The sequence below is a fragment of the Erinaceus europaeus genome, chromosome 6 (genome assembly GCF_950295315.1).
Source record: "Erinaceus europaeus chromosome 6, mEriEur2.1, whole genome shotgun sequence".
Lineage (NCBI taxonomy): Eukaryota > Metazoa > Chordata > Mammalia > Eulipotyphla > Erinaceidae > Erinaceus > Erinaceus europaeus.
In genome coordinates, this window is record NC_080167.1 from 1,447,183 (window position 1) to 1,508,326 (window position 61,144).

General features: G+C 51.3%; 2 protein-coding genes and 1 pseudogene across 8 annotated transcripts; 1 reads left to right on the plus strand and 2 right to left on the minus strand.

The window, feature by feature from the left end:
• Positions 1-7,507: 7,507 nt before the first annotated feature.
• Positions 7,508-8,012, minus strand: LOC103119059 (small ubiquitin-related modifier 1-like; annotated as a pseudogene).
• A 1,946-nt stretch (positions 8,013-9,958) lies between these two features.
• Positions 9,959-16,856, minus strand: TUG1 (taurine up-regulated 1). 4 transcript variants are annotated; one of them, XM_060192801.1, is made up of 2 exons: positions 14,914-16,856; positions 9,959-13,472 (listed from the first exon to the last, which is right to left on the minus strand). In XM_060192801.1, the coding sequence occupies exon 1, from the start codon at positions 16,726-16,728 to the stop codon at positions 15,859-15,861; it is 870 nt and encodes a 289-aa protein (XP_060048784.1). In that variant the 5' UTR covers positions 16,729-16,856; the 3' UTR covers positions 9,959-13,472; positions 14,914-15,858. The 4 variants fall into 4 exon arrangements, with proteins under 4 accessions (XP_060048784.1, XP_060048785.1, XP_060048787.1 ...); XM_060192802.1 differs by having other exon boundaries at positions 9,959-13,633; XM_060192804.1 differs by having other exon boundaries at positions 14,900-16,856.
• A 73-nt stretch (positions 16,857-16,929) lies between these two features.
• MORC2 (MORC family CW-type zinc finger 2) lies at positions 16,930-56,938 on the plus strand. Of its 4 annotated transcripts, XR_009550353.1 has the most exons (27): positions 16,930-17,167; positions 27,437-27,490; positions 29,707-29,741; positions 31,904-31,972; positions 32,870-32,960; positions 36,830-36,938; positions 40,899-41,058; positions 41,166-41,277; positions 41,589-41,714; positions 42,278-42,357; positions 43,079-43,161; positions 44,830-44,915; positions 47,399-47,539; positions 47,630-47,784; positions 47,872-48,000; positions 48,391-48,496; positions 48,712-48,844; positions 50,076-50,150; positions 50,229-50,669; positions 51,113-51,244; positions 51,588-51,675; positions 51,955-52,102; positions 52,193-52,429; positions 52,542-52,635; positions 55,608-55,796; positions 55,883-55,972; positions 56,713-56,938. XR_009550353.1 is itself a non-coding variant. In XM_060192796.1 (26 exons), exons 1-26 carry the CDS (start codon positions 17,100-17,102, stop codon positions 56,779-56,781), a joined length of 3,210 nt encoding a protein of 1,069 aa, XP_060048779.1. In that variant the 5' UTR covers positions 16,930-17,099; the 3' UTR covers positions 56,782-56,938. The 4 variants fall into 4 exon arrangements, 3 of the variants coding, with proteins under 3 accessions (XP_060048779.1, XP_060048780.1, XP_060048781.1); XM_060192796.1 differs by lacking the exon at positions 55,883-55,972; XM_060192797.1 differs by lacking the exon at positions 55,883-55,972 and having other exon boundaries at positions 51,588-51,642.
• Positions 56,939-61,144: the final 4,206 nt, after the last annotated feature.

A 61,144-nucleotide genomic window follows, 5' to 3' on the forward strand; every position in this document is an offset into this window, starting at 1 on the left:
TAAGTGGTGGGAAGAGGCTGTGTGACCAGCAGTCCCTCCCCCTCGCATGCAAGGCTGTCTTTCCTGTCCCACTGGGGCTGCCTTCAGAGACCTCTGGCTGGGACCGCCTGCAGCACAGGGTCAGCTCAGCCATCTGGTGGCCGGGTGTGTGTGTTCACGTGTGTGTGTGAGTGTTCACGTGGGTGTACACCGGACTCTGATCTTACTCTTGCTCTGTCACACATTCTCCAGACGTGATGTGGCATGAACGGTCACAAGGACCGGCGAAAATCCCAAGCACACATAGCTGTTCTGCTGCTAGTACGGGACAGCCAGAGGACTGATTCCGTAAGTCTGTTCGGCTCTCCTGGTAGGGCACGTGCCCCTCCACGTGTGAGGCCCTGGGTCTGAGTCCTAGCAGGGCAGCAAATGAGAGCGGCATGGACGGCGGGGCAGTGCGGCGGCGACTTTCTCTTCTGAACTGAGGCGCTGGGCTGGGTCCTGCACATGTGAGGCTCTGGGTTCATCCCACAGCAGTTCTCTCATGTTGCTCTCCTGCAAGGGCTGCGTTCTGAAGATGTGACAGGTTCGAGGTCATCCTGAGGACTGGTGCCACTGTCTTTTGAGCTTATCAGCTTGCGACTGGGGTGAAATCTGGGCTCAGTGCCCCCACCCCAGCCCCACCCCTATTCCAGAGGTTTTGTTGAACCCCTGATCTGTGTGTCTCCCATGGCTGACCACTAAAACCAGTTCTGGACAGCCCTAAATGATTTCTCCGGGGACATCATTTTGTCCCCAAGCCCAGACAAGTCCTGAGATCTTCTAGGGCCTGGCAAGCCAGAGTTCCTGTGCAAAGAGGCCAAGGACTGACTCGGGCAAACACGACAGGGTGGTGGTGGGGGAGCAGGGGGAGAGTCCCATTGCTGTGACCTCAAAGTGGTCTTGCACTCTGCTCTCTGTGCCCTTGGTGCTTGGCTCTGGGAGCTCTGGCTTTGGCCCCTCTCAGACTCAGAGGTGTTAGCCGTTCAGATAGCAGCCTGGGATCAAGTCCCAGTGTCATCTGTCATCCTGAATCACACTGGGCCTGAGAAAGAGTCTGGTTTCTGCTGGTGTAAAGGAGCTGGGCTCTGACGCAGAGCCCCTGCTTGCTCGCCTCAGGTGAAGAACGACGGCTTCCTGTCAGGGATTTGGGCCTTTTCCACCCTGCCCTCTCACCACATGCTGGCTGGCAGGCCAGCCTGCACAAACAGCAACCAGGACCCATAACCCACAACAGAAATGGAGGGGGTGCTCCTGTTGCCACCAACACCCCAGAGGTGACACGGCAGGGAGGCATTCATTTCCCTTATAAAATCCACAGGGCCACGGGTGTGTGTCGTAGAGACCAGCAAACTGAACTAAAAAGATTACAAGAGGCCGGGAGGCCACTCACCTCGTGGAGCCCATGCCACACTGTGCACGAGGCCCTGGCATCACACGGGACCCCCAAGCACTGGGGGGAGCTCTAGAGGTGCTGCAGTTCCTCTCCATCTGTCTATGCTGGAGAAAGGCCGGTGCTTGTGCTCCACACTGAGAAACAAGAGGCCAGTGGTGGAAACGGCTCAGGCCTCGGGTGCGCTGCCAGTCCTGACGTGGGGCTCCGGCTGCTTTGGTGGGACTGTCGCTGATGATGTAAATGACGAAGAAATGGCAGCAGACCCTTCCTCAGAGATTGTGGGTTGAGGTGCCGTGTGAGCTGTCGGTATGAGTGCTGTTCCTCGGTCCCTGGAGCGGGGCGGCTTGTCAGAGTTCTGTGTCACCACGCAGCTTCCATGGCGCTGGCTCCCAGAGCCATGAGGCCCCCGTTTCTGCCCCTTAGAAACTGCTCCCCATTCCCCCAGGTTTTTGGCCAGTCGGTGAAGGAGTCAGGTGTGTGTGTGGCTTTTAGTACACGATGTTACTTGAAATGTGAACCGCTCATTTTCTCTTGCTGAAAGGATTTGTTTTCTTCTTTCTTTTTAAAAAATATTTTATTGGTTGATTCATGAGAAATGATAGGAGAGAAAGAACCAGACGTCACTCTGGTACATGCGCCATTGGAGACTGAACTTAGGACCTCATGCTTGAGAGTCCAGTGCCTTATCCACTGTGCCACCTCCTGGACCACAGGATTTGTTTTCTATTTTACTGGATAGGACAGAGAAAACCTGAGATGGGAGGGGGCGACAGAGGAGAAAGAGGCACTTGCAGACTTGCTTCACTGCTTGTGAAGCTTCCCCACTGCAGGTGGGGAAGAGGCTCAAACCCGGATCCTTGCACATAGTACAAAGTGCACTTAACCAAATGTGCCACCCACCACCAGTGCCCAGAAAGGATTTTTTTTTTTTGCCTCCAGGGTTATCACTGGGGCTCAGTGCTTGCACTAAGAATCCACTGCTCCTGGAGGCCATTTTTGCCCATTTTTTGTTGCCCTTCTTGTTATTACTGTTATTGCTATTGTTGTTGTTGGATAGGACAGAGAGAAATGGAGAGAGGAGAGGAAGACAGAGAGGGGGAAAGAAAGACAGACACCTGCAGACCTGCTTCACCGCCTGTGAAGCGACTCCCCTGCAGGTGGGGAGCCGGGGGCTCGAACCGGGATCCTTACACCGGTCCTTGTGCTTTGCGCCATATGCGCTTAACCTGCTGTGCTACCACCCAGCCCCAAGTTTGTATTTTAAAGATTACCTTCTTCTGGGCCAGGCAGTGGGGCACCTGGTTGAGTGCACACATTACAGTGCACAAGAACCCAGGTTCAAGCCACTGATCCAAACCTGCAGGGAGAAAGCTTCACAAGTGGTGAGGCAGGGCTGCAGGGGTCGTCTGTCTCTCCCTCTCTCCCTGTCTCAATTTCTCTGTCTGTATCGAATAATAATAAAAAATTACTTTCTTTTTCTTCTTTGTTCCTTCTTCTTCTTCTTCTTTGTCTCCAAGCTTATTGTTGGGGCTTGGTGCGGCCACTATGAATTCAAATCCACTGTTCTTCGTGGTCATTTTTTCCATTTTTATTGGATAGGACAGAGAGAAACTGAGAGAGGAGAGGAGAGAGAGGGACTGGTAGTGGTGCACTTGGTTGAGCACATGTTACAATGATCAAGAACCCAGGTTGAGCCTCCAGTCCCCACCTGCAGGGAGAAAGCTTTGCAAGTGGTGAAGCAGGGCTACAGGTGTCTCTGTCTCTCTCCTCCTCTACTGCCCTCTTCCCTCTTGATTTCTGGCTGTCGCTGTCCAATAAATAAAGAAATAAATAAAAATAACAAGTGATATTTATTTACCTATTTTTACCAGAACACTGTGCAGTTTGGCTTATGATGGTGTGGGGGATTGAACCTGGGACGTTGGAGCCTCAGGCACGAGAGTCGGATCTAGTCAGTGCAGTCCGGAGGCTGCAACACACTCCTTTCGGCAGGAAGCCGGGATGTGCCTAGGCTGTCACCTGGAGTCACCTCCCCACAGCTTCTCCTCCTTCTCGGCTGAGTGGTGCAGGCTCCCGCCATCACCCTCACACTCTGGCCAGCGAGCGCGAGGAGGAGGCGGGCACCTACTCTTTCAAAGGCCAGTGGCAGGAGTTGCTGAGTGTCCCCCCCACCTGTATATCAGAGTCACTTCACAGGTGGTGAAGTAGGTCTGCAGGTGTCTAGCTTTCTCTCCCCCTCCTCTCTCCATTTCTGTCCTAATGACGACGACATCAACAACAACAATAACTACAACGACAATGAAAAAAACAAGGGCAACAAAAGGGAAAATAAATAAATATTTAAAACAATCACATCTATGGGCCAGGTGGCAGTGCAGCAGGTTAAGTGCACGTGGCACAAATCACAAGGACTGGCATAGGAATCCTGGTTCCAGCCCCCGGCTCCCCACCTGCAGGGGAGTCGCTTATGAAGCGATGAAGCAGGTCTGCAGGTGTCTGTCTTTCTTTCCCCCTCTGTCTTCCCTCCTCTCTCCATTTCTCTCTGTCCTATCCAACAACAATAATGGGAAAAAATGGCCTCCAGAAGCAATGGTTTTGTAGCGCAGTCACTGAGCCCCAGCAATAACCCTGGAGGCAAAAAAGAAAATAAAATTATAATAAAAATAAAATTTGAGAGTCAGGCGGTAGCGTGGCAGGTTAAGCGCACATGGCACAAAGCACAAGGGCCAGCACAAGGATTCAGGTTTGAGCCCCCAGTTCCCCAGCTACAGGGTGGTCACTTCACAAGTGGTGAAGCAGGTCTGCAGGTGTCTTTCTCTCCCCGTCTTCCCCGCCTCTCTTGACTTCTCTGTCCTATCCAAGAACGACAGCAATGGCAACAACAATAATAACATCTGTCACTCTGGTTTTCTTTTTCTTTACATCTCTTATCATTTACGTCTTTCTCATTCTTAATTTCTTTGGCCTAGACTGAGAGTTCCCTCTCAGTGAAAGGTAAGATTATGAGATCTGAGGGTTATAAAAATAAAATAAAATAAAATAAAATGATAAACAAACAACAAGGGCAACAAAAGGGGAAAAATAGCCTCCAGGAGCAGTAGATTCATGGTGCAGGCACCGTGCCCCAGAAATAACCCTGGAGGCAAAAAAGAATAAAAATAAATAAATAAATAAATAAAAAGTTAAAGAAAAAAAAGAAAATTCCTTCAATGCTATGAGGGCTGAGTTTCAACCAGGGTCAACATATATGACAAAAGTAGCATGTTATCTAAGTGACCTATTTCACTAGCTAGCTTTTTTAAAAAGAAAAAAAGAATATATCACATCTAACTCAGACTTTGTGAGCAGATTGGAAGGAAATGCAGTATTCACAGTGGTAGGCGGTTTATTGGGTAGGTTCTGAATTATCAGTGGGCCTTGAGTTTTCCTTTTGATGAAGTCTCTGGTCTCTTGAAGAAGGCAGAGTAATTGTAGGTGCAGCAGATAAAGCACTGGACTCAAGCTAGATTCAGTCAGTGTCAATGTGCTCGAAAGCTCTGGTTCTTCCTCTCTCATTAGTAGGTAGTTTTTTTTTTTAATTTTTCATTTATTTATTCCCTTTTGTTGCCCTTGTTGTTTTACTGTTATTGATGTCGTTGTTGTTGGCTAGGACAGAGAGAAATGGAGAGGAGGGGAAGACAGAGAGGGCGAGAGAAAGACAGACACCTGCAGACCTGCTTCACCGCCTGTGAAGCGACTCCCCTGCAAGTGGGGAGCCGGGGGCTCCAACCAGGATCCTTACACCGGTCCTTGAGCTTTACACCATGTGCGCTTAACCCGCTGCACTACCGCCAGACTCCTGGTAAAGTCTTTTTTTAAATGTAGATTTTTTTAAATATTTATTTTATTTATTTATTCCCTTTTGTTGCCCTTGTTGTTTTATTGTTGTAGTTATTATTGTTGTTGTCGTTGTTGGATAGGACAGAGAGAAATGGAGAGAGGAGGGGAAGACAGAGAGGGGGAGAGAAAGACAGACACCTGCAGACCTGCTTCACCGCCTGTGAAGCGACTCCCCTGCAGGTGGGGTAAATGTAGATTTTAGGTAGGCTTAACCTCCTGCCCACGCTTTCTTTCTCAAGAGTGTACTATTTTTTAAAAAAGTAAATCTTCATTCAAATCTTTATTCTCTTTTTCCTTTCTTTAATATTTCCTCCCCCTTGTGGGGGGAAATGTGGAGTTTTAAAATTAACTATTACAGAGTAACTCCAGTATACAAATTCAGTCTATGCTGCTTGAAGTCAAAGGTGAAGTTTGAGGAACAAGATAATGAAAAACCACATAGATGAGGAGAAATTTCCACAATAGAAAGTTCATATTTGGGCAGGAGTAGATAGCATAATGGTTGTGCAGAGACTTTCATGCCTGACGCTCCGAAGTCCCAAGTTCAATCTCCTGCACCACCATAACCCAGAGCTGAACAGTGTTCTGGTTAAAAAAAAAAAAAAGAGAAAATTCAGGTTTTATTCTCCACTGTGGGGGAGACTAAAGAATTCTAGAGGTTGTGGCAATAGCTCAGTATTTACACAAGACCCTCCTGCCTGAGGCTGAGGTTCAGTCCCTGGCACCAGCATATACCAGAACTGAGCACTGCTCTAGGCTCTGCCATTAAAAAATAAAGTCCTAGGTGGGTGAGCAACACTGTCAGATCTGTGACAGCAGCAGACTCAAACCCTGCTCCAGCTCCTCTGCTGACTGTGGGGCGGCAGAAGCAGTGACGCCACTGTCAAGCCACCACAAGGCCTAGCAGGACAGACCTGCTCCCCTGGACTGGATGACAGAAGTGAAGACAGTTTTCAAGCACATTCACCTGACTCATCAGAAGAGTTTCCTGACTAATGTGGACATCTAGGGTGAGAGAGAAGGAAGGGAAAAAGTCCCAGGCTCTGCTCTAAGGAGTAAGGCGGTGGTGCCATAGCCAAGAAAAAAAGTGGGAGAGTAGATCCGAAATAAGCTTCACTCTCAGAAGGGAGCACAGGAGGCTGCACGTTCAGGGAGTCTAATTCTGTCATTTGTGGAGTTGGTTTCCCCAATTCCATTTTGGGATGAAGCAGAGCCCCAGAAATGCCCTGGGTTTACTCTTTTTTTTTTCGCCTCTGAATTTTTTTTTATTTTATTTAAATTTTTTATTTATAAAAAGATAACATTGACTAAACCATAGGAGAAGAGGGGTACAACTTCACACAATTCCCACCACCAGAACTCCCCTGGTAACTTTCCTATTCTTTAACCCTCTGGGAGTACAGACCCAAGGTCACTGTGGGATGTAGAAGGTGGAAGGTCTGGCTTCTGTAATTGCTTCCCCACTGAGCATGGGCGTTGACTGGTCGTTTTTTTTTTTTTTTTTTTACAGAATTTATTTATGAGAAAGATAGACAGAGAAAGAACCAGACACCACTCTGGCACATGTGCTGATGGGGATTGAACTCAGGACCTCATGGTTGAGAATCCAGTGCTTTATCCACTGCACCACCTCCTGGACCACTTTTTTTTTTAAAGATATTTACAAATATTTTGTTTATTTTAATGAAGCTGGTACAGACACTGTCCATTTACAACCCATATCCCAGGCCAAAAAGTATAAATAAAACCAAAACGAGCAGTGTTCTGTTGTACACACTTCCGAGCAGTGTTCTGTTGTACACACTTCTGCATGAGTGACTGCTAATGAAGATTAGAGCTTCTCTGGGATCTTCTCACAAGATTTCCCTTTACTCTGAAAATGCTTTCTCTTCAGTGAAGCCATCTCTGGAGTTAGTACTCTCACATCTGTCATTTCATATCCAACCTGATAATTCCGCTTCTTTTGGTCCAGATCCTTAGATTCTAAAAGTAGCTTCAAGTTAGGGAAAGTCATTTTCCACAGTTCAGTTCTCTGAAAAACTTCCATCTCCAACTGAAAGTCATAGTCCAGGAGTGAAGCAATCACACACTAGAATTTCAGGGCCAATTGGAAAGTCACTGTGAACACTTGGATTGGTCAATCTTATTTATCACAAGCCTGAAAATGCAGTCCTAGAAAAGGTGGCCTCTCTGTGCACACGTTCATTTTTAAAAAAGAAGAGGGCAATATAAAGGGGCTGAGGTTTGATCACCAAAAGTCAGCACAATGAAAACAAATGGGCTTAGAATTCAAATTATCAGGTGTTTTAAAGAGGAGGGTTGCCAGTTCTCAATTGTTTTGAACACCACATTACAAAAGAACTATTTTCAAAAATAAAAAAAGGATTGAGGGAGAAGAAAAGATAATAAAAATATCTAAGCCACTGAATGCCCCCTCATTTGTTCCTGATAAACTTCAATCACATCTTCTTCCTCAATTCCTAGTTCTTTTGGAGTGTGATTGATTATCAGCAATTCTCTGACCTTCAAAGAGAAACCTGAGTGAATTCATCGGAACTCCCTGTCTTTGACAGTATGATTCTTTGAGCTTCTTGAGCTGCATAGTCATTCTCACTTTAATCTCACTGCTATCCTACCCAATTACTTTGAGTTTAATATATTCTCCTTCCTTCTTATCCCCCAAGTCGTCAGTTGAAGGTTTTGCCTCCTGAACAGACATGGCGACGGGCGGCTTCACACCCAGTCTCTGCACAGTAGAAGCCTCAGGTAGGTAGAACCTAGCTCTTGGGTTTACTCTTTCTTACCAGTGAACTTCTAAGTTTGCTGACTCAATCCAAGTAGCCACCTTACTGTCAGGCCTTGGTTACTGAGGGGCCACTCTACCAGCTGGTTTGAGAGAGCTGCCACTAATTCAGTTTTAGTGACAATCAGTCCTAGGCCTGCCTGCCCACCCATATTTCTGATGCCTATTATTTAACCATTATTAATTTCAGAGTCATTTGGTCAGAACTGAAGCCTGTTTTAGCACAGAAGGGACAATTCTAGACAACCAAATCTCAGCAAGGGCCAGCAAATGGCTCACCAACACAGTGTGCTGGCTTAGATGTGTGTGATCTAGGTCAGCCTCCCCTGCACTGGAGGAAGCTTGGATGCTTAGGGTCTTCTCTAAGGGTCTTGTCTACCTGAAAGTCAACCCACACTTTAGCCGGGAGTAGAACAGAATGGTGGTCTGCTGAAATCACAGAATGACAGCCCAGGAGGTGGCAAGGTAGATAAAGCGTTGCCTCTCAAGCATGAGCTTCCAGGTTTCCAACATCACACGTCAAGAGAGATGCTGTGGCTGTTGTTAAGACGTAAAACACTATAAATATAAAAATATGTATAATAAGCAGCTCAGGAGGTGGTGCAGTGGTTAAGGTGTTGGACTCTTGAGCACGAGGCTGAGTTTATGCCAGAGTAAAGGCTATGGCTTTCTCCTGGCATCTCTCATAAATCTTAAATTAAAATCAAATTACAGAGTAGAAAGGAGTAGCACCCCAAAGGGAGAGTGGGGGTGTATCATTAATGGAAAAGGAAAATGACTTGAGACAGGCAAAACAAATAGTATCTATTACACCAACATTTAAATAATGGGAAGGAAAAAAAAAAAAAAAGAGCCAGCGATGAAGCAGTAGCCCAGTAGCGAGAAGTGGATGATCTGGGGCCACGTTTCCAGATGCTGATGGCTGTTTCTGTGTTGCTGCAGTTTAGAAAGGACTCAGGTGATGATTTAACAACGAAATAGTCCTACTGAGCTCGATCAGGGAGTAAAGAACACTCAACATTTCAAAGAAAATGATTTTCTAGTATGACACCGACAGAAGTCTTAATAGATTAATATTGGAAACTTAGGTATTTCTGATAATTCAAATACTTATGACGTCTAAAGAAATGTGCTTAATCCACTGTGCTACCGCCCGGCATCCCCCCCTTTTTTTGCTACAAGGGGTATCGATGATGGGCTAGGTGCCAGCCCTACAAGTCCACTGCTCCCAGTGGCCACCTCCACCCCTTTTGTTTGGTAGGACAGAGAACAATTGGGGGGGGGGGGAGGCAGAGAAAGACACCTGCAGACCTGCTTCACAGCTTGTGAAGTGTCCCCCCAGCTGGCGGGGAGCAGGGTCTGGAGCATGGTAACCTTTGTGCTCAACCGGGTGTGCCACCAGCCAACCCCCACTATACATCTTTCTTTCAAGGTTGCTCCACCTAGTTTAGCACGGGCATTTATCCATGTCCATACACAGTAACTGTAATTTATTCATCCTAGCAGACATGTTGATTTCTCATGCATGAACTACTCCATACCATGTAAATTCACGAGCCTATAGAAATTTAAATACTGGGTGGGGGTAGACGGCATAACGATTATGCAAAGACTCTGATGCCTCAGGCTGGCTCCAAAGTCTCAGGTTCAATCCCCCTGAACCACCACATGCCAAAGATGAACAGTGCTCTGGTTAGAAAAAAAAAAAAGAAACAACACTGCTATCTATTTTACTTAGTCTTCTGGTTTGGAAACTAATTTTAGTGTGGCCATGACCATTAACTTAATTAATACTTGGATCTGTCAAGTTTCAATATTGGTAGAGACTCTATTTCAAGCAATAGAAACTCAACTCAAAGTAATTTAAGCAAAAAAAGTATTTATTGGTTCACGTAACTAAAAAGTCCAGGGGATATATTAGCTTCAGGCACGGCTGGATCCAGGGACACAGAGTTTTCTCTTCAAGAGTGAAATGTTTCTGTCATTTGGCTTTACTCTCCTCTAAGTTCTTAGCTAACTTCTGTGACTGGCTAATTCAACATGGTAAGCCCTGTTCGTCTGAGATTTTCATTCTATAAATTTTAGCAAATTCGGTGTGTATGTGTGTGGTGGGGGGAGGGCTGCGCTTCACTTTGCCTAGTTTAGTAAAATTTTTTGGGCTGAGTATCTATCACAGGATTATCTTGAATCACATGACTATTCCTGAACCAAGAATTACTATTAAGGGGATAGACTATGCTGAATCACATGTCCACCCATGGAGCCCACAGTTGGGTCAGATTGTCTGAACATGGACTGGAGACAGGGTGAAGTGGTTCTGAGAAAGATCAGGGAGTTGTTACAAGAAGATGGAATGGACATAAAAGGAACAAACAAAACTAAACTAATGTCAATGAGAAGACCAAATATTGAAGAAAAAAAAAAAAAAGCTTAATCTCTCTTTAGAGTTGAGTGGTTAAAAGCCAACACAGTTACTTCCTTAATGCTAAAAGTATTTTCTGGGAAAAACAACAAAGCATCATGAAGACTACGTCTGTCCAGTCCTGTTATCCACTGGGATGAAATAACCACATCCAACAGAATACTTTGGCTGTTACAATAGTTTTGATGTGAGTAAACTGAGCGGCCATGAGTCTGAGAGCACAACTGTCTTGCTCAAGCAGGGCAGCTGGCCTCCCATCGGTAAATACTTCTGTGAGGCTATTCAAAAGTCAGCAGTCACCTTGAAGTTCAATGGAAAACCTTCTGTGCTCTTTGCCTTTTGCCAACCTCACTGCTGTTTCTGTGAGAACTGACAAATCAGACATAGCAGAAGAGAAGAAGAGACAGCACTGCTGAGCTACTGTACTTCTTTAGATCTTGTGACAGGGCCCCAGGTGCTAGAATGGTCTGAGATAAGCAGAGAGGCTTATTCTGCATTTGAGTCAAGGGCTGCTGGTCAGGAGCTGGTCACAGCCCTTGCTGCTGTGAACACTGTCTCAGTGCAGGGTGCAGGGTGCAGGCTGCTTTTGTTCAACACTTCTCAGCAGGGTAGGCTATTAAAATGCTGAGATCAGCTGTAGTCTTCTCAAGGCAGTCAACCTGATTGTAGAACAGGTCAAAAAAGGCAGGCAAGGGGCTGTGGCAGGTAGAAGTGAGTAGGGTCCTTTCAGTATAGTCGGGATAGGATCTGGATGGTCAGGCAGGTTAACACCAAAGCTGCAAATTACTTTCCATGGATTATGCACAGTCCAGGGCATAATCCGTGTTTCTGCAGATCCAACTTCCTATTAAAGGCCAATCAGGTACAGTAGGGTTTATTTCCTGCTCCAGCTGCCCAAGAACTTTCAGCTCAGAGGAAGGTGATCTCCTCAGCCTGCACTCAAGGTTCTCAGCTACACCTGGGAGTGAAAGTGCCGGGACAGCCAGCTTCATCAAGGTTTGCCCTATGCTCTTTGGTAATCAAGTCTTCATCTTCTGTAGCTCAGCCTCTAAGAATCGTCTTATAAAGTCAAAGTCTCTGGCTGGAGGAATGGTGCTGCTGAAATCCTTAGATGGATTCTGAGGCCTGGTAATAGTAAGAACTAGGCTTGAGTTTTAAGACTTTTTGCTTGCCAACCATCATTCCTATCATATACTCTCCTTAAGTCCGACAACATTAAAAGGGATGTTGGCAGTATACATCAGTCTTTTTTTCTAAAGCACAGAACATCAAGCTAACATTTTGAAGATAGTAGAAACACTGAATTTATAGATACTCTCTTCTTTACAAATAAGTTGTATATACAAGTAGGCTAGCCATCCATACTTTATTTTCACTTTTATCTAGAGTAACCACAGTTTGCGGACTGAGTCATGGAATCATAATTAGTTGTAGAGGTTAAGAGGAAAAATAACCAGAGTATTCATTAAAGTAGCTGAGGACAAGTGGCGTGTAAGTTGACTGTTGAGAAATGAGATTTTCTCATGACACTAATTGACGTCTACTTGTTTGACGTAATCTGGTTTGAGAGTGGATGAACCAAAACCTTCCTTGAGAAACTGGGAAGCTGTCTCACGGAAAGGAATGAAGTGAGTCACTCAGAACCAATGTAAAGGGACAGTAATGGGACAGATGAGAGCCTGTAAACACACAAGGACCAGGTACTGTGAACTTGTGACATTAAGAAGTAGCAGAAAGCTCTTGAGACTAGTGATTAACACTTAGCTGCAGGCTCTGTAGATGCTTTGCAAATTAGTGTGTATTTCCACAAAAAAAGGCAAATGATATGATGCAATTTGAGCTACTTGGACAAGCGACTGATCACAGCCTATTAAGGCTCCAGATATTCCTCACACCTACAGTTAATGGCACCAGACATCAGAGATCCATATTAAAAGAACAACTCTCACTGGCCAGAAGAAAAACTTCCACAGTGACACGCTTTAAATCATATGTAAGCAAGCATGTTCAAAATTTTCTTTTGTTACATGTAATGAGATCAGGACTTTGGAGCAGAATAGGCAGGTAGGGTGATGCTGGAGGAATTGTTTTAGCCTTTTTTCTTTCTTCTAGGTTACTCATTAATTTGCCCTGGAGATGGCAGGTGAACTGAATAAATGTCAAGGAACTGCCGTTCACTGAATCCCAGGGACTTGTAGTTTGAAAGCAAGATGTAAGTCCTTTTACACAAGGTTGCCAGCGTTTTGAGTTGTTTTCATAGGTAATAATTATCCCTGTACTTGAAGAAGCACACCAGAGCTGATGGTAAGAGGATCCATGAACAAGTTGATCTAATACAGCCTCAATGAGTTATCAGCTTCAAGACTTGGCGACTCAGGTAGCAAGGAGGATCAAGATTGCAAAGTCATGGATTTCAAGTACCACTAGGGGTTCTGAAGTTTGAGAGAGAAGTTGATCAAGAGGGCTTGTCAATGTAGAATATAAACAAACTGCCCAATGGCTATATCCACTTCCAAGAATCACCAAAAGCCAATAATCTAGGTTCACTTGATGCCACTTTCAGTCCATGTAATTACTCCAAGGGGCATATGTATGCCCATCTTGCGCTGTTCTGGATTTGCATATAGACTGTATCCCTAAGAATGCTCAGCATCAAATGAGCATGGGTTGTGTTGGGTAGCGGTACAGGTCAGAATGTCACCAGGTCAAACATATTATTGTCTAAAGGGCAGTGATTTTCAAACTGTGCTCTACAGAATTCTTGACACTGTAAACAAGTGTCTTTAGATGTCCTTGTGGTGGATGGATACTTGCGTCAGGTTTCTGGCCTCCCCTTCTTGCTTCATGCTGAGCAGCCTCAGTTTACTCTGATTCCGTAATTTTCACTCAATAGGCTTCATGGCCACAAGGCATTTAGGAAAGCAACGATCTAAGAATAAGTTGTTCACAAAATGCTGAAATACAAAAAATAGGTGACAGAAACCAGAAACTGAGAGCACAGTCTGTGATAAGCCAAAGTACTTTCATCCAACCCTCCCTGATGTGGGCCACATTACAGATTGAGGTTCATGTTCACGTCTGAAATAAATCCTTAGCGTTTGAACTGGATGTGAGCCTATCAGAGGACAAGACTTTGTCTTAGGTGACAACAGCACTGGTATATTCACAGTCGGCATATAACTACAAATACCATTCTAGTAAATTCATGGCTAGAAAGTTTCAAGCACTGCTAACATCTCAGAATATTCAAACCCTTAGGAAGTATCTCATCTCTGTACCCCTTCCTTTTCTATATTTTTCTCTTGCTATCTCTTTATCCACCCGGGATGCAGTGACCTTGAATTAGGTTTGCTGCACAATTTTAGAGCCACAGGATATAGCTCAGTGTTACACGGAGCTCATTTAATTTGGGCATGCACTGAACAGTTTTTCCCCCTCCAGCACCCCTGTATCTACACGTATCTCCTAGCAGCACTTTGACAGAAAAGATGGTACACTACTTTAAGGAGGTAAATGACAAGAGAAGTTTCAAAGATGCTATTTATTCATGGAGCTACATAGTGACCAGTTGGCAATCCAGAAGTAATGACCCATGCCACTGAAAGTAGCGCAGCGAAAGAAGCATCATGACTTAGGACTTACTGGGCCGAGACCCTCTACTACACTACGTTGCACTATGGGTTGGGGAAGGGACACATCTGAAGTGTTTTTTCAACTTAGGAAACATTCTATATATAGTATACATGCCAGTTATATATATATATATATATATATCAAATACCTTCACATATAAACAGCGTGGCTCTTACAAAATGGCTCATTTTGTGTAAATACTAGTGAGGGGATAGAGGACTAAGAGATAAACTCTTGGTATCCATGACTATTAAGACTTAAAAGATATATAAATAGGGACCACAATTAGGCCATCTTTGGGAAGACCACGAAAATGGACGAAAGTTGTAAAAGTTGTGTTTCACGTGGGTTGGCTTGTTAGAAAAACAGAGGTCTTAGCGACCGGATTCTGTACCACCATGCAGACAGCCTGCTCTTCAACCAGACCCCTAGTTGAAGGGCAGCTGCCACAGGATTGCATTTACAACATCCTGCCTTTCCCAGGGCACCAGATCAAGAAATTAGACCCACTTCCAGTCATTTAAAATACTGAAGGGAGAGTAGAGACTAAGTTAATTCCAAGCTGGGTTCTGGACTAGGAGTCAGAAGGCCTGGTCTCTCATCAGTAGCTGTGTAACCTTTTAAACTTCCATTTCCTCATTTGAAAAAAAAAAAGGGGGGGGATCTAATTTTTTAATTTGATCACTGAAATTAATGCATGTAAAAGTGCTTTGAAACTGTAAAGTGCTATGTAAATAGAAGGGATTACCATATAGGTTCTACCTGGACAGAGCAAGAGGTCTTTTCTGGAATCGGATTGGAGCTTTGTGAGATGCTGCTAGGTTACAGAACGCCTTGGTAGAATCTCTCACACTTGTGTGAAAAGTCCTGGTTCCTGAGTAATCCCAAAGAGGCTATGCATTTGCTGTCACTGTGTGAGTCGCAATGGTCAGGTCGTTTGCTTTCCCTTTAGGCTACTAGATACCGAAGAGGAGGAACAGGGCCTGTGTGTGGACGCGGCATCGGCTAGACTCGGGGACGGCTTGTGGGCCCGCGCCGGTCCGTTTCCCGGTCTCTGAGGCTCCAGCCTTTACAGCGACGAACCGTGAGTCCGCGGGACGCGCTGGGCCCCGGCGGCGACAGGACAGGACAAGACAAGACAAGACAGACGCCGTGGGCTATTTGGCTTCAGGTCGCCGTCGCCGTCGCCTGCCGGGAAGGTGGTGCCGGCCGGGCCGGGCGGAGACGAAGGCCACGTCGGCGGGGCGGGCGGGCGGCGGGCGCCTCTGGGTCACAGTGGTCCCCGGGCGGCGTCAGTAGTAGGCGGCGGGGCAGCTCGGGCAACACCCGGCGGGCGGGCGGGCGGGCGCGGGGCTGGAAGGCACGGGGGCAACACGTCAGCACCGGGCGTCTCCGTGTCCGTGTCCGCGTCCGCCGGGCTCGAGCCGCTGCCCCGAGAGGCCCCGCCGGGCGGGCAGTGCGTCCTCCGCGGCCGGCAGTGCGCGAGCGGCAGCGCCTCACCTCCTCAGGCGTCGCGCCCGCAGTCCACGTGCGTGAGGCCCCGTCTCGCGCTCTCGGGCGACACCGGCGGGGCGCGGCGCTCCGAGGGGCCGGGCCGCGGGTTCGAGTCTCAGGCCGGGGCCGCGCCGCGCCGCTCAGGGCTCACGGGGAGGCGAGCGGAGGGCCGGGCGCGGGGCCGGGCGGGGCCGGGCGGGGCCGGGCGGGCGCCTAGGGCGGCATGAGCAGGAACAGGCAGAGCAGGAAGCCCACCACCAGCCAGCCGCCCGCGCCCTCCGCCGCGCCCGCCGCCCCCGCGCCCGCGCCCGCCGGCCGCAGCCCCCCGCCGCCGCCCACCACCCGCACGACGCCGCGCCGGACGGCGAACGCATAGGCCGCCGCCCGCGTCCGGCGCACCAGCAGGAAGACGCGGCGCGAGCGCCAGCGGGCCCCGGGCGCGCGGCGGGGCCGGGCCTGCGCCCCCAGCGCCGGATGCCAGAGCAGGAGGAACAGCCGCCAGCCGATCGCTCGATCGCCCGCGCGCCCGCTGCGGCGCCCTACCAGAGCGGGGACGGGGGGAGGGCGCGCCAGGGCTTCTCCGGGTGAGGGGCCTGACTCCCCGGCGCCGAGAAAAGATGGCCGCTCCGGTCCGCGCCGCCGCTCCCGGCCCGGCTGCGTCGCTCGGCCCGCCCCCGGTACTGTGCCTTTAAATGGCGGAGCGGCGCGGCGGGCCGGAAACGCCGCGCGCGCGCGCGCGCCCACGTGACGGGGGCGGGGCGGCGTGCGGCGTCGGGTCACGTGGCCGGTCCGGCGGCCAATCCGCGGGCGCGGCGGCGGAGCGGGGGCGGGCGCAGGCGCGGTGCGCCGATTGGCCGGCCGGGCGGAGGCCTCTGGGGCACCGGCGTCGGGGAGCGCGCGAGCGGGCCGGGCGTGCCCGGGCGCCTGAGACAAAGCGGCGGCGGGAGCGGCGGGAGCGGCGGGAGCGGCGGGAGCGGCGTTGGCGCCGGCAGCCAGGAGGCGCCACTCACTCCCGGAGGCCGGGGCGCGAGAGCCCGGGGGCGCCTCCGCGTGCTCGGCGCGGCCGACGGGGCGGCGGCACATGGTCCTGGGCGCGCGCCGCGGGCGTGGGCTTGCGGAGGCGCGGGGCGGGACAAAGGCGGCGGCCGTCGGGCGGGCGCGGCTCGGAAGCGGCCCCGGAGCGTGGGGACCGGCGGCGAGGACGCGCGACGAGGAGGCCCCCGCGGGGCCGGAACCGGCGCCCCGGACGCCACGAGCACGCGCCCGGCCGGCGGGGGACGCGCCTGAGGGCAGCCGGGCCTCGCGGGCCTGAAGGGAGCCATGTCGAACGCTCGGCCGCGGCGCTGAGGGGACGCCGGAAGCGGAGGCGGCGCTGAGGGAGGGGCGCGCGCCGACTCGACGCTCGCCCGGGAACGGCCTCCGGCGCCCGAGGCGCAGAGCGGAGCGCGGCCGCCATGGCCTTCGCCAACTACAGCAGCCTGAACCGGGCGCAGCTCACCTTCGAGTACCTGCACACCAACTCGTAAGTACCGCGGGGCGCGTCGCCCGATTCCCGCCGGGGGAGTGGCCTCGGGCCTCCGGCCGCCGGCCGCCGCGAAGATGGAGGTCGGCGAAGCGGCCGTGCGCACCCGGAGCCGCGGGCCTCGCGTGGCGCGGGTGCGGAGCCGCCGGGGCTCAAGGACGAAGACGAGCGCCGGCCGCCCGTGAGGAGAAGTCGCACTCGGCCCGTCTGTCTGTCTCTGGGGAAGCGCCGGGCGCGCACAGGCCGCGGGGCGAGCACTTCCGGCCCGTGGCTCCGCCGGAGGCCCCGCCTGGCCGAAGAGACGCCCGCGCAGCCCGGGCCTCGCGTCCCGTGTGGGAGCGCCTGCCGCGCGGTGTTCGCCGCCTTCCCGCCCCAGGAGCCGGCGGGCGAGCAGAGGCGACTGCGGTGCGGTGCCAGGCCAAGGGTGTCGTTCCCGCGTTCTCAGGGCCGACTCGTGCCCTCCTCGCCTCTGCCGGGCGGCTCAGCAGGTAGAGCGGCCCCGATTCCAAGTCTGCTTTCCGACCGTCTCCCGCCCGACCGGCTGGCCCTCGTGCTGGCCCTCGTGCTTTTGCCCAGGTTTCTGAAGCCTCGCGATGGTCAGGAGCTACTCCTCCGGTCAGGAGCTCCTCTTCCGGTCAGGAGCTCCTCTTCCGGTCAGGAGCTCCTCTTCCGGTCAGGAACTCTTCCGGTCAGGAGCTCCTCTTCCGGTCAGGAGCTCCTCCTCCGGTCAGGAGCTCCTCCTCTGGTCAGGAGCTCCTCTTCCGGTCAGGAACTCTTCCAGTCAGGAGCTCCTCTTCCGGTCAGGAGCTCCTCTTCCGGTCAGGAGCTCCTCTTCCGGTCAGGAGCTACTCCTCCGGTCAGGAGCTCCTCTTCCGGTCAGGAGCTCCTCTTCCGGTCAGGAGCTCCTCTTCCGGTCAGGAGCTCCTCTTCCGGTCAGGAGCTACTCCTCCGGTCAGGAGCTCCTCTTCCGGTCAGGAGCTCCTCTTCCGGCCAGGAGCTCCTCTTCCGGCCAGGAGCTCCTCCTCCGGTCAGGAGCTCCTCTTCCGGTCAGGAGCTCCTCCCGTTAGGAGCTACTCATCCATCCGGCTGCCGCAGCCCTGAGAACTGGCGCAGTTTCATGGCTGTGCGGCATGCCTGCCTTGCATGCGGTCAATCCAGAGTCGAGCCTGGCCCCCACCGCACTGAAGGAAGCTTTGGTGCTGTGGAGTCCTTGTCTGTCTGGCTGGCTGTCTGGCTGGAAAAATGAGCCCAGAGTGGTGAAGCCGCACAGGTCATGCACACGAAGATTTTGTAGCCTTGGATACCCTTTCCCAATGCTTGCGCTTCCGCATTAAGAGCAAGAAGTTAACGAGCTCTTAGACACCCACAGTTGCTTATCTGATGATTGGCTTCCTTAGTTGTGAATTTTGGAGCAAGGAGTGAATTCTGGAACGACAGACAGACTATCATGATTTTGAAGACCATGAGCAGGACTTCAGAAACCGGATTCTTGTCCCACTTTTTCCAGAGATTATTTCCTAAGAGCAGACTAGTGATCACAGTTAAGCTTTTCATACCAATCACTTGTAACTACAGTCTCAAGAAGTCCTTACAGTAACCCTGCTGGAGTAGGGAGTCCTGCTTTGCATTCGAGGAAACAGAAGTTACTTAACCAGAGGCTAAATAGCTGCTAAGTGGCAGATTTAATCAATTTGTTTCATCTAACCATGCATATCTAGTTAGCCCCTTTAAGGGGCAATTCTGGAACAACTCAGTTTTTACCTTTTGGAACCCACCCCACCTCCCACCCCCCATGTTGTATTTATTTTAATGAGATAGACCAAAGTGCAGCTCACCTCTGGCTTGTGATAAGAACTGAACCATAGTTTTCTATAACCATTACGCTGTCTTCCCAGCCCAAGAACTTGTGTTCTTCAAGTATTAACTTCACATTAAAGTCTTAATTTTAGTTTATCTTGATGAAATTCTAACTCCAGCATGCTGGGATACTTCTTTGCTTTTTAAAAAACTGTTTTGCTGTTTTATAACAGCTGGACAGGCCAAGAGAGCTCACTGGCTGGCACCTTACCAACTATGTGACCCAGATTCGAGCCCTGGCACCACATGAGAGTTGCTGTGATGTCTCCCTCTTGTCTTTGAATGGAAAAGTGGCCTGGAGTTACAAGATCACACATACAAGGCAAGGCCTTGGCTCTGCAAATAAAAAGAATCAGGACTCTGCTAAATCTTCCATTCAAAGTGAAATTGGAGATAGGAATTTTACTTGGCCTGTTGATGTGGAAACGTTCTCATGAACAACTTGAAGGTTGGATGTATGATGTCAGAAGCCCTGGGATTTCTATTGGATCAAATTGTCTACGTTTATGCTTGAATGTGCCTGGTTTTGGCAAAGAAAATATGAGCCCTGAACACGCGGCTTTTCCCTTCTTCTTCTAGCGTTTGCCCTTCTTCTGTAGCCAGTCAACAGCGTCCAGTTGAGCCTGATGTAAAGTTTTGAGACCTCCTTTGAATCTGGAGAGGTGGCAGTCGTTGACTATGTGGGTCATAGTCTGTCTGGAGCCGCAGGGGCAGTTCGGGTCGTCTCTGGCTCCCCAGCGATGGATGGAACATAGCGGCGCACCGGCCATGGCCTGTTCGATAGCGATTGAGGAGGGCCCAATCATAACGTGCTAGGTCAAAGCCGGGTTGACGCTTGCAGGGGTCTGTGATGAGGTGTTTGTTCTTTACCTCAGCTGACTGCCAACTCTGTTTCCAAGAGACTGGAACAGAGAAGTTCAGTGTAGGCATAGGGGACCAGATTGGGTGACGAGACGTCAAGCGTTGGACAGGGTGGGCGAAGATATCCGCATATATTGGCAGGTCCGGTCGAGCGTAGACGTGGGAAATGAACTTAGATGATGCCGCATCCCGACGAATATCTGGCGGGGCCATGTTGCTAAGAACTGGCAGCCATGGAACCGGGGTGGAACGGATGGTTCCAGAAATGATCCTCGTGGAGGAATATAATTTGGAATCGACCAAGTGGACATGGGGGCTACGGAACCATACTGGGGCACAGTATTCTGCAGTGGAATAGCATAATGCTAGACTTTTCCCTGTTAACCTATTTCAAAAGATTTTTTTTTTTAAGCCTTGGGGATTCAACTGTTGACATTCATGTAGGAAACATTTTTTTAAGTTTTCAAGAGCCATGATACATTACTGGTAATGATTACAGCATCCTTTTTTTTTTTTTTTTTTTTTTTTTTTTTTTACCAGAGCACTGCTCAGATCTGGTTTATGGTGGTCCAGGGGATTGAACCTGGGACTTTAGAGCCTCAGGCATGGGAATCTGTTTTGTATAACCATTATGCTATCTACCCCTGCCCAGCATCCTCTTTTAATGTCAAGTTCAGAGAAGGGAAGATCTGTTTAATACCTTTGTCTTCACTGGAATTTTTAAAAAGTGCAAGACTATTGGCCACTCTGAATTATGAAAGAAGTGGCTCTCTACTTAACCGCTCATTTAACGTAGACTTGTGTGTAGGTAGTGACGAGAGAGGTGGGGACACTACTTGAACCAGCCTGGGGTCATTGCATCTAGATCATGTCCTTGAACAGGTGTCCTTTACTTCTAGAATGGGGGCAGTTATGGCTGTCAGTTCATACATGGCGCTCCATTCACTTTTCATAGTTTCTGCTATTTTTATCTTTATTTTTTGCCTCCAGGGTTATTGCTGGGGGTTGGTGCCTGCACTACAAAATCACTGCTCCTGGAAGCCATTTTTTTCCCATTGTTCCTGTTCCTGTTATTGTTGCTGCTTCTGTTGTTGGATAGGACAGAGAGAAATTGAAGGAGAAAGGGAAGACGGGAAGAGAGACACCTGCAGACCTGCTTCACCACTTGTGAAGCAACTCCCCTGCAGATGGGGAGCCAGAGGGCTTGAACTGGGATGGTGCTTTGTACTATGTGCGCTTAACCTGGTGCGCCACTGCCCCAGTTTTCTGCTATTTTGTTCATAATGTTTGGGACAGAAATTGGTTAAGCTGTTTAATGATAGTTGTTTGGTAAAGACAGTATACATTTGTTTTAGATGATTTTGTATTAGGAGCTCATTATCCTCTGGGTCTGTCAGCATTCAGGTTTTAAATTTCTGGGAAGTTTTTATGATCTTGCAAGAGTCTTGGGCTAATTTTTTAAAATATCAGATATTGCTAATTATGATAGAAGGGGTTTTAAATAAGGGGAATTTTTTTGTTACTTTTGGTTTTGAGGTCACTAGGGAAGAGTTCTCAAGCAGTCCATGCACTGGATTCCAGGTGTGGTGTGAGATGCGTATCAGGGCACTGTTTTGCGGAACTGCTCAGTGTAAGGTGGCTTGTTGTCATGGTTATTCTTCGTTAGCTTTGACCAGAGCCCTTCTCAGCTCTGGCTGCTGGTGAGGGGTGCCAGGGATCCAGCCTGGGGCTTCTCTCGTGAGGTTCTGTGCCACCATTGTGTACACCCCTGACTCTTTATTCCTGTTGGCACATATATGTGTATATATACATAACTTGGTAAGACAGAGAGGAGAGTGAGAGAGAAATCTGTAGCACATGATAATTTCATTGTCTTGACCATATAACACTTGGAGGTTGTTTTCTTGGTATGTGAAGTGGCTAGAGAAACTTGACAGTTCTTGAGATAGTGCTCCTGATGACGTACTCCTTGTGAAATGTTGGGTACATGCACAAAATATATGAAACCATTCAAATATAAAATGGTTGCTCTAGAATTCTTTTAAAATTTAATTTGATGGGACAAAAATTGTGGGTAGAGAGAGACACCAGCATGAGGGCACTGAGGATTGACCCTGAGTTCTTGTGCATGGGAACAGGTGCACTTGACCAGTTGTGTCATTGCCTGGCCCCTGAATTTCTTAGCTTTATTTTCTAGCCATTAAGACATTGTACTGTCAGCATGTCCTCAAACTCAGCAGAAGCCCTCACTGTGATAAGCATGCAGATAGTCTATTGGCGTCAACTCGGGCTGAATGTAGACAGGGATCCTGTGCTCCTCGGCCATGCAGGTCGCCCAGGTCTGAGCCCGGCTCCCATTGAATTGAATGAAGTTTTTTGGGGGGGGGGGGAAGGAATAGGAAAGGCAGGCTGTTTTCCACAGACTTGAATATCACTGACAGTGCTGAACTGCAACTGCAGAACTCATGGCACAAATGGCATAGGAAGTGAAGTCGGCTTGTTAAAAGTCTTTGTTTTTTCTCCCAGATGGTTGTTCTTTCTTGGATCACCTGTAGAGGACATATGTATATGTATATTTACTTTAATGAAAGAGAAATGCAGAAAGAAACAGAAAGAGGCCAGAGCGCTGTTCTGCTCTGGCTTATGGTGGTGCTGGGGATTGAACCTGAGACTTCAGAGCGGCAGGCAGGAGAGTCTTGCAGAACCGTAATGCTGTCTCCCCAGCCCCCTGCATAAGGTCTTTATGTCTGTAAAGAAGATAATTTCTTTCCTAAAATACATAGAGTAAAATTGGGCTGGGGAGGCAGCCCAGTGGTATTAATACACATGTGGGGCACTGGCTTCACCACTCCATGGTGCTACATTAAAAATAGAGCTGGGAACTTTGGTGGTGGGAATTGTGTGGAATTGGACCCCTCTTATCCTTCGTCCTTGTTAATCATTATTGTATCAGTGCCCCTATTGCAAATGTTAGCAGGCAGCCTATGGGCCGTTTTCTTTCTTTTTTTTTTTCTTCGCAAACCTAAGTAGTTGGTATGTTTTGTTGCTTATGATTTTGTTTTTGACCAGGGCACTGCTCAGCTCTGGCTTTATGGTGGTGCTGGAGATTGAATCTGGGAAAGTCTTGCATAAGTCACTGTGCTGTCTCTCCAGCTGATTATTACTATTCTAAGAGCTGTTTAGCACTCTGATTTAAGCATTTGTTAGTGTGGCCATCATTAATTATTTGACGGTCTCAGTGTTGGCCCTTGACACTATGAAAGTGCCACAGAAAGCCCTTTTTAAAAAAAAAAAAAATATATATATATATATATATATATATTCCCTTTTGTTGCCCTTGTTTTTATTGTTGTAATTATTATTGTTGGTGTTGATGTTGTTGGATAGGACAGAGAGAAATGGAGAGAGGAGGGGAAAACAGGGGGGTGAGAAAGACAGACACCTGCAGACCTGCTTCACCACCTGTGAAGCGACTCCCCTGCAGGTGGGGAGCCAGGGGCTTGAACCAGGATCCTTATGCTGGTCCTTGTGCTTTGCGCCACGTGTGCTTAACCTGCTGCGCTACCACCCGACTCCCAGAAAGCCCTTTCTTTTTATGATGTGTCAATACAGGTCACAGAAGTGGCCCTGGTGTATGGGTACAGTAGTACTGACATGAAACATAAGACCACGGAGATTTTCTTTAGATGCTAAATGTTTAAGAGGTAGTTCTGATGAATGCGTAGAAAACAGTGAAAATAAGTTAAACACACACACACACACACATTGGTGGCACTGAGGATTGAACCTGGAACCTGGGAGACTTAGGCATGAGAGTCTGTTTGCATAACTATTATGCTGTCTCCCCTACCCAATTTTTTTTTCCGATTGTTTTTCTTAAGGTTAAAGTTTAACTTGATATTGTTTTTAGCAGCTTATCTTAGTTTTAAAATTTTATATTCCTTCCCTTTTTATTTTCCTCCATATGTATATCACCACAGGTCACCAGCTGTCCCTTGGCCAATTTTCTTCTTCCATCATTAGAGAGGAAAGGAGAGATACCAGGCAGTGCTGCTCATGGAATCTTCCATGTGGTGGTGTCTGGGCTCAAAACCAAACCTTCACATGTGGGGAGGTGTGTGCCCTACCAGGTGGTGTGGACAAACTGGCTTGCAGCCTCTCATTTATAGCCAGGGTGGGGAACCTTTTTCTGCCAGGGGCCATTTAGATATTTATAACATCATTCTTGGGCTGTACAAAACCATCAACTTAAAAATTAGCACTTAATGTTGCTGTAAAAAAAAAAAAAGCTCCTAGATTTATCTCGCCAGGCCAGATAATATGACCTGCGGGCTGTATATTTCCCAGCCTTCTACAGGATACTTTTTCTTCCAATTGAGAATATCAAGTGTTTAAGTATGGATTCTGGAGACATACTGATTTTTGCCACTGGCTCTTGGGTGAGGCTTCATGCCTTCATGTTTCCACTGCTTCTGGTGAGTTGTCAGTTGAGCATATTCAGCATTTTTTCCTCTTCCTTTTTTTGGATCTTATTCTAGAGAGAGAGATGGAAAGAAGCCACGGCCCTGATGCTACCTTCAGTGTGGTGAGGGCTGGATTTCAACCCGGGTCGCACATGTGGCAAATAGTCCTCCCTCCACCCCCCACAGATAGAGGTTGAGGACAAGAGGAGGAGAGGTAGACCTAGAGAGGAGAGAAGCTACCAGCGCTGCCGATGAAGTGCTTTTGTACAGTGCTCCCATGTGGTGGCCTGGGGCTAAGCTGGGTCTTTGTGCAAGGGAAGTGTGCTCTCAGCCTGGAGCCCAAAGACGGCAATATTTTCCTTAAAGCTGTGAGTATTTTATGTAGTTTAAACAAAATTTTTTAAGAACTTGGCTTTTTTCTTCTCATGTAAAATAATTTGGATTAATTAAAGTTAAATAAAAATGGACTATGATAAGAGTTTGAACTTTTATTTCTAAGCTAGTTGGATATAAAACATCTACTTTTTTGTTAAAACATTTCTCTTGGGTTACCACTGTATTAACAACACGTGTTCGTTCACGGATCTCACAGAAGGAAGTTCTTCAAATTCTAAGAACTTGGGACATTTTGATTCAAAATTTGCATTTGCAAAAATTGGAATATTTACTTGAAATGATAGTTTGGGCATTAGTAAATTAGTATTTTGCAGTTTGTTTTAAACAGTTTAGTGATTATAGTTTTTGCATTACTATTTAATAGCACATTTCATTCCAATTTTTTAATAAATTTTTGCTTTATTGACTTAAGCTTTATATTAAAAAAAATAAAGTGAAATAATCTGGCTATTTTAGAAAAAGTCGATTGTAATATATGTGCCTTTCTAATTTTATACTTGAAAAGTCAGTATCAAGGTGGTTCTCGGGCTACATGCTGCTTTTACCTATAATGAAAACGGATAGGGGAAATAGCACAAGTAGAAGAGTGTTTGGAGAATGTAAGGGGACAGTTTGTGCATAGACACTGTGTTCATCTGAACAGCATGGCGGCTGTGTGTTTCTTCAGCCCAGATGCTGAGCGGCTTCCCAAACAGGGCGGTGGCTGTTGAAAGTCTGAAGGGATTAGTTTTAATAAAGGCCTGAGGAGATCACTCCCAACTTTTGTGCTTTTGGGGGAACTGTGGAAGTGAAACTTGGACTTGTTTCTGTAATCAGAGAAAGTCAGTTTGGTCTGGGAGGTGGACTCTCAAGCATGAGGTCTCAAGTTTCAGTCCCCAGCAGCACATGTACCAGAGTGATGCCAGGTTCTTTCTGTCCTGTGTTTCTTATTCATAAAAAATTTTTTTAAAAAACAAAGAGAGTCAAGAAATGAATCATTGGGAGTCGGGTGGTAGCGCAGCGGGTTAAGCGCAGGTGGCGCAAAGCGCAAGGACCTGCGTAAGGATCCCAGTTCGAGTCCCTGGCTCCCCACCTGCAGGGGAGTCGCTTTGCAGGCGGTGAAGCAGGTCTGCAGGTGTCTATCTTTCTCTCCCCCTCTCTGTCTTCTCCTCCTCTCTCCATGTCTCTCTGTCCTATCCAACAATGACGACATCAAGAACAACAACAACTACAGCATCAATAAAGACAACAAGGGCAACAAAAGAGTAAATAAATAAAATTAAAAAAAAAAGAGAAATGAATCATTTTCTTCACTTTTATGTGGAAGGTGTTTCCTTTTATATTACACGGATGCAGATGGGTTTATTTCTCATCAGCACATCATACTTGAGCATAGGTACAGCAAAATGCTGGCAATTGTCCTTAAGCATGCTTAGCGATGGCAGAAAGTGACACCTGGTTAAAGCAACAAGGCATAAAATACAGCCGTTTTCTAGGCAGAGTGTGACTAATGAAAAAGAACTTAACACACAGATAGCTTTTTTTTTTTTTTTTTTTTCTTTTTAGCTAGGAATCTTTAAACGGTTCAGAATGAGTTTCCTTATACCCTAAGGATATTTCCAAATTGGCCTGGGAGACAGTGCAGTATGTAAAACATATGACTTTTTTTTTTTTCCTAGCATGTTGGCTTCTGTTGTGGCGCAAGGAAAGAGTTTTTATTTTAAGTATGTATTTATTTATTCCCTTTTGTTGCCCTTGTTGTTTTATTGTTGTAGTTATTATTGATGTCGTTGTTGTTGGATAGGACAGAGTAAAATGGAGAGAGGAGGGGAAGACAGAGGGGGTAGAGAAAGACAAACACTTGCAGACCTGCTTCACTACCTGTGAAGCGACTCCCCTGCAGGTGGGGAGCCGGGAGCTTGAACCGGGATCCTTGTGCCACTCCTTGAGCTTCGCGCCATGTGTGCTTAATCCAATGCACTACCGCCCAACTCCCCACATACGACTCTTAACTGAGTTAAATCTCTGGCATCATGTGCTAGAGTGATGTTCTGGTTCTCTCTCTACTTCTCTCTCATATTTAGGTGTGTGTATAGGGGGGAGTAAGACTAGGAAGACCTTATACCCTGGAGGTGATGTGGGTAAACATTGGGCTGTCCTGCATGAGGTCCCAAGTAGGATAGCTGGCATTGCAAATGCTAGAGTGATAGTCTGCCTTTCTTTCTCATTGAACAGTAAATCTTTATGAAGAACTGCTGCTGACCAAATAGCAGGTCTTGCTTATCACAGCGAGGATTAGCAAGCGTGGAAAGCCTTGAATTGTAGAGAATTTACTTTCAGAAATGTAAATTGCCAATAAAAGGGAGTTGGGCGGTAGCACAGTGGGTTAAGCGCATGTGGCGTGAAGCTTAAGGATCGGCATAAGGATCCCAGTTCTAGCCCCCGGCTCCCCACCTGCAGCAGAGTCGCTTCACAGGCAGTGAAGCAGGTCTGTAGGTATCTATCTTTCTCTCCCCCTCTCTGTCTAATAGCTACAACAGTAAAACAACTAGGGCAACAAAAGGGAATCAATAAAAATATTTTTAAAAAATTGCCAATAAAAATGTTCTTAGGTTTTTTTTAAATGTTAACATTTTAAAATCTTGACTTTTTGTTGGTATGTTTAGTTCAATTCTATAATTCTTTTGCTAACTTCCAGTCTTTATCCTTTCAGAACTACTCATGAATTCTTGTTTGGTGCTCTTGCTGAACTGGTTGATAATGCAAGGTATGTGTCTTAGTCTTTTTGTCTTTTGCCTCCAGGGTTATCGCTGGGGCTCAGCACTAGAATCTACTGCTCCTGGCAGCCATCTTTTTTTCCACATTATAGGATAAGACAGAGAAATTGAGAGAGGTGGGGAGATGGGGGAGAGAGACACCTGCAGACGGGCTTTGCTGCTTGTGACTCATCCCTCCTACAGGTGGGGAACTGGGGGCTTGAGCCCGAATCCTTGCATGGGTCACTAAGACGTACAGTCTTACACTTAAAACTTTGTGGACGGTCATGACCCTTGTTCCCTGATGAATTGGGATGGCCGTGCTTTAGTGGTGCAGCTCCCAAGAGACTCCTTTCCCACAAGGTACACTAAATAGGCTACTAGTTGACACTTTCTTTACTTGATTAGCTGTAATCCTATCTGTGCACTTGCCAACAATAGTGAACTTCTGACCTCCAAAACTCTTCCATTGTGTATTAGAAGCAGGTAATTGTAGTGGAACAGGGAATTAATATAGATGTTTAAGAACCAAATTAATGGAGCAGACATGCTGTGATTTACTTTGTGTTACCAGGATAGCACACCATGTATTCTGTTTAAACTTCTGCCAGAGCGCTTTCTCTCCAAGGTAAATATTCTGTTGTCAAAGGACTGCAGATGGTGAAAGCAATTCTCATTGTTAGCAGCTGAATTTGGAAGAGATCACACCTTTACTGTGGTGGGGGATGGACCTGGGACTTAGGAGCCTCCGGCATGAGAGTCTTTGCATAACCATTATGCTATGTACCCCTGTCCCTTACAGAGAATTTACAGAGTTCTTAGTGATGGAAGATGAAGTATTTCTTACTGTGCAAGATTTGCTCGACACAAATAACAAAGCCCAGAGGTTCTTTTTGTGAAAATACTGTCTCGACCTTTTCTGAACGTGAATGTAAAATTTCATGAACGTTGTGGGCTGCCAAGTGTTGGGTGATTCGTGTCACAAGAGCACAGGAGAGTTGACAATAGACTCACTTCGGAATGGTTTCCAGTTAAAGAGCCTGCTGATAGCTTTCCTTCCAGTGTATGCTGTCAGTTATCACACTGGTAGAAGGGTGCTTCTTCATAAGCTTAACCAGAAAATTCTGTTTCAGCGTTGGTTGATTCAGTTTTACATTCGTTCATTGAATAATGTAGCTTCTTGGAACTGCTTTTGAATCTGCTTGTATGTTCAAGTTAGTGAAAGTATAACGTGTATTGTGGTAAAGTGGAGGTTCCTGAAGGGCGTAGCACTACACATGCACACATTTGCAGTTCTCTTGTGTGTGAAAATAAGACACAGCAGTAGGAATGTGAGTGGACAGTATTTGCGTTTGAAAACCAGTGAGACTTGGTGTGCTTTGTGTTCTTGCCCGCACTAGGCAGAACTGGACTGATTCAGGTCTTGTGGCTGTCTTCCACGAGGACTAACTGACCTTATATTTCAGCTGGTGGCTGGAGCCTGATGGTTGCCCTAACTTCCTTTCTAGGTTACGGAACGTAACCTTATGGGCTAATGAGTTAGTTTGCGCCCTGTAGTGTGTCTACCATGGGACTTGATTTTTTTTTTTTTTTTTTTTTTTTGTGGCAGGTTGTTTTATTTTTTTGTCTTAGGTGAGGAGAAAAGTAGAAATGTTACTAGAACATCTTTTTATGACTGCAGTTGAATGAAACACAGATTTGGGTCTTTTTATTTTTTTACTGTGTATATAGGTAGCTTTTAAAAAATATTTATTCCATTTTGTTGCCCTTGTTTTTATTGTTGTAGTTATTGTTGTTGCTATTGATGTTGTTGGATAGGACAGAGAAATGGAGAGAGGAACAGGGGGAGAGAAAGATAGACACCTGCAGACCTGCTCTACCACTTGTGAAACTACTCCCCTGCAGGTGGAGAGCCGGGGGCTCAAACCAGGATCCCCAGGGTCCTTGCGCTTTGTACCACCTGCACTTAACCTGCTGCGCTACCGCCTGACTCCCAGGAAGATGTTTTTATCTTCTTGATGTTTTCACTGTGAAATCTATTTGAAAACATAGCCAGGCTCTCTCACTGAACTTAAGAAGTGTTTTGTAGGAAAAAATGTCAAGTAAAAAAATCCTAGAATTCCTGAAAATAGAAATAGTATGCATCTCATTCAAAATACTTATTTTTGATGGTTGACACTTCATATTCTCATTTACAATCTTGATATCTTGTGTTTTCATTTTGTAGAGATGCTGATGCCACCAGAATAGATATTTATGCAGGTAAGTCAGATTATTATTATTAATATATTATTACTATTTATTGCCACCTGGGTTATCACTGAGGCTCGGTACCTGCATGATGAATACACCACTCTGGTAGGCATTTTCCCTTTTTTTTTTTTCTTTTTTAATTTTTATTTTCTAACTTGGCAGAACAGATTGAAATTGAGGGGGGAGATAGACAATGAGAGGGAAAGAAACTGCAGACCTGCTTCACTAATTGTGAAGCTTCCCTTCTGTATTTTCACGCACGGTAATTCCCCCCACCCTCAACCTGGAACCTCAGCGCTTCGGGTGATAGTCTTTTGCATAACCGCTAAGCTGTCTCCTGGACACTTCATCCTTCTAACAACCAATGGCATTTATTTATTTATTTATTTATTTATTTATTTATTTATTTATTTATTTTGGGCCTCCAGGGTTATTGCTGGGCTTGGTGCCTGCACCACGAATCCACTGCTCCTGGAGGCTATTTTTATTTTGGAGCTGGGACTTTGTACCTGCTTTGTCACATTCCAACCTCAAGCACTCTTTTAATCCCTTTAAAGCTCAGATGGAGAAAGGAAGAGGAAATGGGGGGAGAGAAAGAGAGAGACAGACAGACAGATATGCACCATCACCTTTCTCATGGGCCGTGAAGCTTTTCTTGGTGCCGTGTTTGGTGCTTCCAAGTGGTGTGAGTGGCTCCAGCCCTGGCTCTTGTGCAGTAAGGCTTGAGGTTTACCTGACCAGCTAGTTTTTCCTGACCCCTTGAGCCAGTTTCTAACTCCCAAAGCCAAGGTGTTTTGTGGCTTAGTGTACAGCATGACTCGGCTAGAGTTAGAGCTTCTCTTACCCGCTTGTATGATAGTGTCTGTGTAACACATCGTTTCCTTTAGAAAGATATTTTATAGCCTCTTTGAAACTTTCTCGCCCTTAATCCTGTTAGTCAGAGCTCATTTGAATTCTCTGTATGCTGATAAGGGGCTACCACAGGAGAAGGTTTCTTATCCACCAGTAGTGGTACTTGTAGGAAGATCCTTGCCCCTGGACTTTGAAGGATGACTTTTTAATGTTTCAGCAAAGTTTAGCCTTCTGAGCACTGAGTGATATTTGAAAATTTACAGTTACTTCTGAAATAGCATTTCAAGTTTCACTAATCACTTCGTTTAGCAGAAAGAGGTCATGACTCCCTTGAATCTTCAGCGGGAAGGGAGGACAAAGAACATTTCACACTGAGAATTCCTCAACTTTGAAGAGTTATACAGAATCAGTGAACTTTGTAGCTCTGGGGAGACTTCAGATAATCCTCAGTGAGGATTTAGGTCCCAAAGCAGCCCAGGCTTGTTCCCACTGCTCCCTCACAGAACATCCTTTCAGTGGACGTGCCCTCTCGATCCCAGGACCCGGGCTGCTCCCCCTGAGCCCCTCCTTAGCAGCACCAGGGTAAAAGGCACCTAGGAAGCTCTACTCGGCCCCTTCCCACATTGGGACAATTCCAGAGTCCGCCTCCTAACTGTACCTGACTTTTGAGCACTGTCACTGCAGACTTGGCTGCTGTGAGAGGCCCTTCACACTCGCCCCTTCCTGCCAGCCGGGCGGGAACTGCCATGGCTGCTCTGTGTCCACGTATCAGAAGACTTGTTCTCACTCAGGCGGGCCTGGCAGGCGGCCCTCACACCCCATGCACCGTTAAGGGCCATAGCAGTGAGCCCAGGAACTGTGGTTAGACTGAGGATGGTCACACACACTGTTAGGGAACAACTGCATGTCTGACGTGATGGCTCCGGTGCTTGCTAGTCCATAAAGAGGTTCCTTGTTGAATTTGAGCAGTGTGACAGGTTCAGTGTGTAGTAGGAGTCCATGTCCCTAGTGGAGGGCAGAGGTGGAAATAATTCACAAGAAGAGGGGCAAGAGTATGCCAAGGTGTGTAAGACTGTATCAGGTTCTGGCGTGACTAGATGCTGCCCTGGTGTGCCCTCCTCTCAAGCACTGTCAGGAACTGAAGGCCTTGGAGATCTTTGGTGGGATTGCTCCCTGCGGCTCTGCTTTGTAGCTCCCGCTAGCTCGGTCCGTGAGCTGACGTTTGGACCCAGCTTCAGATTGGGCCACTCTGATCATAGCTCTGTTGACAACCTTGGTGAATTACAGCCAACAAGTGACAGTCATGTCTTTTTTTACAGAAAGGCGAGAAGACCTTCGAGGAGGTTTTATGCTTTGCTTTTTGGATGATGGAGCAGGAATGGATCCAAGTAAGTGATAAGATAATCATGCTTCTGTGAAGTGCTTATTACTTATCTTTCTGTTGTGACTAGAAAGTCCACCCGGGGAGAGAAGTCTGTCAAAGCAGCTCAGGCTTAATTCCACCAGCGCCATTGTCAGGTCTTGTCCTCACAGGGGAGATGGTGGGCTCTGAGTAGTGAAGCCAAGGTCACTCACATTACCTGGTCCTTGATGTCGCTATTTATTAGCTTTTGCAACCTCCTGGAGCTGAAACTACAGAGGCCTACCCTCACCTTGTTGCCATGCTCTGTGGCAGAACCAGGCCACAGGGGTTTTGGTCCATTTAATGGGTCAGTCAGGGACACCTCTGGTTTGCAACAAGGTTGTGAATCCCTGGATAGAGGTTTTCAGTAGACATATATCCCTTTGTGGATTTGTTTCTATTTTTTACCCTATACGTTTTAAATATATATGTATGTATTTGTTTTTGATAAAGATAGACGAGGGGTGGCATACCTGGTTACACATACACATTACAGAGCACAGGGACCTGGGTTCAAGCCCCTGGCCCCCATCTGCACAGGGAAAGCTTCACGAGCAGCGAAGCAGGTCTGCGGGTGTCCCTTCTGTATTTACCTATCTCTTCTCAATTTCTCTGTTTCTATCCAGTAATAAATAATTAAAGAGAGAAATAGAGGGGAGAGATAAGAGTGAAAGAGAGAGACACCTATAGCATGGTGTGCGTCACCACTTGCAAAACTTCCCTCCTACAGGTGGGGACCAAGGGCTCCAACACTAATGTGTGCGCTTAACCAAGCGCACCACCATCCAGTACCGCCTGGGTTTAACGAGGGTTGGATCTTTGCGTATTGGAGCAGCCTGGGAAGGAGACATAGTGTTGATTTGATCTGTGCCTGCCCCTTCAGGTGATGCTGCCAGTGTGATCCAGTTTGGGAAGTCAGCCAAGCGGACACCCGAGTCCACTCAGATCGGGCAGTATGGGAACGGGCTTAAGTCGTGAGTACACCAGAAGCTCGTCTTAGGATTCGAGACAAAGATTACAGGACACCCCTTCTGTCACCCCCTTTTCCTGCTTTCTCCTCCATCACCGTGTCTCTAAAAATGGAGGAAAGCTATGAAAGGAGTGATGGTTTGTGACTTAGACTGTCTAGTCCAGCCAGTGGCCCTCCCATCCTGAAAAGGGCAGCTGTCTGAACTTTCCTCGCGGCTCTGAGCCCTAAAACAGTACCACTCCTCCGGTTGAAAAGCCTGGCTTTGTCTCCCGCCGCACCACCCTGAACACACCCGCTCTTGGAAAGCCTGGCATTTACCTAGTGTTTGAGGATGTGAATGCTGCTTTTCTTTTCTGAGATTGCCAGGGCCTGGCTTCAGAGAGCTCCACTCCATGCTTTGTGCCCAGCACCGATGACTAGAGACCGAGTGCTTGTGCCTCTAGAGCCTGTGACAGGGACATACCTAATGTCTTCAAACACTTTGGCGTTTCTCTTTCTGCCCTTGGTTGTTCCCACGTGTTTGGAATGTGTTGTTCTGGTTTTGAGTGAAGCCCCAAGAGAAAGATTTCTATTTCTGAAATGCTCACTTCCAGCTGCACATACCTTTGGATGGAATAGGAGTTAGTGGAGTTGGCGTTGGTACAAGTGAACTGAGTCATGCTTCCTGTCTGATGTGGAAACGTGGTGGTGGGGGGGTGAGATTGGTCAGTCTGCAGCTTCAGTCACACCTCGAAAGCTTTGGGAGTATGGGGATAAGTGGAACTTCTTGGGACACCAGGAGCCTGGCGCATGGCCCATGTGTCTTAGGACAGGAACCGAATGGCCATACATGGATTTTCCATGTGGCAGCGCTGTGCTAGAAATGCGACTTGGCCGGTCCTGTAGGATCTGCACACTAGGCCTACGGTAGTCGGAATTACTATCCACACTTTTGGAGGGAGAGGTTGAGGGTTGGTGACTTGCAAGTGGACAGCTGCACAGATAGGTGAGCCGTGAGCCTGGCCTCTCACGCAGAGAGAGCCATTGCTCTTCTCACTTCAGTCAGGCAGAACAGATTTCAGAACCCACCTCAGCCCCGCTTCTTCTTTGTAAGTTAGGATGATAGCACCTTCCAGGTAGCGCAAGCGTTAGGCTTTCTCGTTGCTCTGAGAGCCCTAGCCTGGTTTCTCTTTGTGTTTTCCTCCCCCAAAAGGAAACCCCAGTAGTAACAGGAGTTCTAATTCAGCTTCTCCATTGCTTTGAAATATGCCTAGCCTAGCCTGGTTTCTGCTCATCTCTTGATGGTTGATGGTGGTATGGGGGATTGAACCTGGGACTTTAGAGCCTCAGCATAAGATTCTCTTTGTATAACCTTTATACTACCCCCCCACACACTTTTTTTTTCTTTCCGGAATGTATTAGCACAAGACACACAGAACAAAAACCAGAGTGTTTAAGTCCGACCCTGTAGCCATCACATTACCTCCTTGGCTGGGTGGCCTCTAGTTTTCTTCTCAGGTCATTCTGCGCTACATTCCTGCCCATGTCGTGGTGTGTGCTGTTACCAGGACTCTTTTCCTAAGTTCCTCTGGTGCTTCTGGTGTCTCTCCCTCTGTATCTCCCCATCCCTTCTCAGTCTCTCTGTCTCTATCCAATAATAAACAGGGAAATTGAGGGAAAGGAGAGGTAGAGGGAAGAGAGGGACACCTGTAGCACGGTGTGCATCACCACTTGTGAGACTTGCCTCCTGCCGGTGGAGACCGGGACCAAGGGCTCCAACACTAACGTGTGCGCTTAACCAAGTGCTCCGCCATCCAGTACCCCTGGATTTAACTAAGGTCTCCTGGAGTTACTGTGATGAGGAAAGTCTGCTGTCCTGCCCAGATTGTAGTTCAGCCTCCACCTCTGGCTTTATTAGTTTTCTGGCCCCGGGCAAGCCACGGCTTTTACCCTCTGAGTGCATGTACCCCTGATTAGAACACGGCAGTTTAGGGGGCTGGGCAGTAGCGCAGTGGGCTAAGTGCACACTTAGGACGCGAAGCGCAAGGACCAGTGTGAGGATTTGTAGTGCAGGCACCGAGCTCCATTGATAACCCTGGAGGCCAAAAAAAAAAAAAAAGCAGCTCAGAGTCTGACATGCAGCAGCGAGTCACGAAGGAGTGTGCGGGGCCTTGCGTGCCCGCATGAGCACACTGGCGCCATCTGGTGTTCTGAGTCTGGTCATCCTGAAGCCACTTAGAAGTTAACCGTGAGTTCCGGGAGGAAACGGTTTGTGCTGAGAATGCGGCAGAGCGCTGGTGTTTGTCAGTGTGCTCCTCAGCCTCCAAGGTCAGGATCAAAGATGGAAGAAAGGCACAAAGGGAGAGTTTTTGCCAAATTAGGGCAAGAGCCAGCTGCGACAGAAAGCAAGATGATAATAGCATGCCTTATTTTACCTCCGGTACGCTTCAGCGAGGAAAGGAGCACGCTGAAATTGTCCTGTCCATGAGAGGAGCCCCACACAGGAGGAGCGGGCAGCCCCAGGACAGGGCGTTCCCTGCCGCCGCTTCCTTTCTCTGCCCTGCAGTCGGGCGACTTGTACTCTGGAGCGCCCTGAGGCTTCCCGCCACCTCTCCCCCCTCTCCTCCCTCTCCTCCCTGGGGTGCGTGGGAACTAAGGAGATACAGCCCGCAGGTTGCAGGAGCGAGCTGCAAAGCCCTGTTCAGTGTGGAGGAGGTTGTCCCCACCAGTGCCTCCCGCTGCCAGAAAGGCCTGGGCTGGCCCGGCTGGCTCCTCTGCTTCGTGTGGCCAGCAAGGAAGGAAGCACTTGACTCTTTTAACCTTTGTGTTTTGTGGAAGTCAGCTTGGAGGCACAGTTCCCATAAGCTGGTTTCATCCAGAAGCAGGGGCCAGCATCCTAAGCATACATACGTAAGGTTGACGCAACAGTTCTGACGCACAAGATAGCTGCAGGTCATAATAAGCCTCTGAAAACTGTGACCGAGATGGCTGCTCTGTATGCTTACCACCCCCCCTTTGTTTTTGCTCCAGGGTTATCGCTGGAGCTCAGTGCCTGCACTAGGAATCCACTGCTTCTGGAGGCCTTTTTTTTCTTCCATTTTTTTTTTTTTTTTTTTTTTTTTTTTGCATAGGAGAGAAATTGAGAGAAGATGGGAGAGAGAGAAAGAGAGACACCTGCAGACCTGCTTCACTGCTTGTGAAGTGACCCCCCTGCAGGGCCCCAAACTGGGATCCTTGCACGGTCCTTGCCTTTCTTACTTACATGAAGCGACTCCCCTGCAGGTGGGGAGCCGGGGGCTTGAACCAGGATCCTTATGCTGGTCCTTGTGCTTTGCGCCACGTGCGCTTAACCCACTGCGCCACCGCCCGAACCCCGCACCTACTTTTGGATGAGTCCTCAGGTCTGAGTCTTTGTGAGGACTTGGCTGTCTCTGGTGCTGCCATCCAGTGGGGGGTGGGGGGGTGTTTCTGAGAAGGGAGGACAGGATGGGAGCTTAATGTGGACAGCTTGGGAGATGACGTGCTCAAGGCATAGTCACTGAGGCGAAAGCTGGTGGTGGCGCAGCCGGGGTGGGCATCAGGGGTACGCGTTCCCTTTGTGCCAGTGGGCTGGGAAGGGACCGGCGATGTTGCGTGTGCCCTGTGTGGTGGTTGAGAAGGTTCCACGGAAGGAGTGAGGCTCATGCGAGAGTGGAAGTGGCTGTTGGGACAGGAAGTGAGGGCTGTCTCCACAGCTCGGACCCCCAAGGTCCAGGGAGACCTCCCTTTAGGACAGCACCCCCACGGCATCGCAGTCGCAGGCCCACCCCCCCCCCCCCACCCAGGTGGGGCTTGGCTCCTTTCAGCCGAACCTGTGTACCCTGGGAAAATAACCGGTTTCTGCTTCCCCTTCAGGGGCTCAATGCGCATTGGGAAGGACTTCATCCTCTTCACCAAGAAGGAAGATACCATGACCTGCCTCTTCCTCTCTCGGACCTTTCACGAGGAGGAAGGCATTGATGAAGTAAGTCCATTGTCACGGTCAAGTGGCCATGCCGCATCGTCTTGGTCCGGATCTCTCTGTGAAAAGGAAAGTGGGTGTGATCTCAGGTTTTGGGAGAGCGCTTGTTCTGTGTCTGAGAGTGGGGGCAGTGAGTGGCAGCACCCTAGATCTGCAGCCTGAACTCATTGTGGAGAGTGACTTTACTGGGGGTGTATTCGGGGCTTCGGTGCCGGGTGGAGGCCACAGCTGCAGTAACACCGCGGCTCATCCTTCTTTTGTGGAATGTCTCTGAGGAGACACGTTGCTCCAGGCGCCTATATCCGAAGCCACCGGCAAGGGCACAGTGAGGCAGGTGAGCGTGTGGAGGGCCCTGGGCTGAGCTGGTGTCTGGTGCCCACGCTGCCAGGATGAAGCCTCACGCATGCAGACTTGTGATTTCACAACTTGTCAGTCAGAGGGAGGCGGTTTTCAGGTGATGAAGAGGTGTGCTTCTCCCCTTGGGCTGTTGTCAGTTGAGGCCGTGCTTGCCCAGCCTGACTTGTGGACCTCTTGCTTTCCTTCCGTGGGTGTGTGTTCGTCCTCTCCCTCTTTGTTCCTTTCTTTCCCCTCCCGCCCTTCCTGTCTCTCGTCCTTCCTTTTAAAAGATCTATTAGTGTGAGGAGGAAATTAAACATGAGCATCACGTTGGCACATGGGATAGATGCTGGGGATCAAACTCAGGATGTCAAGGATGAGAGTCCAGTCAGTGCTTAAGGCACTGTGCCACCACCAGGACCACTAGATAGGCCTTCCTTTCCTATTCTCCTCCTCCTCCTCTCTCTCTCTCTCTTTTTAAAGACTTTCTTTAAAAAAAAATTTTTTTTTATTATCTGTATTTATTGATTGGATAGAGACAGTCAGAAATCAAGAGGGAAGGGAGAGAGACAGAGACGCCCGCAGCCCTGCTTCACCACTTGTGAAGCTTTCCTCCTGCAGGTGGGGACTGGGGCTCAAACCCAGTTTCTTGCGCACTGTAACATGTGCGCTCAACCAGATGCGCCACCACCCGGCCCCTCCCCTTTCCCTCCCTCCCTTCTTTTCTCTCTTTCGCCGGGGTTTTCACTGAGGCCTAGTGCCTGCCCGAGTCCACCGTTCCTGGAGGCAACTTCCCCCCGCCAGATGGAGGCTGACAAGCAGACAGCCAGGCACTGCAGGACCGCTTCTCTGTGTTGGCGCTCCTCCTGCAGGTGCTCCGTGTGGTGGTCGAGCACTTAACCTGGAGCCTTGCTTGCACGTGGCTGTGTGTGCTGTAGCAGGCAAGCCACCTTCCAGCTTCCCACATAGACTCTTCATTATCTTCGTGAGTGAGAAATTGAGGCCGGAGCTGAGCGAGGGTCTCAGGGAGCGACCCAGCTGAGGCTGGGTCTGCAGGGAGCGACCCAAGCCTGGCACATAAGCGGGCAGTGGAATCCCCAGTTCGTTCTGATGTTGTCACCCGGCTACCTGCGATTCCACCTCTGTTGGCCTTGTTTAAACCGTGCGGTAAATTAGAGCCTGTTGCGCTTGAAGGGCTTTCTGTGCCTCCCAGCGGCAGGCCCGGTGTGCTTTCTGCGCTGGTGAGTGTGCACTCATTGACTCAGTGGGCTTGGAGGGAGAGGAGCCTGCGTCTGGTGGAGCAGGAGAGCTGCCAGAGGGTGCCCGAGTCACGGGAAGTGGTCTCTTGGGACCTGGAGAGAGGTTGGTGAGGCACTGCTGGAATGTGGCCGTCATGGAGAGCAGCCGCTATGGGGACTGAGGGTGTGGAACGCGTCTCCTTTAAGAAGATGCATGTGCTTCTGGGCGGGGAGTTCAGGTATCGTGGTAGAACTGGTGAGAGCCTGGCAGTGAGAGGCACAGATGGCCATCCCTTTCGGACGTAGGACCCACAGATTAGCTGCTCGGCCAGTGGAGGAGGGCGAGGATGGGGAAGAATGGAAGCGGGACATTTTGGAGAGCAAGGTTGCATGTTTTGTTCTGGATTCAGAAAACGAGGCCTGGTGTGGAGCATGGACTCCAGGACACTTGGTAGGATTGAGTATGTAGCATGGGAAGGACCCAGAATCCAGGCAGAGTCAGTGAGGGAGACGGCAGTCTAGGACACGGAAAGGAAAGAAGTGTGCTGTGACCACGCCGAGGCCTGTGAGCCCTCTGGCACCCAGCTGTGGAGGGAGTGAGGGCGGAGAGAGGCGTGGATCCACAGGACACAGATGGAGCTCAGCTCCGGTGAGAAGGCTAGATTGAAATTTTCCCCTTACTTGGTGCTGAAGGTCACTGTTTTGGATTGTATTCCAGTGTAAACCCAGCCAAGCTCTCAGAATAAGCTCATTTTCAGCTGGAGAGGAATGCGTCCAGACCAGCCCCGGGCTGATTACTGTGGGCGTGCAGCTTCTCAGAACAGTCAAACGGAGTAGAGAGAGTCCTGCAGTCCTACGAGCTTCCTAGCCTGTGCTTTTGTGAGAATGGACTCTTGTTCCCCGGGGCTGATCAGAATCTGCACTGCCTCAAGCCGCTCTCCTGGGTTGAGTGCCGCTGGCTGGGGAGAGGACAGGGACTTGAGAAGTTGAGATAGGGTTTCTTTCCAGCTTTGTTGGGGTGTAGTTGTCAATCATAGACTTTTTAAAGTCGTAGCTTAATCATAAAGTTAAATTCCACATGTGGAAGTGTGTATTAAACCAGATGCCGTGGGTTAAGGAGATAGCATGATAGGCAAAAATCCTGAGGTACCAAAGGCCCCAGGTTCATCCCCCAGCACTGCCACAAGCCAGAGCTGAGAGTGCTTTGGTATAAAAGCAATGTCCAGTGCAGAAAAGAATTGAAAACTGGGTCTACACCGCGGACTGATACTGTAGTCCCAGGTGTCCTTGGCCTGTCGTGTTCCTCGGCACCTGGAGGACTACAGTATTCTTCCACTCCCTTGTTTGTGTAGTTATGTCGTGTTCCTCCACGCCCTTGTTTAGTTATTTTTGCCGCCAGGGTTACCACTAGGACCGGGGCCCTGCACTATGAATCTACTGCTCCTAGCAGCCATTTTTTTCCTTTTATATTTTTTTTCTTTTATTTGATAGGACAAAGAGAAATTGAGAGGGATGGGGTAGGGAAGGGAGAGCAGGCGAGAGAAAGACACCTGCAGACCTGCTTCAACACTATGTAGTTTCTCCTCTACAAGTGTGTGTGGGGGGGTGAGGGCTTGAACCCAGGTCCTTGTGCGTGGTGATGTGTGTGTCCCAACTGGGTGTGCCCTCGCCTGGCCCCATCCGGTCACTTCTGTGATGCTCCTTCTTGCTTTCCTCTGTGACTTGTTGTCTGTGTTGGAGTCTTGACTGGTAGTTCCATTTTGTCTGTGTGTGAATTTTATAAACCGTGGGATTTTCTTTTTGGGATTTTTCTTCTCTTGTGTAGATTATGTTTTGAAATTCATTTCTGTATTTTTCATGAGAGACAGAGACTGGCTCTGGCGTCAGTTGTCTACCCAAGCCCTCTCAGGGGCCACCGTGTCCGTGTTGATGTCGGGCGCCGTTTGTCACACTGCACTGTAGAAACACCTTTGTTCACATCGCCAGCTTGGGCGTGGGCGCTTGTGTTGTTCTCACAGGCTTGTTGGTGCGTATGTGCAAGTGGTTCTCCGAGGATAAATACTTGGAGTGGAGCGACTAGGTTTAGTTTGCGAGTCTCTTCAGACACCAGATGCTGGGAATACATCTTCCTCAGGGGCAAGGCCAGGGACATCCCAGCCAGGACACTGCTTTTGCAGATCCTGAGAGGCCCTAAAAGAGTGAGGCAGAAGATGCCACAGTACTGGCGCGTCCCCTGGTGTGTGCCGTGCCGCCTGCGTGCTAGGGGGCTCTCCATAGGCAAAGGGAGCCACTCTACTCACTGAACTATGTCTTTGTCTCTGGATCTGCTTTTTTTGGAGGAAGGCTGTTCTGGGGCCTCCTCAGATTACGTGCCCGTACTGACCTACAGGTAATAGTCCCGTTGCCTACCTGGAATGTTCGGAGCCGAGACCCTGTCACAGACAACACAGAGAAGTTTGCCATCGAGACAGAGCTCATCTACAAGTACTCTCCCTTCCACAACGAGGAGGAAGTGATGGCCCAGTTCATGAAGATTCCTGGGGACAGTGGTGAGTAGACTGCACCTGCAGCCTCCCAGATCTGGAGGCTCTGGGGCCATGAGCAACGTGGGGCTGGTCCATGGCGCCTGGCAGCAAACACAGTTTCTGCTCCCCAGGAACTTTGGTGATCATCTTCAACCTCAAACTCATGGATAATGGAGAGCCAGAGCTAGATGTAATCTCAGACCCCAGGGACATCCGGATGGCGGAGACCTCCCCGGAGGGCACGTGAGTGTGGCCTCCCCTCAGGGATAAGCGGCTCAGGAGATGGCTTCAGGGAGATTGGGCGAAGCTGCTTGCCCCCGTTTTCCAGCTTGAGGGTCAAGCCCCCCTGTTGGTGAGCCCAGTGGGGGTGGGGGGCAGCTTGGTGGGAGCCTCAGTTGCCTGTTGTCGGGCCATCTGCCTGTGCAGGGAGGCAGGATGTGCCCATACTCTGGGAGCACCTGTGCGCAAGGCAAGGAGGGGCCCCACAGAGCGGGTCTGTGTCCTGGGTGGGGTGTGTTGTGGGTGGCGGCTGCACACTGTTCCCACGTCCCCAGGAAGCCCGAGAGACGCTCCTTTCGCGCCTACGCGGCCGTGCTCTACATCGACCCTCGCATGCGGATCTTTATCCATGGGCACAAGGTGCAAACCAAGCGGCTCTCTTGCTGCCTGTACAAGCCCAGGTAGGGCCTGCCCCCGCCGCACGCCGCGGGGCCCTGTGGGAGCCATGCTGGCGGGAGGCTCTGCAGCGCCGGCTGCTCTTGGGCGTGTAAGCGGCGTTGGCTTTAGTGTGGACGGTGCCTCGGGAGGGCGCAGACGTGGCCTCTGGCTGCCAAAGCCTGTTGAGTGTGAGTGACTTCTGTGATATGGAAGGGTGTCCCACCTGATGGCGTCAGGCTGAGGGGGCTTCGCACACAATTCTCCAAAGCACAGGCCCTGGTTGGCTACTGAGCTTGGATGGTAGAGGGTGGAGGTGGGGTGGGGAGAGAGCCCACGTTCACACTTCCAGCTACCTAGAGGGGCTGTGTCGAGGCCTTGTTAGCTCTCTCGGCATCTCTGAGTGAAAGAAGCCAGCAAGGAGTGGGGTGGAGCTGCACGAAAAAACAAAGCAGACAGAGCCGTGTGCTGGCAGCTGGCAAGGGAAATAGGAATTGACTCTGCTGAGATAAACTTGGCTTTGTCTTGATGGGAGTGGGCTCGGGGGTCTCCTTGCTGCCGGGCTCTCAGGCTCCCCTCTCCCTTTCAGGATGTACAAGTACACGTCAAGTCGGTTCAAGACCCGCGCAGAGCAGGAGGTGAAGAAAGCTGAACACGTGGCCAGGATTGGTAACTGTCCCGTGTGGGAGCGAGGGCCGGGTGAGGTGGGGCTCCTGAGGGCGCTGCTGTGGGCCAGAGCAGGGTCCGGGACGAGACTCCATTCAGTACCGGCGCGGCTGTCCTGAAGCACTGCTCTCGCTCCTCTGCGTGACCACCACCCCCCACGCCCCGCTGCAGTCCCCTTGGCACCTGACTCCCTGCCTGGACTTTATTTCCTTCAGCTCTCAAGAGGGGCTTTTCTAAAGCAGCCTAGCCACCTCGGCTTACCCAGGGTGAACTCTGCCCTCAGTCCTAATGAAATAGATATTCCTGACTCAAACCCTGGAGTTGGAGGTCTCTCCTGATAGATAACTGGGCATCTCAGTAGTTTAAGGAGTGATTGGCTGAGGACTGGACAGCTTCCAGCTTTGTTGAGGTGTAGTTGTCAATAACAGACTTTTAAATCCGTAAGTTAATCGTGAAGTTAAATTCCACAATTTAAGTCCAGTCGCCTTGGGTGGGTTTTGCCCCGTTGTGATTTATTTGTAAAGATGGAAAAGCATGTCTCCTGCCTGTTTTTCTTGAAGAATCGTTGACTCGTCTCTTCTGAACTGACAGCAGGGAGTCTGCTCCCCGAGTCCTCACCAGACTGCATGCTTCTTGCCCAGCGGGATCTGCTATGCGCGCTGGGGCGGGCGGGGGAGGAGTTGTGGTCTTTGACTTCTGTCTCAGGGTTTCTTCTGGGTTCCAGCTGAAGAGAAGGCACGGGAGGCAGAGAGCAAAGCTCGAGCCTTAGAGCTGCGCCTCAGTGGAGACCTCACCCGGGACTCCAGGGTAAGCCCCCAGACGCGTGTGCCTGAGCGTCCCAGCCTGGCCAGCCTCAGCTCTCCCACCTCCCCAGTTGGAGAGATGCCCACCCTGCCGGGACATCCTGCGATAACTGCACTCCTAGCCGCTATGTATCTCAGCGACCGTTCTCCTCGCTGTAGGAAGGGAAGTGGAGGTCACTCCACTCGGAGCAGTCCTCAGCCATCCTCCACAGTGACCTACTGTTCATGTGGGGCTTTTCCTCGCCCTTCCCATGGGGCCTATGTGGTGAAATACAGCCTGAGAGGTGGTCCAGTGGAGACCCACCTCTAGACTGAAGGAAAGCTGAAGCTGAGGAGATAACCCAGCTGGTGGAATGCAGGACTTACGTGACCGCAGGCGCTGCTAATTCCAGCCTGGTCTCTGACTCACTGCTTGCTCCTCTTTCTCTTCTCCTAAAGCTTTCTCACAGGACTGATTTATTTGTGTATTTATTGATTTTTAATCTAAGACTTTTTTCCCCCCAGTGTGGTTTCTGGGACTCGGTGCCTGCATGATTTCACTGCTCCTGGCAGTCTTTTTTTTTTTTTCTCCCTTCTAGAGAGGGCGCGGTGGAGAAGGAGCGAGGCCCACCATTTGTGAGCCTTCCTGCTGCAGTTCCTCCCTGTAGTTGTGGGGCCCGAGCCGGGGTTTGTGGCGATGTGTGTAGTTCACTAGGTGAGCTACTGTCTGCCCTCATATGATTGATATTTTTTTATTCTGTCCGGGTTTTGCTGTAACTTGGTCTGTGCAGTTGCACTGTCCCTGGTGGCTTTTTCTTTTTTTCTCAGAGAGCGTAGAAGAGGCAGGGAAAGACAGAGGAGAGAGACCACAGTGCTGGGAAGTTCTTTGCATGGTCTGCCACATGGATATAGGCTTAACCGTGTTCTTTTCTTGAGTGACCTATCTCCCAGTTCCCTAAAATAAATATTTTTTTAATATTTATTTTCTTTTTGTTGCCATTGTTGTTTTTATTGTTGTTGTAGTTATTATTGTAGTTGTTATTGATGTCGTCGTTGTTGGGCATGTCAGAGAGAAATGGAGAGAGGAGGGGAAGATGGGGGGAAGAGAAAGACAGACACCTGCAGACCTGCTTCACTGCCTGTGAAGCGACCTCCCTGCAGATGGGGAGCCAGTATTCGAACCGGGATCCTCATGCCAGTCCTTGCTCTTTGCGCCACGTGCACTTAACCCGCTGTGCTACTGCCCGACTCCCTAAAATAAATATTAATGAAGAAAAAGAAGTGGTCTAGGAGGTGGCGCAGTGGATAAGTCATTGACCTCTCAAGCGTGAGGTCCCGAGTTTGGTCCCTGGTAGCACGTGTGCTAGTCATATCTGGTTCTCTCTCTCCTCCTGTATTGCTCATTAGTAAATAAATAAAATCTTTAAAAAAGACATTCTGTAGGCATGGTTTTCCACTTGAGTGAACTGAAAGGAGACGTTTTAGGCAGGATATTTCCAGGTTACCGACTGGGATTGTAGGGCACAGTACTGTTGTATCTTCCTTCCTCTAGTCTTTCTCTCTCTCTCTCTGTTTTTGAAGTTAAAAGATTTTTGACCAGCATCAGTAGGTCGCGCAAGCGAGAGGCCCCGGCTCCACAGACACACGAATTAGCCCCCGCGCCCTCCCTCACCTGTGCTCCTGTGCATTGCAGGTGATGCTGCGGCAGGTGCAGAACACCGCCATCACCCTGCGCCGAGAGGCCGACGTCAAGAAGCGCATCAAGGAGGCCAAGCAGCGGTGAGTGCCCACTAGCCTCGGCCTTTGGCGTGGCCTGGTCTTTCTCCAGCCTGAGCTTCCCTCCTTGCCCCACAAGGTTGCCGTTCTGTCAGAGGCACTCACTTCTGTGACCCTAAATGCCTGTCTGATCCCTGCTGCAGGGACGAGTCGGTCTCTGTGCTGCAGTTCTGGAGCCAGACGAGGACAGGTGGAGCTGACACCTTTTTCTTTTCATTTGAAAGTTGTATAAAAATCTCCATTTAGGGGGCCGGGTGGCAGCGCAACAGATTAAGTGCACATGGTGTGAAGCGTAAGGACCAGTGCAAGGATCCTGGTTAAAGCCCCATCTCTCCACCTGCAGGGGGGTCATTTCATAAATGGTGAAGCAGGTCTGCAGGTGTCTGTCTTTTTTTCCTCCTCTCTGTCTTCTCGCCCTCTTTATTTCTCTGTCCTATTCAACAGCAACAGCAGCAGCAATAACAACAATAAAACAACAGCAACAAATGGGAAGAGAAATGGCCTCCAGGAGCAGTGGATTCTAAAGTGCAGGCACCGAGCCCCAGCAATAATCCTATAGGCAAAAAAAAAAAAAAAACTCCATTTAGGGGTCTGAACAGTGACTCTCACCCAGTTGTGTGCACACATTGCATTGCACAAGGAGCCAGGTTCAAGCCCCCCATCCCCATCTGCAGAGGATTTGAAACCTCACCAGCGGTAAAACTGGTCTGCAGGTGTCTCTTTCATCTTTCCTTTTTTTTTTTTTAATAAATATTTATTTATTCTCTTTTGTTGCCCTTGTTTTATTGTTGTAGTTGTTCTTGTTGTCATCATTGTGGGATAGGACAGAGAGAAATGGACAGAGGAGGGAAGACAGATAGGGAGAGAAAGACAGACACCTGCAGACCTGCTTCACTGCCTGTGAAGTGACTCCTCTGCAGGTGGGGAGCCGGGGGCTGGAACCAGGATCTTTATACTGATCTTTGTGCTTTGTGCCATGTGCGTTTAACCCACTGTGCTACACCCGACTCCCCTCTTCCATCTTTCTTCCTCTCTAGCTCCCCCTTTCCTCTCAATATCTTTCTCCCTCTCCCCTCTCAATTTCTTTCTATCCTACCTAATAGAAAGAAAAAGGGACTGGGGGATGACTGCCTGGAGCAGTGGATCTGTAGGCTGGCGCTGGGCCTCAGGTATGACCTTTTGGCAAAAAAATAAATTAAAAAAAAACTTCATTCTATAAAATTTGGAAAATGAGATAACATCTAAAGTAAATTTCGGGTCTATAAGAGAGCTTGGTGGGTAGAATACTTGCCTCAGTTTGCACGAGGCCCTGGACTTGATTCTCAGTCCCACAGGGGAGCACTGTAGACGGCACCTGGGGGGCGCGCCGTGTGACGCGCAGCAGTCAGTGCTTGAATGTCTCCGTCTGTCCTCTGAGTTAGGGAATTGAGCCAGGGGCCTGTTCGGGTGTGAACACGCAGGAAGCCTCTCAGCCCAACCCTGCTGCTGCACAAAGCAAAGCTCTATAGACTCCCTATGCTTTACCTGGGAAGTGAGCCGAGCTGCTTGTCTGCTACCTGTGCAGGAGGACAGCAGGTTGGGCTTAGGCCATTCCCATCTTGATGGGCCCCTGCCATTAAAGTATTTTCGCTGCCGTGTCTGGAGCCTCCCTGGCATCTGGGCCCTGGATTCCCAGCTGGCCTCGTGCCGTGGTGTGGCTTTCTGGATTCTTCCATGCAGGCCCACTGCTCACCCGTCAGCTTTTCAGCTTCCATGATTTTGTTGACAGCTATTATGTGATGGCTGCTAATGCTGCTGCTTCATTGTATTCCTGTGAGTTCCGCTCCTTCAGCTGTGAGTACTTTTTCTCAGGGTGCCAGTCTCTGCGCAGCATACTCCCCGTCCAGCTCTCGCAGGTGACAGACACACTGAGCAGAAACGCAGTGTTTCCTGCTTCCTGATGCTCAAGTTGAATGTGTATTTAAAAAAAAAAAAAGGACATTCAATTTATTTTTGGACAGAGACAGAGAAATCAAGAGTGGAGGGGGAACTAGAGAAAGAGACATCTGAGGGGCCAGGCAGTAGTGCACCTGGTTACGCACTCACCTTACAGTGTCCAAGGACCCAGGTTCAAGCCCCTGGTCCCCACCTGCAGGGGAAGCTTCATGAGTGGTGAAGCAGGGCTGCTGGTCTATCTCCCCTCCCCTCTCAATTTCTCTCTGTCTATCCAATTATAAATTACAAACATTTTTAAATGTTTTTTTAAAAAGGAAAGTAGCTGAAGTACTGCTTCACCACTCATGAAGTTTCTCCTCTGCAAACGGGGACTGGGGCTTGACCTTGAGTTCTTGCAAGTGGTAGTACGTGCGCTCTGCCAGGCGCACCACGCCCAGACCCCCAAGTGGTAATATGTGCGCTCTGCCAGGCGCACCACACCCAGACCCCCAAGTGGTAGTACGTGCGCTCTGCTGGGCAGCTCTGCTCGAGTGAGTCTTTTGCCTTCTCAGGGCCCTTAAAGAACCCAAGGAGTTGAATTTCATGTTTGGGGTGAACATCGAGCACCGTGACCTGGATGGCATGTTCGTGTATAACTGTAGCCGTCTGATCAAGATGTATGAGAAAGTGGGCCCGCAGCTGGAAGGGGGCATGTGAGTGCTACGGCGGGGGGGGGGGGGGGGGGAGGCGAGGTGCCCCTAGCGCAGCCCCTACGGTGCACCGACCCACGCTCTGTCCCACAGGGCGTGCGGAGGGGTGGTTGGCGTCGTGGACGTGCCCTACCTGGTGCTGGAGCCCACACACAACAAGCAGGACTTTGCCGACGCCAAGGAGTACCGGCACCTGCTGCGGGCCATGGGGGAGCACCTGGTGCAGTACTGGAAGGACGTCGCCATCGGTGAGGCCCCCCGGCCCCGCCCCCGCCCCAGAGGCTCCCCTCCCGTCCGGAGGCTGGCTTCTGGTGTGACGGGGCTTTGTCTTGCAGCCCAGCGGGGGATCATCAAGTTCTGGGATGAGTTCGGCTACCTCTCTGCCAACTGGAACCAGCCCCCATCGAGCGAGCTGCGGTACAAGCGCCGGAGAGCCATGGAGATCCCAACCACCATCCAGTGTGGTGAGTCCATCGAGCTCCCCGGGGACTCTGCACTGGACTCACATCCTGCTCTGCTGGGGACATGGGATCCCGGCCTGGGGGCCAGTCGCAGGCCCCTCTGCCCCCACAGCGAGGCAGAAGTTTATTCACATCCCAAGCTCTACCTGGACTGGCACCACATTGCTACCGGTGTGGGTGAAGCCTGGGTCAGGATTCCGCTGCAGGAGGCAGAGGGGCTGGAGGTGCTCAGAGCCCACTAGAGAAGTTTCCTTCCTTGACAGAGTGGTTCTGTAAGAGGACATAGCAGAGGCAGTGTGAACAGCTCTCTGGAAAGCCGGGCCACCCTTGCCTTGGGCCTGACTGGGAGGATGTAGTTGTCGGTGTTACACAGGGGGCTCTCTTCCATTGCAGATTTGTGTCTGAAGTGGCGGACTCTGCCTTTTCAGCTGAACAGTGTAGAGAAAGACTATCCTGACACCTGGGTGTGCTCCATGAACCCTAACCCTGAGCAGGACCGGTGAGTGTGGGCTCTTATTCCTGCACCTGGCGTCTCGCTTATGCCTGTCTTGCTCGCAGTGCTCTGGGTATAAGACTGGGTTGTCCTGTGCAGCATCTCTGAAGCCGATGCCTTGACGAGAGTCAGTGTGTGTTGACTGAGAAGGAAGGCCCCTACTCTCCCCAGAGGCCTGCTTTGCCATGGCCCGTACCCATCGTCACACCTTCTCTTTACAGGTGTGAGGCTTCTGAACAGAAGCAGAAGGTTCCCCTGGGGACATTCAGGAAGGATCTGAAAACACAGGAAGAGAAGCAGAAGCAGCTGACCGAGAAAATTCGCCAGCAGCAGGAGAAGCTGGAGGCCCTTCAGGTGGTCGGGGAGGCAGAGAAAGCTAGCTGTGTCCGAAGGTGGCGGGTCAGGACTGAAGCCTGTGGCCGTCTCACTGTCCAGCACCCCAGTGTGCTGCCTGAGTTTCCAGGCCCAGCCTCCGGGCTTTTCCCTCGTGCCTCTAATTTATTCTAAAATGAGCAGTTTACTTAGAATGCCTTAGAATTGCATACAGTAACGTAAATCACTCTGACCTTTGTGGCCTCCCAGCACCGCTATTAGGAACACGCGCAACACACGCTTTTCACCAGAGCCCCGCTCAGCTCTGGCTTATGGTGGTGCAAGGAATTGAACCTGGGATCTGAGTCCCTGACATAAGCATCTGTTTGTACAGCCATTATGCTCTCCTGCCCAATATAACAGATAAATGGCAATCATGACGTGAATTCTGTATGGACACAGATACACATCTTCTAAATTGCTTCATTATTTAATGAGAGAGAGAGAGGCAGTGGGAGAGATGCAGAGCAGAGACCAGAGCACTGTTCAGCTCTAGGGACGGAACCTTGAACTTAAGAGCCTCAGACGTGAGTGTCTCCTGCATGTCCAATATGAAGTCTCCCTCGCCCCGCCTCCACTCCTTAGTGCATAATTGGCTTTGGGCGACTTTGTAGGAAAGAGGCTTGTGAGGCCCTCCCTTCCTCCGAGCTTTATGCGGCTACTGCAAATTGCTCTTTGCGTGAGTTTCTGTCACACCGGTTGTGTGTTTGTCTGCCGGTATTTTTGCAAGTGTGATGGCTGAGACTGGCATTTATCATTTAAATTTCAAATTGAGACGTAAGTGACTTTTTTCATGTACCCGTTAATGTCTGTTTTAGAACTACTTACTCTTGTATGTTTCTATTGTTTTTCCTCCTTAAATTGGCTTGTTGTGTTTTTCCACATAAATTTGTGGTTTGCTTCAGTCCTTGCAAAAGTGTTACCTTCTCTGACTTCTGAGTCTGCAGCTGCTCTCAGGGGTGTCCCTGTCTATTGAGGGCCACTGACCTTCCTGACTTCTCCGGCAAAGCCTTCCCATGAGAGTGTAATCTGTTGTTACTTCCTCCTGTCTCTTCACCCCTGCTGCTAGGCTTCGTGTCCCTCTGAGTCTCCCTGGTGAGAGCCCGAGGTGCACAGTAGCGGTGGGGACCCTGCTCTTCATTTGCCCACTGTCCTCAGCGTAGTGAGGACCCATATCTGCCAGAGCCTCATGACCGATGTGTTTGCTCTACAGAAAACCACCCCCATCCGCTCCCAGGCAGATCTGAGGAAATTGCCCTTGGAGGTGACCACTAGACCATCTGCTGAGGTAATCTCCAGGGCCAGGGAGGGCCTTTTCCTGTGTCCTTGCTGCGGTCTATGTTCTCACTCGCTCGGCCTCTTTCAGGAACCTGCACGTAGACCTCAGCGTCCTCGGTCGCCCCCTCTGCCCGCTGTGATCAAGAATGCTCCCAGCAGGCCCCCTCCTGTGCACACGCCCCGGTCTGCTACCCAGCCCCGGAGGACCTCTGTTGTCAGCAGCATCCCAAAGCCCCCTGCCCCTACTGCCCATGAAGAGGCCAGCACGTCCAAATTGCTCCAGCTACCCGAGTCCCCCCGGAAGCCTGCTGCTGCCGCTGCCACCACTGCCACCACTGCTGCCGCTGCCACCACTGCCGCCACTGCTGCCGCTGCTCCGGTCAAAACACTGCCCCGCTCTGCCCCTCCGGCACAGCCCCCCGCACCATCCCTGCTGCCCACCTCCAGGAACCTTCGAGAAGCCCCTGCCCCCAGAGCCGTGAGGACTCCAATAAGCAGGAAGCCGGAACCGCCAAGCAAAGTCTCTCCAGTGAGTGTGCCTCCTTGCCCTGCCCCAGGCAGTGCCAAGGTGGGGTTATGCCAGTGGAGCAGTGGTGGTGGGCCAGGAGTCCAGAGTCTAGATAACGAGAGTAACATGCTCATGCCTAAGGAGCTACTTGGCCCCTGACAGAAAGCTCCTTGCTGCTCCTCCAAGCTCTCGAGTCCCCACCACTAGATTGTTCAGCTGCTGGCTTGGGTTGACACAGGCTGGGTGCGTGTCTCTTGTTAAGAGAGGTCAGCCAGCTGGACCCTAAGTGGGGCACGAGCCGAGAAGCTTCCCCTGCGACCGTTTTGAGCAAAGGACCTTGTTGGAGTCGGCTTGGGAGGTAGCTGTGTGACAGGTGATAGCGGCCCTGGTAGGAACTGAAGGCATGCAGGTTCCCCTCTGAAGCTATGGGGGGTTCCCCTAACAGCCCTGTTCTCCTGCTCCAGGCTACTGCCGGACGGAAGCGGGCTCTCGTGGTCTCAGATGGGGAAGAGGCTGAGGAAGAGGCCGAGAGGACGAAGGAGAAAACCAAGAGGGCCAAGTTTGCTGTGAAGGAGGAGAATCAGGATGGCAATGAGGTAGGTGTTCATGGTGAGGCCTCTCCCACCACCAGCTCTGCTCTGGCACAAGGCTCCTAGAAGCCGTTCGCTCATCTGAGGAGGAGTCTGTCACACAGACAGCTGGAGCTGTGGGGTTGGGCCTGGGCAGCTGACATCCCTGCACTGCTCACCTGACATTCTGATCATCCCTGCTACTTTCATTGTGACGGTGGCAGAAGGATTGATACGTTCATAGTGGTGTTCGGGCAGTGACCTAACCCGCGGCGGGCGCGCAGTGCCGGCAGATGGCCCCGTGAGCAGCCGTGCCGGTCTGCTCTCCTAGCAGGTGCTAGGACCCTGCTCACAGACTCTCTTCTCGCAGCTCTCGGACAGTGCGGGGGAGGAGGATGCCGCCGACCTCAAGAGCGCTCAGAAAGGTGGGCTCGTGGCCGGTGCTTCAGCTGGTGCGGGTGAGCGTCGGGCCCCTGGCACAGATGCTCTGGGGCCTTTGCTGGCTCTGGGCAATTTGGAGTCTGGTCCAGGAGAACTCCGAGGACAGTGCTCCCTGTGCTTAATGCGGCTCCAGTCTTTGCCACTTTTCCTTGGCGGCTGCTCGTGCGTCCGGCTGGCCCCTGGCATATCGGGGGCAGACACTGGGGGTGCTTGTGCCTGTACTCCCCGGGACGCCTTCTGCGGGTGCTTCTGTGTTGGCGACTTGATTTTCTGACTCCCCTGCCCTCCGGTTTCAGACAAGGGGCTGCATGTGGAGGTGCGTGTGAACAAGGAGTGGTACACGGGCCGAGTCACAGCAGTGGAGGCCGGCACCGGCAAACACGTGGTGCGGTGGAAGGTGAAGTTTGACTACGTGCCCACAGACACGACACCGCGAGACCGCTGGTAACGTCCCTTCTGGGAGGGTGACGGCGTTGGCCAGGGTGTCGTCCTGGGACTCTGGACACGAGTGACACAGCCCTGCACCCTCCGCAGGGTGGAGAAAGGCAGCGAGGACGTGCGGCTGATGAAGCCCCCTTCCCCGGAGCACCAGAGTCCTGACACTCAGCAGGAGTGTGGGGAGGAGGAGGAGGAGCAGGAGATGGCCGTCTCAGCCCCTCAGGCAGTAGCCCCGGCCGAGCCCTCCACGTCTGACTGTGTCCGCATCGAGCCCGACACCACTGCCCCCAGCACCAGCCACGAGACCATCGACCTGCTGGTCCAGATCCTCCGGTGCGTGCACCAGCCTCTGGAGGCAGGCCTGCCTCTCCACCTGCCCCCTGGAGGCGGCGCCTCTCCACCCGCTCCCTGCCAGCCTCAACTTGGTTTCCTCCTTCTCATGTAGGAATTGTTTGCGCTACTTCCTGCCGCCAAGCTTCCCCATCTCCAAGAAGGAGCTCAGCACTATGAACTCAGATGAACTGATATCATTCCCTCTGGTGAGTCCAGCCTAGCCCGGGCTGCTACTCTGCAAGCCTCCTCCCACTCAGCTGGGTCCCCCCGCCAGCTACCCTTCCTGCTGAGAGGAGAGGGGAGAGATGGGCCAGACAGAAAGTGAGGTGCGAATGCTCCTTCCCTCTGCTGCTGGCGACAGTGCCCTCTGGGACGGAGGTGAGCAGATCCTGATGCCTGGGGACAAGGGTCACTCTGGGCACGTGCTGGGGAGCCGGCTCCCCAGAACAGACATCTGCAGGCTGCCCGGGAGCAGTTGTGGAGGGAGGGACCGGGGGTCTGGGCCTGAAGAAAATGGGTCCAGTGCGCACCTGTGTTGAGGTGGGGCCTGTGCCGGGGGTCTGGGCCTGAAGAAAATGGGGTCCAGTGCGCACCTGTGTTGAGGTGGGGCCTTGTGCTTGTGCCGGGGGTCTGGGCCTGAAGAAAATGGGGTCCAGTGCGCACCTGTGTTGAGGTGGGGCCTTGTGCGAGCCGAGGCTCAGGAGTGAAAGGGCAGGACTCGTGGACTCTGGTGTCTAGTTTGGGGCAGTCGTTTACATTCTGTATGAAGTGGAGCTTGAGCAGTTGGAATTGGCCCGTTGGAAAGGTCTGGGACCGGGGTCAGAACACCTAGTCAGCTGGCCAGTTACCTGGGCTTCCTGTTCTCACTACAAGGACTGCTTGATTCCTGTGTTCTCAGAGAATCGGAAATCCTGGGGAAGCCGTGTCTGCCCGCCCAGCCGCACTGAAGGAAGCTTTGGTGCTGTGGTCTCCTTTCTTCTCTGCTTCTCTCCTTCTCTGCCTCTGTCTCACAACAAGAATAAAAGTCAGTCAACTAGGGGCTGACGGTGGTGCACCCGGTTAAGCACACATAGTACTAAGCACGAGGACCTGTGCCAGAACACAGCTTTGAGCCCCCGCTCCCCACCTGCGGGAGGGGCTTCATAAGAGGTGAGGCAGGTCTGCAGGTGTCTGTCTTTTCTCCCTCTCCCCTCTCAGTCTCTCTCCTGTCAGTGACCGCCAGGAGTGGTGGACTTGTAGTGCCAGCACCAAGCCCCAGCAGTAACCCTGGAGACCAAAAAAAAAAAGCAAAATAAAAATTGGGTCATTGAGACTTCTTGCCGCGTTTCCCTTGGACGAGAGCCTGGCTCTTCCCAGCCTCATAGCAAGCGAGGGGCTCTAGCCGCTGGCTGTCTCCAGAGAAGCCGGTCTTCACTGGAAAGGCTCCCGGCTGAGGGAGCAGGAGCCAGAGTGGGGCCAGCGGTGAGAGGCCTGAGAGGTGGTGCTGAGGTGGGGCGTTGGACTCTCCTGAGTTTGGCTCCTGCTGTTACGTGTGCCAGTGCCTCTGGTGCCCTTTCTCATTAATAAGCAAATTCTTTTTGATGGGGGACGAGAGGACGGAGGGGTTGAGCTGTGATCCAAGTGGGAGGCGGAGGCCGGACAGCCAGGTGCGGACGGCGCCTGGGGCCCTCCACACCCGCTAGGAGGACTGTCTGGTAGGAATAGCTGGGTGGGGAGGGCAGCGGCCTGCAGTGACAGGCTGCTCGCAGGGTGAGAACGTGCACACAGGTGTCTGCACGGCAGCTCTGGTCTTGATAACGTAGGCTTGGAACTCACCTCTGTTCTTTTCAAAAACGCCTTGAGATGGGAGCAGCCGGTGGGTGGCGGGGTGGGGGAGCAGTGGCTCCACTTGACTAGCATTGGCTGAAGGCCCTGGGTTCAATTCCTTGTACAGCACGCACCAGGGAAAGGCTTTGGTTTTTGTGTCATGATCTTTTTTTTTTTTTTTCTCAATAATGTTTTTAATCTTTATTGGCTAGAGACAGCCAGAAATCAAGAGGGAAGGGGGAGACACCTGCATCCCTGCTTCACCACTCACAAAACTTCCCCTGCAGGTGGGGACCAGGGGTTTCGAACCTGGGTCGTTGCACATTGTAACGTGTGCCAGAGTGATATCTGGTTCTCTTCCTTGCTCCTATTTCTCCCACTAACAAATAAAATATTTTAAAAAATAAGTAGCAAATGAGGAAGGTTAGGAATTCGAGAAGCACAGGCTGTGAGAGGTAGAGCCTTGGGATCGAGTCTGGGTGCTCCCTCAGACAGTCTCCTCTCAGGGCCGCTCTGCCCTGCTGGCTTCTGGCGACCATGTTTACTCTTTTCCCCCCTCTATTTTACTTAACAGGACAGAGAGCTATTGAGAGGGAAGGATAGACACCTGCAGACCTGCTTTACCACTTATGAAACATGCCTCCAGCAGGTGGGGAGCGGGGTTCAAACCTGGGTCCTTGCGCGTAGTGACGTGCATGCTCAGCCCCAGCTTGCCCCCTTCAGAGGAGTGAGTCAGTGCTGGCAGTGGGCAGCCTGCTGGCCATGGGTTTGATCTCATCCCTGACGGGTGACTTATGAGTAAGCCATAGTGGGATAAAATGAACTCAGAAAAAGAGGCCTGAGGCAAGTGTGTGTGCATGTGTGTCTGTGTGTGTGTCTGTCCCTGTCCTCTGCTCTGCTTTGGGTTATGGCGGCACTGGGATTGGATCTGAGACATGGGACTCTTAGGCCTGAAAGCCTCTCTGCACAGCCAGTATGCCGTTCTCCCAGCCTCGCAGGTCGTTTCCACACGAGTCTCCCCTGCCTTTGGAAGCCTTCGTTTCTGCAGAAGCTAGCGGCCGGAATTGCCGGCCCGGCTCTCAAGTTTCAGGCGCTCACAGTGGCAAGCCGGTGTCTGTCTGTGCCGTTGGAGGCGCTTCCTTCTCGTGCCGGCAGTGTGACTGGGAAGTGGGTTGCTGCAGGGCTGTTCTGAGCAGAGGTGTGGTGGGGCCGGGCCGCCTCTGGCGCCCATCCCTCGCCTTGGCCTTGTGCACTGTCCTCCACAGTGGCGGCCCCACCCGGTGCGTGTCGGTCTTTCTCTTCTGGAGCTGAGAGGCTCCCTTGCCCTGGGCCCTGGGAACTCATGTCCTTGGTTCTGGCTCCCTGCCCGCAGAAAGAGTACTTCAAGCAATATGAAGTGGGACTCCAGAATCTCTGCCGTTCCTACCAGAGCCGCGCCGACTCCCGGGCCAAGGCCTCTGAGGAGAGCCTGCGCACCTCTGAGAGGAAGCTTCGAGAGACCGAGGAGAAACTGCAGAAGCTGAGGACCAACATCGTGGCGCTTCTGCAGAAGGTGCAGGAGGTGAGCCAGGCAGCCTCTGTCCCAGCTGGACCAGCTGGGGTCTCCAGGCGGGGCCAGCACCACCACTCGCTTCTCCCTGCCCACAGGACTCTGTGGTTCCAGCCCTGGCTGCAGTGTCCTGACCAGGAGGGCTGGAGTAGTACGGCTGCCTAGGCCTCATCCCAGCCAGACCCACGGTATCAGACTTTGCCCTGTTCAGACAGTTTTGAGAGGCCTCTGGGCCATGAGGTGACTCCCAGATGGGACTAGGAAGCTAGCGTCCTGTCGGGCTCCAGAGGCTCCCCGGGCAGTGCAGCCTGCTCAAGCCCACCTGACCCCGGTGAGTCAAGCCAGAGCAGGCCCTGCTGCTAGAGCGGGCAGTTTGGTGGAGGAGTGCTGTGAAGGAAAGTGAGAGAGGAGGTGAGAAGAGCACACTGTTGGGGTATCCAGGATGCCCTCTCTGAGTTGAGCTGAGTGGGTTGAGTGCTTCAGGCACCAGGAGGCGAGGCGCTAGGCCCCCGGTTCAGGCAGGAAGTGGGGGTGACAGAAGAGGCCCACACATGGGGGGAGTGGGAGGAGAGCCCAGTGTGACTGGAGGCTCCCACCATCGGACAGAAGCTGGTCCTTGGCTGGTGACGGGAGGAGGAGGAAGCAGGCCGACTTCTTCCCGCTTGTCCTCAGCTGGAAGGAAGGTGGCCTCTGCATTGAGGCGGGAGCAGCTCGGGGAGGAGGGACAGGACAGCCATCCCGGTGGCTGAGGCCAGGAAGCCTGGGACACGCCTGAGGCTCCGGGAACTGGGAACTGGGGAAGAGAGCACGGCGCCAGGATGAGGCGGGATGGCGGGAGGGGTGCCGGCAGGAGGGGACGAAGGGGCCGCCAGGAGGATGCAAGGCGGGTGGTCCTGTGCCGCCTGACCGCCTTCAATGACTCTTGCAGGACATTGACATCAACACGGACGACGAGCTGGACGCCTACATCGAGGACCTCATCACCAAGGGGGACTGAGTGAGCGCTCACGACGGCGCCCCGTGGGCCTCCTGGCTTGGGACTGCCTGGTCTGACTCACAGGAGACGTTGGTTGTTTTGGAGAGAAAGACACTGATCCTTGGACTCGTCCTCCCTAAGTTTATAAATATTTATTTTTTAAAAAGAAACAAGATGACGTGCCTGCTGTAAGACCAGTTTTTCTTTTTTTTTTTTCCTGTTTTGGGAGGGCCAGTGGGAGTCAATGCTCTTTGATAGGACAGAGAAGCAGACGCCAAGCCCGAGCCTCTCGTCTCCGGCTCTGGAAGCTCGGCGAGTGCAGGGCTGCGGCAGGGGCACAGCTGGCTCCTCGAGCGCACTGTGGGCCGCCAGGCATAGGAGGGGCAGGCCCTCACCCGGAGGGGTGCTCCGGGGGTTCAAAGCCAAGCGGCCTTTCCCCTCGAAGCTCCTGTGCTGCCTGGGGCTGTGGTCCAAGCAGCTGCAGGTTGAGACCTCAGTGACTCCTCAGCTGCCTGTGGGGTGAGGCTGGGGGTTCCGAGCCCCTCGGGTCAGACAGCTCCCTGCCCTTTGGGTTCTGTGGTACTGATGGATGAGGCTGTCTCCCATGGCCAGGGTCCTGTAGGGGCGGGGGGGTGTGCTGCTTCGGATGCTGCCAGTTAGTCTGGAGAGCCTGCTGCTACTGCCGTCGGCCTCTGCCCGGCCTCGCCCTGCCCAGGTCCCGAGGCAGCTGGGACAGGACGCCCCTGGCCCACAGGACACTGCCCGCCTCCCTGCCCTCCCTTTCGGGCAGCCGCAGCCAGCCCTTCCTTACGCAACTTCTCAGGGTCAAAGACTAGCGCGTGCTCTCTGCCGGCTGTCTTCCCACCACTCTGGGACTTGGGGTCTCTGAAGGCACAAGCACTGTGGTGTGGAACTGTTGACCTTTGATTCGTAGCTCGAGGGTTTTGGCCTCCTCCCACCCGTTAGCAGGGGCACCTGTGCCACCCCAGGCCATCCCTGGTGGGAAGCAGCTGCCCACCTGTGTGTAGGGCCAGAGCAGGAGTGACGGGAGGCCGTCCGGGCAGGGCAGACGCCCTCATCTCCTGGCCAGCCGTGTGCTCTGTCCCAGGCAGCACTCGCAGCAGGGGGAGACGTCCGGCTGCAAGGGAGAGGGCTCCACATGTTCACCACAGGGCAATACTATAAAAGGCTTTTTAAAAACACACCTGTAATCAAAATGCAATACTATAAATTTTATTAGTGAGATTCCTGAACTGGTCTGTTTCCTTCTCACGCATTGCAGTTTGCTGATTGTTGGTTGTGCCCACCACCCCCACTGTTTTCCCCTTCACCCTGGAACCTAGGCACAGGAATACCAGAGCCTTCCACGTGTGGCTTCAGCTTCTAGGTGTGTCTACGTAGTTGTTAAAATCCCAAACCGGGCATAGCGCATGCATGCAGTGGTCCCTGCCTCCATGGGGACAGCTTTTCTGCCTGGAATGTGCCGTGCTGCCATGGCAGGAAGGCCCTGCTCTGGCTACCAGGCGGGCAGGTGCAGCAACCTTTCTGTTAGGTGAGAGAATGGGTGGGCTGTGGTTTCCTCTGTCTTTGTGGAGGATACAGGCATATGGTGCAAAGCCAGGAGGCAGAGGAGGAAGCGGCACTCGAGCCACCACCCCCAGCACGTCGGCTTGTTGACACCCAGTCTGAAGTGGGATACTCTGCAGAATTTTCTGCGGCGCTCTGTCCTGACTGTACACTTACAAACATGGGGAGGGGTAATGTTTCATGAGGAATGCTGGGATGTGCATCAGCTCAGATCTGCATGTGTGGTGTCACTTCGAAAGAGAAATGAACACCTCAGGTGGTGGGTGCAAAAAAATTGCATGCCATTTCCAAACGAGTTTCTGCTCGACAGACTCCCTCCCGCCTGCGAACAGCCTCCGGCAGTGGGCCAGCTGTGCCGCCATGAGGCGTCTCTGTAGAGCACTGGTCTTTCCTCCTGGTACAGAGCTGATACTCCGAGTGTTGGGTCACAGATCTTGATGGAGAACCGGCTTGCATACAAGGGGCCCCGGGTCCAGTCTCCCCGGCACCACAAATAACCAGAGCTGGTCAAACACGCGAGGTGACGTCCTCAGGGACTTGGGATTTAAAAGCTTCACGTTGGCGCTGGCAGCACTGAAGCGAGACTCCGGCCCCTTGCACACTAACATGCACTCACTCAAATTGGGGGCTCCACCACCTGGCCCCCCAATGTTTCCATGACTTTTTCTTATTCATTCATTGGATGGAGACAAAACGGGAGAAGAGAGTGGGAGAGAGACACCTGCTCTCCTTCACTGCTGAAGCTTCCCCCCTGCAGGTGGGGGCCGGGGCCTCGACCCTGTGACTTCGTGCACGGCCAGGTGTGCGCTCAGCCCTCCTTCCACGGTGCCTTTTCAGAGTAGGGAGACATCCACACAGCAGTCCCCTGCCCACCGTGCTGCCCTCCGCACCCCCACGAGTTGCCGGCCGCGTCCAGGGCCCCAGGTCTTCCCTGCGGTCCTCTGGGGGGAGGGGGGCACGGCCCAACCACTGTGCCCTGTTCTCCAGTCCGATGCTGCTTCGGACACCCGGCATCACCAGGGGGTTGTGCAGTGTCTCGGCTAGGCCAGCCCACTGCTCCCCGCTCCACGCGGTGCTGCGGCTGGACGCGAGCATGCACTGTGCCGCCCAGTCTGCGCATGCTTCCTGGCACCGGCAGCAGCGCGGTGCTGCGGCTGGGCACGAGCCACCATGCTACACGTGCGTCTGCCGCCCCATCTGCGCATGCGTCCGTGCCACGTGTAGCCATGTGCTCCGCCCACAGGGTGATGGAGACTGCGAGTCTGCAAACTTTTATATAAAGCGACAGGGAGCGGGAGGGAGGAGGAGGAGAGAGGGAGGCCGGCGCGGGGCTCCACTGGGTGCGCACAGCCCAGCCCCTTTTCCTATTCTGGCCAGAGCTGCTCAGGCGCTAAACGTGGGCCCTCGGGTAGAAGGCGCCTCCTGCCGTGCAGTGCAGGGGGGTCCGGGCGCCTGTGGCAGCACCCCACTCCCGGCCCCCCAGCCTGACTGCTCGGAGCTGCTCTGTGGTGACAGGAAATGGGTCCCTCCTTGCGATGGCGGGAAAACCTTAGCCCACCGAGTGCCACCGCGGGCGGGCGCTGCCCCTCACCTGTTGACCCTCACCTGTTGACACGGCACTCGTCGCTCTGGGGCGAGAACCTGCGACTGCCGGGCGGCTGAGCCTGGGCCCCGGGTCCCCGCCGGCCGTCAGCTGGGCTACTGCGAGGCCGGCTCGGCTTGGGTGTTGACTGACTTGATTAAACCTCGGTGTTCAGGGGCTTCTGTTAGAGTCGGAGGCCGTCCTTTCACCTGGGCGGGGCAGAGCAACACTCGGCCCGGGGACGAACCTCACCCCTGTAGCTCGCTGACTTCCCCGTGGGGATTAGTCTTCTCCTTGCCTGGGGTTGTGTCTTAAAAGTCAGTGTTGGGGCCGGGCGGTGGCGCAGCAGTTAAGCACACATGGCACAAAGCACAAGGACCAGGGTAAGGATCCCGGTTTGAGCCCCCGGCTCCCCACCTGCAGGGGAGTCGCTTCACAGGCGGTGAAGCAGGTCTGCAGGTGTCTGTCTTTCTCTCCCCCTCTGTCTTCCCCTCCTCTCTCCATTTCTCTCTGTCCTGTCCAACCACAATAATAACTACAACAATAAAACAAGGGCAACAAAAGGGAATAAAAATTTTTTTTTATTATCTTTATTTATTGGATAGAGACAACCAGAAATCGAGGGAATAGGATGATAGGGAGACAGACAGAGAGACACCTGCAGCCCTGCTTCACCGCTCATGAAGCTTTCCCCCCTGCAGGTGGGGGACCAGGGGCTTGAACCCGGGTCCTTGTGCACTGCAGTGTGTGCGTTTAACCAGGTGCGCCACCACCCGGCCCCCCAAAATAAATATTTAAAAAAAATAGTTTTTCTTCTTTGATTCATGGATTATTAAAAAGTTACATTAAAATGTGGCACCAGGGAATGAACTCGGTGCTTAGTGTGTGTGTGAGAGCTGAGCCCTGTGGAGCCCAGTGTTTTCTGTTAATTTGGCTTGTTTGTTTGTTTTGCTTTTTGATAGAACAGAGATTGAGAGGGGAGGAAGAGGAGGAGGACAGAGAGACAGACCTGCAGCCCCGCTTCAGCACTTGGGGCGCTTCCCCGCTGCCGGTGGAGACGGGACTCAAACCACAGCCCTTGCACGCGGGAGTGTGCGCAACACCACGGCTCCAAGCCCGGTGTTCCTTTTTATTTAGAGTGAGGGAGAGGACCGCTCTAAAAGCCAGTTCCCCTGGCCCTCAGGTTCAGTCCCAGCACCATCTTGATAAGCCAGA

Excerpts from the sequence above, each read along its gene's own strand:
- TUG1 (XM_060192801.1), bottom strand. The coding sequence starts at position 16,728 with ATGTGCCGCCGCCCCGTCGGCCGCGCCGAGCACGCGGAGGCGCCCCCG.
- MORC2 (XM_060192796.1), top strand. The coding sequence starts at position 17,100 with ATGGCCTTCGCCAACTACAGCAGCCTGAACCGGGCGCAGCTCACCTTC. Across the intron at positions 50,151-50,228 it reads CCACTAGACCATCTGCTGAG|GAACCTGCACGTAGACCTCA; the intron begins GTAATCTCCAGG and ends GGCCTCTTTCAG. Across the intron at positions 52,430-52,541 it reads CTGCTGGTCCAGATCCTCCG|GAATTGTTTGCGCTACTTCC; the intron begins GTGCGTGCACCA and ends CTTCTCATGTAG.